The following is a 60,948-nucleotide window of genomic DNA, read 5'->3' on the forward strand; positions in this document are numbered from 1 at the left end:
ACAAAACCTAAATTTTGTTAACTTTTAAAAGCTTCCAATCTATGTACAGATTTGAGCAAAAAATCCGTAAAAAGTGTTTTTTCTCTCTTAGTAAACGGTCAAAACTTTTTTGTTTTTGTATCAGTTTGTATCTTTATATGACTACTTTACCATATGTGAAAATAAGAAAAATTTAAACATACGAAGCATATAAAGATAACTAATATATCCTAAAAATCTAAGAAAAATAGAAGAAATTCGAATTAGCCAATATCTACTTTAGTTAAAATAGTTATGTCAGTTTGGTAGTATTATCTGATAGACCCTATGGTAATATATTTTTATGCAAAAAGAAAAACATTTGATCTTTTGAAATAAAAGTAGGCATCGCATGATTGGCATCAGTAACTTTTTATTCTTAAGGTCAAGGAAAAAGATATGACCTTGACCTGACCTTCCTTTAAAAATAAAAAGGTCAAATTTAATCTACTTGATACCATCACGTAATAATAATGTCTTCTTGAATCGATGAAAATTTTTGTATACAAGAAATATGAGAAGAATCCCTCCTTAATAAGCGAGTGCTAATTACTCATTTTGGAAAGTTTGGAAACCCTTTGACAAAGACTTTTCCGACATAGGTTCTGCCTTAATATTATACCTAAATGAAATTTTTTTTTAATTATCATTCCAATTAATTTATGTTCAGATTTTCCTCAAATCCGAGGACAATTATGTTATTACCAGCTGATTTTTGGGGAGTTTTATCAGTGTCCGATGGGTACAAATGTCATTTTGTGGCTGCATAACTGTTGTTTGGGTAAATTATTTTTTTTAGAATACGTTTCATTTTTCAGAAGAATTTTAGCTGTTGTATGTCATAGGATCTACTTTTTTAAGATTAAATTTTTGAAGCATTTATTTCCCAATGATAGAATTCTCTTAATATATTTTTCTATCTCTCTGCATTCATCATTGAACATGACTGTTCATATGACTGCAATGATACGACCATATTCCTCAGTTTAGAGAGCATGTAATGTGTTTATAGAGCATGATATAGAAGAGATTTTGGTTAAAGTTTCGGTCAGTTTGACATATTCTTTCATCGCACTTAATTCTATATATTACGACTTATTTATCATAGCTAAAGTACAGGAGGACCAGTAAGAGAGATAAAAGATGCAGTTGGCTGAAACACCCAAAGTCAGCAGCTCCTAAGACTACATTGATTATGAATGATCTGTTTCCTACAGGTATGAAATTGTTGTGCCAAAATAAGTTCTTGAGCTTACATTTACTCTCATAATACTTAGCATATCAAAATTTAAAATAATTCAAAATAGAAGTACGTATAACGTATTAAACTAACATTATGGTGCTGTGATTAACCATGGTATGTGAGCTTGTGTGAAATTAATACTGAACTAAATTTGGAATATTTTATCTGTAATAAAGAAATAAGCAGCCAAAACTTTAACCTACCTGATTTAAATTGAGTTCCGCCATCAACTCCTTGGAGGTTGTCACACGCTTCATTAGTGTAATAATTATGGGAGCTGCCTCATTGGCAGGTACATGTACATATATAACACGTTCAGTCAAAGCACTCTGGCCTTTTACCCAGTACCTTGGGCAGCACTGTAATATATAATGACAAATTAATAATCCTGTTTCAAGAATAAAATGTTTGAATATCTGAAAATTGTATGAGTATTGTGGAGGTAGCATGAAGATTGGCAGTTATAATATGTGTACATGAAAGAAATGCCTTCTTTTTTGGAAAAAAGTTGTTGTTTTTTTTTTTAAATTATGCATACTATATTTTGAGAATTTCTTATACCTCTATTAAATGGGGTGGGGTGGGGGGGTTATGAAGTAGGCAGTTTATAATATGTGTACATGAAAGAAATGCCTTATTCTTTAGAAAAATTGAAAAATGATTTTTTTAGAATGTTTGGCATATTTATTTGATATATATGGCATATATATTATTTGATAGACAGAGTAGACAAAAAGAGTTTTAAAAAAGTAGACTAAAGAATGAACTGATCTATTTTATTTACTACGGTGATTATTTAAATGAAATGTTATAAATAAAAAAAAAATAGAATGTGTTTTCTACAAGGATCATGTTTTATTGACGTGATAATCAATTTTGGCTAATCGTGACCCATTTGGAATAGCTTGTATTTACGTCATGTAATGTAACAATAAAGCAATCAAACGCTTGTTACATGTACCTGTATCTATCAATCCATTTTCTCTTCTTCTTTGCAATGATCGGGAAGGAAAACAAACTAAAAGTTTTTTAATTCCACTGCGATGCTTACAACCAAATCCGTAGCAGTAATCCATTGTCTCCAAGAAATCCAACTTATACTCACTGTTCACTTTCTAAGGATGAAATTCTTCAAAATCACGTTTCTCTTCACAATGTTAACATTCCACTCAACAAGAGTGAGTTCCTTCTGCCTCACCTATACTGGATTCTTAAACTGCATAAAGATCCTTACAAACAAAGATACATTGCCGGATACACCAGAAGCTCTTCCAAGCCCCTATCCTTACGCCTCACAAAAATATTAACAGCTGTAAAGGAGACACTTCAGACGTGCTGTGCTACAGCACATTCTAGAAGTGGTGTAAATCACAAGTGGATTCTCAAAATCACTAAATTTTTCGAAAGTCTGTTACATCAAAAGGTACTACTTTTCTACACTTTGTACAGCCATTCCTCGCGATAAATTAAAAACTAGGCTTATTGATATCATAGACAACTGCTTATTTAATAAAAATGAAAGTGGGAAATTTTCGTATGTGATTGGTCAAAAACAAAATTACATTGTTGAAAATCACTCTGCTTCTACACACATGTACTTTAAAGTTGATTTTAAAACGATGCTAGAGTTCCTCATTGACAACATTTATGTAGTCTTTGTAATTTGGATGGGCATTAAATGTGCTCCTTTACTAGCCGACCTGTTTTTATATTCTATGAAACAGAATTTATTCAAAAACTTCTATATATAAGAAGAAGAAAACCCTGGATGTGATTCAGAGATACCGACGACGTGTTATCGATTAAGTAATGGATATTTGTCGATACTGTTCTACATGTAAAATTATCAGACTGTTTGAGGCCCGTTAAATTATTTTGCATAGTCCATGTATTTTATTTCTGTAAAAAAAAAAAATTATTAAGTTATTCTAAATAGCAGAGTTGTTTAATGAATGCAAAAACGCAATAATTTGTTTGAACTTTGGAGTTATGATGTAAAATTGGATATGACTAACAAAGAAAGTAAACGATACTAAGTAGATGGGGGTTTTTTTCTTGAGAGAAATCTACAGTAATTGATTAGGGAGCATTATTTTCCTCTTGGATCCATAGTAAAATTTTCATGAATTTTACCATACTTTGCAACTTCAAAATATGTTTCTGATAAAATTTGTTGCGAATCATAAATTATTACTAGTATTTCATGGATTATGGAATTTTTTTAATGCCTTGGAATTTGGAGACTGTTTTAGCCAACATTTTGCAATGAAAGTACAGAGACAATGATTATTAATATTAAGCTTTATCTTTTTCGAAATAAAACAACAATTGATTACTATGAATTTTTGCTTCTATCGGTTATACTTGTATATTTATTGACCCGTAATCACTGGTAAGTAACTCTTCTTCATCTCACACTAGATTCGATAATTTACAAAAATAGGTACAAAATGCATAAACTGGCTTTTTAAACTATTAAACATATGTATGGTTTATAATCAAAGACCTAAAGTGTTTTTGTATTGATGTTTTACTTAACAATATTGAATTATGTTAAGTTTCCCTAGATACCAAAGGGCTTGTGGCAAGTGTGGCAAGGCCACAGGGGCTGCTTACTCCTCGTGTGCTCTCAGTGATCTGATGTTGCTCTGCTCTCAATTTGTAATGATATATTTGAATATGTTTACAGATACTATTCCTTATCATCACATTTAATAGGTAAAAGAGGTATGAAACGTCCGAATAGTATGGTATTGTTTTAAAATCAAAGGTGGTAGAGAGACACGGGTACTTTAAAGGATGATTGATTTCCAAATTGATAATAGTGTTTTTCGTCAACACAAGAGTAAAAGATACTGGTCTTTGAAAAAAACAACTTGGCAGAGTTGTGTACTTAGATCGGACTGACTAAAGATATTACTTGTTAAAATGATTAATTACTAATCGTACATCTGTCTTTCAAGGTTTATATAATTATGCATTTCTAAAATACATGAGCATTTTGAAATTTCTTTTGTTTCTGCTTCTTCTTCTTTAAGCAAATTTTTGTTGAAGGATAATTTAAAAGTACATTATAACAGTTACATGTACACATTTATCTCTTCTTCAATTTTTGCTAATATAGATGATTGATATTAGTTACATCCAAGCATGCCTGACAACTCTTATTTCACCAGCAGAAAGAAACATTTAAGGAAGCATTCATAAACCAATCGATTTTCAAAATTTTCCAATAGATTAAGAGGTGAGACTTAAAGGACGAAATTAAAGTTAATGTATAAAATTACCGTGACCTAATTTGATGGGTTAAAGCTTGAGTTTGAAGATATTAAAAAGTTTTTCTCAGCTTAGCAATTGTTCTTCATATCAAGTTTTCAATAATAAGAAATTAACCACATGTGATACAACTGGATAACTATTTGGCATTCTAACAGTCTATGTGTCCCAAATCCTTTTGTGATTTAGCGGGTTATAAGTCATGAACACGTACACATAAGGTACCTCTTCGTGTGTCCAATACTGATGCTAATATGCATAAGTAGGACAAAATGAAAAGCTGTCTGAATTTTTCAGGCATCAAAAAAATTGAATTCTTTATTTTGTACTCCCTAAAACATATGCATGTACTATATCTAGATTAATGAAGAAAGTGCTGTATATATCATTCATTTTCTTCGTGTAACATTAAATTGAAGTGCAAAATTCAATAATATTGATTCAAAGCAAGTCTGTTTTTTTTCTTGCAATAAACGAAATCGTGCCTGTAATTTATTAATTTACTGAATTAAAGAATGGTTGAATGTCAGTATAATTTTTATGCCTACAGATAATGAGTAAATTGCTTTATTTATAAATATTTAGAATCATTAATTAAATAATCTTCGTCAGCTCTTACTGTTTATGTATTTATGTTTGGTAACAACAAAAACACAACTGGCATTTTAAAAAAAAATTTACAGTGAATATACTTGGGTACACACTTCAACTCAAAAACCGTCATGGTAGCACAATCCGAATAGCGATTTGAAGGTCGCGGGTTTAACCCCCTGCTACGACGGACCTAAGTCGATAAAATAGGTAGCAACTATTCTTTCGCCAAGCGCTCGGCACTCTGGAGTGAAAGTTGCAGGTTTTTCGAATAAGACCTTAAAAACTGAGGCCCTGTGTCGCGCTAGGCATTAACACGATAAAGATCCCTCGTTGCTGAATAGCCATGAGTGCCGTGTAAAGGTCTAAATTTGAAATTCTTCACTTATATATGGTGAAGTTTCTCTGTGACTGAACAATTCACGAATGGGACGTAGAACAACAAACAATCAATCTCAAAATGTCATTTTTACCATATTCTGTAAATCTTTGCAATTCAATTCTGTGTATCTTTGCAATCTAGAAAATTCTTTTACCGAAGAAATCTATTTCTATAATCGTTATAAAGATTGCACCATTATAATGGAGACATAATATTTAAATACCTTTACCCATTGTATTCCAAAGAAAAACAGGAAAAAAGCAATATGCTTTTTTGTACATGCTTTTCTGCGAAGTTTAACTATAAACATAAATATTTTTTTGTGATAACCTTGTCTCATCCTGTCAATTCGACATTATTCTTCACCGAAGAAAATTATTTTTATAATCATTATAGAGATTGCACCATTATAATGGAGACATAATTTTTGAATACCTTTACCCATTGTATTCCGAAGAAAAACAGCAAAAAAGCAATAAGCTTTTTCGTACATGCTTTTCTGCAAATTTTAACTTTATACCTAAATGTATTTTGTGATAACCTTGTCTCACCCCGCCAATTTGGATTTATTCTTCATTTACTGTTTCTCTTTGTTTGTCTTGAAGTACAACATTGCAAAATAATCATTAATTCGGTGTCAATCTAATTTAAGCCTTCCCTTGAGCACCTTATTTTACAGAATTTATTTCCAACTAAATGCATTTTTTGTCATTTCTTACATCAAATAATTTTTTTTTATTGTAAATATTTTCAAAAGGGTAAAGAGAAAATTAATAAGCCAAAGAAGTTCAAGAAAAGATAATTAATTAAAAATTAAAAATAGTTAATTAAAAACAGGAAAAGTAATATTTCATTGTCATAAAATGGACATGAAATTCGTACTTTTGGTGTGTGTGAATGGTAAGGAGCCTAAAATCATTATTGTATAAAAAAAAATGGTGAAGAAAACGAACAGTGATCAATCTCATACATCCAGTAAACACGGATCCCTGGAAACACCAGAGGTGGGATCTGGTGCTTACAAGTAGTAAACGTCCCCTGTCACACCCGCCATGAACCCTATTGATCAGGTAGACTGTAAAGTATCCTTAGTAAAAAGGATTGTATTAAAACAATGGCCAAACAATGGTGCAAAGCATGCCAGTCAAAATAGCACCCATTGATATTTGGTATTTGCAAACAAGGTAATTATAAAGACCATAGAAATTTTTAATATTGACTTTTTGTCAATGAAAGCTCTGTAACTGCAAATTATTTGTCAGTGGTTGTCTCTGTGTAAAAATCGATCGTACCAAGAACTTGGTCTTGTGTACCAATTCAATTTCGAGATATAAGCATTATATGCAAGTGAAAGTGGAATATTATAACAGAAAAAGGGAAGTTGACGATGGAAAAGATAATGTGATCCGGTTTGTCATACATGTTCAGGTTATTGCTAATTTCTCATTCACTTCTATAATCACTAAAACAGTCAAACACGAAAAATGTGGCAAACTTTGCGCTTAGTCCTTCAGAAAAACTTTAAATATTTCAATTAATATTTTATGAGAACTCTCTCTCTCTCTCTCTCTCTCACACACACACACACACACACACACACACCCTCACACACACACACACACGAATCCTTGATGTGAAACTAAACTATACAGATATGTTTAATATATAGATTATCAAAATCACATTCTTTGTTTTATTTGTGTATCGGTTAGGTGTTAAATAGTATCATCTTAAATCAAATATTTTTGTAAACATTTCTTATACTATAAACCTTTGAATTAATTGTTTGTTACAGTTCTTTTGTTTTTCCTTTTGCCTCTTTCTCCTTTTATAGCTGACTCTTCGTAAACACAATGGAGCTGCATTGACGTCATAGCTGAGCAGTTGCGAAATATTAACGCAGGTATGTTAAGGCAGCACACAGATCAGAATTCTGCGAATTCACACTTTTTTGTAAAATGTAAAATTGATAAATCGGAAAAGACGTGGTTAAAACATTTACTATCATTATCCAATGAGTCTTAAACTATAGGAAGCACTCCACCCCGACGTCATCATGTGACGTCTATACATAGAAAAAGATGCCTTAATGAAATAGTGAAAAGTTCAACACTATCCCGGGGATGATTGATTTCTATTTGTAAGAATAGTTATGTAAAATCATCTCTGAACCATGAAAAATGCTGCTAGAATCCTACACTACAATCACAGAAATAATTCTTCCACACTTTCGAATGAAACCTTACAAAATATTTACATTTTGTACATACAATCGAAAAAAATCATCAATTCCCGGTAATCACACGATTCTAGCAGCACTTTCCAAGAAATATAGAATAAGAACTTTCAATAGGAAATAAAATTATGTTTCAAAGTATGCGTCTTAGGCTTGAACTTATGCATCTTTGTTGTAACGAACGACAGGGGAAAGGCTGATCGGGATGTAAAAACACTCATTATACGAAGAAATTGTAAACATAAATCTGCGTGCCTTATTCATAAGCTTTTATTCCGCATGAATCAGACATGATATTCATTTTAAATGCTGTTTAACTCCGATTTCATATGTTTGTTTACATGAATTTACGTTAGGTTTTTCCTCTGCAAATATTGATTGACAGTTATTACGTCATGGGTTTGGTATTTAACCCCCGTGACAAATACATAGCTATTGCTACCACCCAGAAACGACAGGAATGTTTGTTTATATCAAGCTTTTGTATGTTTCCATTCATTTCTAGGACCTCAAATCAATCTTTAAATATAGATTTTTAGAAATCGTTATCTCTTTAAGTTCATGTCATATAGCTTAATATGACGTCATATTGTATAAGAAAGTAGAATATCTAGATGTAGCCTTAAAATACCCGCGAAGTTTAGCGAATGTGAAACGTCATAGCTAAATGTTTGGCCCTTTTAGTTAGAGTCATGATAGTTCATTCTATCTATTTAAAACATTCTTTGTAAATGGAAAGAAAGTTGGTCGCCAATTTACATTTGTATATTTTCATTGTGAAAAAGTTTTTTTTATTATTTTCACAGTAAAAATAATACCTGTGACAATATCAATTTTACTTTATGGTTAAATTACCGAATAACACTGTTGAAAATGTAGAAGATTTGAGAGAAAAAAAGAGATGAGCTTTAAAAAAAATGTTTTTAACAAAATTAAAAAAAAATCTTTCAACTGGTAAAAGTAGCCTTTTATTTTTACATTTTAACGATTGCACCGCTATAATGGTGATTTAAATCAAATGTCTTTACGCCTCGTAATTCAAAGAATAAAGATTTAGAATAAAAAGGTTAAACAATAAAAAATATATAAGATTATGAGACTTTTGTTCATGCTTTTTCGAGAATTTAAACGATATAAATCTCTTTTGTGCTAATCTTGTCTCATCCTATGGCTTTATGAAGATTCCTTACATACATAATTTTCAATTGAATGTAAATGCGCTTGTCAACGCCTATTTCGAAAACAGCCTGTTGCGGTCAACTGTAGAAAGAGTTCTTTTCTGATATACAGTTACATAATAGTTTTTGACAGGAAATTTTATGATTCTAGTAGCAATTCTCATGTGACATCTTTTACAAATTTCTGGTTTAATGTTATACTTTTCTCAGTTTCATGGGGTGCATTTCTGTTCTAATAAAAAAACAGTCACGGTAGGATCAAAATCGTATTCTCCATTGGAATAAAGATAATTGAGCTATTGTATTTCATGCATGAACGCCCTTCTTGTACTTGTCATCTCTCTACAATACATAATATTCCTCATTTTTTTAACCAGACATCGCAAGAGGATATTCCTATACAGCTGGGTTTTTTTTTCAGTTTGATATACCGTAATAGTGTGGTCATGTCGCTTGGTTTAATGTTCACATCAAAGAATGACCTTTTTTGTCTAACTCAGCTCTTTTTCGGCAACTTAGAATACTGGTATTATACTGGTAGAGCTGGTAGAGTTCTCCATCATTTCAAACGTTGACATTTAAAACACAGGGGGAAAAAAGGGACAAAATTACAAAACGGAATCACGAAAAACATCATGATTATATTCCAAGTGCTTTATGTATTTTGGAAACAAGGTGACTGTTACTTTAAAATGTGTGTTTAACTCAGGGCATTGATTAGAATAACCCTTTGTGTTTATTTTTTAAGGTAAAAGAAAGCGTATTAAATTGAATTTTAAATCTATATATAACAGAAAGCGTATATGAGACGTCTCTAGATTTGATTTAGACTTCTGTAATAGAGCAGCACTTTGGTAGCCCTAAGAGTAATCACCTACTGTAAGCCAACTTTTATTCGCAAACGAGAGATATCCGCGAGTTTCGCGACCCTCTTTAATTCGCGAATATTTCTCGTCGCGAACCAATTATTCGCCTTTGTATTTATGTACAAAGTTGCCTCAGTCGCGAAAAATAGTATAGTCGCGGATGACTATAAATTGAAGAATCGCGAATAAAAGATGTCGCGAATAAGTTAGTTTACAGTATTTACAATGCCACTTCATTAATAAAACCCTTTCAACTCCTACATGTAAAATGCCTTGTGCTATTTATCTATTAACAGGGTACTTGTATCTTGCATAGTGATAAGAATAAACTTATTTCTTCAACTACATGTATATTTACTTTGAAGTTTGAAACAAAACTTTCTTTTAAATCACAATCCTTTTTTCTTCAATTAGAAGTTATTCAACATTGTTGAATTTTTATTTCGTATAAAGCAGTATTTATCTTGACATGATTTTTTTTTATCGAGAAGATACCATCATACATCATTTTCGTGTAACACATCTTTGAAGGGAAAATTATAAAATTTGACGTACCTTGGAGAAGATGCCAACTTTCACCAGTTTCTTAAGATAATACTGGAAATGCTGCCACCGTTCACCAGTTTCGCATAATGAATATTTAAAGGGAAAATTATAATCAGTGGTTCAAGTTATAATTTTTAAATCCTGATATTCTCATCGATTATATAAAAAAAAATCGTGTCATGATAAGAGAAAATGATGCAATTCCGTCGGGTTATTGGCTCTTGGGCTGATATGGGACCACTCGGGTTGATATCATGACATGTGATATGGATTTTTGTATGCAAAATTCTTTATGACTATATAGGACCTCGCAAAACAGCCAACAATTACGGGATGTGCGAGAACAAATTTGATTAGAAACTTGTGTGTTTTTGTAATTACGGTATTAAATGTATCGTTCCCCCCTTATTAATTGGTTTCAAACACTTGTTAAGTGAGTTGTTTTAATTGAAAGCAGAAATTATAGATAGCGGGATGCACCACAGTACGTCGTCTTGATGCATTAAACCATCAGTTTAGGATGCCTGGATCAATTTGACCTTCAACAATGCTCAAATGAACCTTGAATCTCTTGTTTATTCTATATGGGCCTTAAAACCACAAAATAGTGAGTGTTGACTAGTAGTTTGTTGAAGGTGGGCTCACAGACAAAGGAAGTAGAATGTGAGAGGGATGATAAAGATGAAATATCTCAAAAAAGGAAGTAAATTGATAACTATTGATCATTGTTATGAACACTCGTGTCTTAACAAACAGGATATAGGTGTGCAGGAAGGTTGAGCATCTTATAACACAGGGTGAGAAAGGTCTTATCAGCTTACGTTAATTTCTGTGCAGGTGTCATTGCAGGTAAGTTGTCTACAATTATTTTTTTTTTATCTTAAAATATTGATAGAATGATCTAATTTGGTATACTTATTTTTCAATTTATTGTCTGTATATTTAAAAAAAAGGAAAATATATATTCCTTGGATTATTATTTTCTATTTCATTTGAAATCAAAAGAAAAGGGTAACATTATCTTGAGCATACTTCGATATAATCTTCAGTTTTTCAACTCCTTAAATGTTATAAAACATACTGCAATATAAAGAGGATCTTTGTTTAATTGTAGAATTCAATTCAAATGATAGGTGACATTGTGACAATTTATGAGTGACTTGTAACAACCTTATGCTGATCAATAGTAGATTTCCAATGAATTCAAAGTATTATGATTTCTATGATGTTGCAAAGATTAAAAAAATCATGAGAAACTCTTCCTTTTTAAGTTACAAAAACATTTTTTTAAATTCATTTGGTTATGCATAAAAATATTAATAACTTCTTAACTTTTCAAGGTCCGGTGAACTTTTATAACCTATCTAAATCATGCGGATCCGTGAGACAGGAAAAAGAAAGGTATCTGCTAATTAAGTCTTGTTTTTAAAGGATTTTTTTTTTAAATGGATCAAACATGTATCTATGTGATAATACTTATACTAGTATCGACCTTTTCGATGTATATGTATGTGTCAGATAAAAAAAATGAATGCAGTTAGAGAAGAAACTGCACAGCAGTGTCAAAAACAATTCTACTAACAATAAAAAAGAAAAATAAGTACACTTGAATTAATTAATTTATTTATTTTAGAAACATTTCACGTATACTTTGGAATGACCTACTATTCATTGGTATATTTGCCTAATGTTTTTTTTGTATGTTGTTTAACGTCCCTCTCGAGAATTTTTCACTCAAATGGAGACGCCACCACTTGCCGGTGGAGAGCTGCAAATTTTGTCCTATACTCGGCAGCAGTGAGGGAACTTTTTCGTGCCAGCACCTACTGCGACACGGGACCTCGGTTTATACGGTCTCATCCGAAGGACCGGTCTCCACGTCCCGCAGTGGGATTCGAAACCGCGACGTAAGGATCAACTCCTTACTCCGCGACTCTCGAGCAGACGCTCTAACCACTGCGCCACGCGGGCGACCTTGCCTAATGTAAAAGTTCACGTAAAAATATAATGAACGTCAAATCCATGTAAAAAGAAAACGCAGAGTGTGTAAACTAAAAACCTACGACATGATTTCACGTGAAAATAAAATAAGTGAATTTCACATGAACAAGATTTTATACGAATTTCATATCAAAAATTAATTGAAAGATATAAATAACCGTGAGTTAGTGAAATTTAAATTAAATGTAACACAGGAAACATATTTGAAGATTTCCATATCTGGATTTTTTCCTCATAGGATGCCACTAGAGAGTACAATATTCCTGGAGAACTTTTACCGGGGAAGCAAATTATACTGAGAGGGCGTGTTCCATGGGGAGCGACATCGTGAGTAATAAAGAAATGACGGTGTTTAGTATGTGTTTCTGCATGTTGAGAAAGGAGTCATTTTGCAATAAGTATTTCTATCATAAGATACCAGGAAGTAAAACCTTATTACAAAGATTGTTAGATTGTCAAAAAAAAAACACAAAAAAGCATGTTTTGTACCCTACTGATGAACAAGGAGACAATATTGAAATTCGTTAGATCCTCGGACAACCGTTGGAGAAAATGATACCTTTCTATATGAACAAAGTTACAATTTGGTTCAATCAGATATTACACGATATGTAAACTTGCCTTGTACTTACATGTAAATACACATCTTCTTAATGTCAAGGTTTTGTGATATCGTTCCTCTCCACAAACCCCTGACAAAAATTGTTTTTTAATAGTCAGGCTTGTGGATACACATGACGTAATGGTTAATTATATACCAACTAATGAGCATGTTTCTTTCAAATCCGTCGTTTTCAAGTGGATCAAAGCATTTGTGATTGTTAGGAGAAGGACCTTCCAAAAATTAATCTCCGATATAATATTTGAAGTAACTAGTCACTAATCCCTCAAAAGTGGCACTTTCCATTTTGAAGACAAGTCATTTTTGTTTTTTAAAAAAAAGCACTTGTATACTAAAAAGGCAATTTTGTGATTTGTTCCTAGTCCTAGACCGGGAACAAATGAAAAAGTAGCTCTCTAGTCCGATTTTAATATAGCTACTTTTTACAGGGTTTGTGTAGAGTAACGATATCACAAAACTTTGACATTGTGAAGATGTTTAATACAATACTTAGATCCCTTCTTTTACTCCAAAAGGTTTTCAATTAATATTTCTTCAATTCCAACGATGGATAACGGCGACGTTATCTTCCATTTTAATGTACGCCTCTCTGAAAGAGTTTGTGTGCGAAATGCTTTGATTAATGGATCATGGGGCGCAGAAGAAAGGGATCAACCATTTTTCCCCTTCAATGATGGGAATTCTTTCACTATAAGGATAGAAGTCACTAATGATGTATTTAGAACTTATGTAAATGGGAGACACTTTGTGGACTTTTCTCATCGTACAGACTACAGAAAAGGCCACTATCTTATTCTAAGAGAGGGAGCAGAGTATTACGACGTCATTTTCCAAGACAAACCAGTAAGTATGCAAGTTATAGAGAGCTAACTAAAATATACTTTAGTAGCACAGAGGGCTAACTACGCACTTAAGTAACAAAGAGAGTTACCAGTAACTACATACTAGTAGTGAAGTAGCACAGAGAGTTACCAGTAACTACATACTAGTACTGAAGTAGCACAGAGAGCTAACTACATACTTAAGTAACACAGAGAGTTACCAGTAACTACATAGTAGTACTGAAGTAGCACAGAGGGCTAACTACATACTTAAGTAACACAGAGAGTTACCAGTAACTACATAGTAGTACTGAAGTAGCACAGAGGGCTAACTACATACTTAAGTAACACAGAGAGTTACCAGTAACTACATACTAGTACTGAAGTAGCACAGAGAGATAACTACATACTTAAGTAACACAGAGAGTTACCAGTAACTACATAGTAGTACTGAAGTAGCACAGAGGGCTAACTACATACTTAAGTAACACAGAGAGTTACCAGTAACTACATACTAGTACTGAAGTAGCACAGAGGGCTAACTACATACTTAAGTAACACAGAGAGTTACCAGTAACCACATAGTAGTACTGAAGTAGCACAGAGGGCTAACTACATACTTAAGTAACACAGAGGGTTACCAGTAACTACATAGTAGTACTGAAGTAGCACAGAGGGCTAACTACATACTTAAGTAACACAGAGAGTTACCAGTAACTACATACTAGTACTGAAGTAGCACAGAGGGTTAACTACATACTTAAGTAACACAGAGGGTTACCAGTAACTACATACTAGTACTGAAGTAGCACAGAGGGCTAACTACATACTTCAGTAACACAGAGAGTTACCAGTAACTACATACTAGTACTGAAGTAGCACAGAGGGCTAACTACATACTTAAGTAACACAGAGAGTTACCAGTAACTACATACTAGTACTGAAGTAGCACAGAGGGCTAACTATGCACTTAAGTAACACAGAGAGTTACCAGTAACTACATACTAGTACTGAAGTAGCACAGAGGGCTAACTACATACTTAAGTAACACAGAGAGTTACCAGTAACTACATACTAGTACTGAAGTAGCACAGAGAGATAACTACATACTTAAGTAACACAGAGAGTTACCAGTAACTACATACTAGAACTGAAGTAGCACAGAGAGATAACTACATACTTAAGTAACACAGAGAGTTACCAGTAACTACATACTAGTACTGAAGTAGCACAGAGAGATAACTACATACTTAAGTAACACAGAGAGTTACCAGTAACTACATACTAGTACTGAAGTAGCACAGAGAGCTAACTACATACTTAAGTAACACAGAGAGTTACCAGTAACTACATACTAGTACTGAAGTAGCACAGAGAGCTAACTACATACTTAAGTAACACAGAGAGTTACCAGTAACTACATACTAGTACTGAAGTAGCACAGAGGGCTAACTACATACTTAAGTAACACAGAGAGTTACCAGTAACTACATACTAGTACTGAAGTAGCACAGAGGGCTAACTACATACTTAAGTAACACAGAGAGTTACCAGTAACTACATACTAGTACTGAAGTAGCACAGAGGGCTAACTACGCACTTAAGTAACACAGAGAGTTACCAGTAACTACATACTAGTACTGAAGTAGCACAGAGGGCTAACTACATACTTAAGTAACACAGAGAGTTACCAGTAACTACATACTAGTACTGAAGTAGCACAGAGGGCTAACTACATACTTAAGTAACACAGAGAGTTACCAGCAACTACATACTAGTACTGAAGTAGCACAGAGGGTTAACTACGCACTTAAGTAACACAGAGAGTTACCAGTAACTACATATTAGTACTGAAGTAGCACAGAGAGATAACTACATACTTTAGAAGCACAGAGTGATTACTACGTTTCTCTACTTTGGACAGATAACTGCTTAGTCTTCAAATGATGTCAAATGTTTTGTTTTTTCTTTCAGATGCACTTTTATAAGTTAAATTGTCTTCATTGTGAAAATATCATTGAATTGTCCTCTGTAAAAATGGGAAATCATATTCTTCTTTCCAACTGCTTGACAGAATAAAGGGAAATTCAGATTTTTTATTCATTCTCGTATTTCTTTCAGATCATTCCGTTCAATGCAACTATTCACAAAGGAATGAAAATTGGAAAGACTTTGAGAATCCGAGGCATGTGCACAGATCAAGATGGGTATGATATCTTTAGAATTAAAGGCTACTCTATGTGTATTATAAACTTATCGAAAATGAATGGGTATAATAAACTATATTAATTTGCAGATTTTCGATTAATTTTATGGATGGAGGCAATAGTATCTACTTTCACTTTAATGCCCGTCCTAAGGAGGGATATGTGGTAAGGAACTCTCGTTTCGGAAGCAACTGGGGGAGAGAGGAAAAAGATTGTCCAGCAGGATTTCCATTCTACCCATTAGAGTACTTTGATGCCTCATTTGTCTGCATGGAAGACAAATTTGCAGTAAGCAGCTGACAGGTTTACAAGTGATATCGATCTATAAGTTCTTAAACAGTTTGTTAATTATGCCTTTACTGTTTTGTGAACCATTAAGTCACAAAACATATTTATTTATTAATTGATTAGATATTTAAAAATTGATTAAACTTAAATAAATGCTCTAGATTTCTATCATTTAAGGTGTATGTGAACGATGGTCACTACATAGATTTTACTCATCGAGGTAATCCAACCAATATCACCGTTCTCAGTATAACTGGCAGTGTAAATATCCTTGACGTGGACTGCATGGAGCCGGTGGTCTGTATATTGCATACGTTACTCTTCAACCAAAACTAACATACAGATTTTAATCCAGATATAAGTCTTGATTTCATTGCAGTCACATAGTTTTCATCTTTGTTTTCAGGGAGAAGACTCGATGACTGAGGTGGAATCTGGCTTAGAGAAAGGAGACGTCTATGTTCTAAATGGCATGATGAAAAATGATGGAAACACGTGCGTCCAACCATTTGCAATGCATTAAACATTTACGCTGTCCTTTATGTGTTATTCTTAGAAGTCGTTTAACAAAATTATTCTATTTTCTGAGTTTTGTATCCTTTTGATTCTTTTCGATAGATTTGCAATCAACTTCCTGAATGGGTTTTCTATGGACGATGACATTGTCTTGCATTTTAATCCGCGGAGAAACACAGGAGAAGTGGTTCTGAACAGTCGTTTTGGAGGGGCGTGGCAGATTGAGGAGAAGACTCCCTTACCCTTGGTCTTCTGGTCTAACAGACCATTTCAAATCAAAATAGAGACAAAGAAACACAAATTTACAGTAAAAGCAGATGTTACGTCAATTAAGATCAAATTAGTCTCAATATGTACTTCCATCAATATTCACCTTTAAGTTTACGTTCAAATATTGTACAGAAGAACTGAAATTTCCTTCCAAAAATGTATAAAATATGTATTTTTGTATTAGTAAATCTTAAGTTATTGACTTTCGATATAAATTCAAAAGTAATCAGTTAATATAAGATATTATTGGTGATTATACGTAATTTTCCCACTATAACCGCAGATCTCCTTAAATGGAGTACAACTTGCCAAGTATAGGATGCGTGATAGTGTTGAGAAAATCCGGGCTATTCAGATTTCTGGCGACGTCTTCATATTGGAGACACTTCTGATGAAGAGATTGGTAAATATCTCTCTCTCTCTCTCTCTCTCTCTCTCTCTCTCTCTCTCTCTCTCTCTCTCTGGATGTGAATGTAGCATTTGTTGTTTTATGTGAGTATTATTTTTTTATCTTAATATCTGAAGGAGGAGCCAATTTGGGAGCGGCTGCCCGGTGGAATACGACCAGGGAGTTGGATTATTCTACAGGGCACACCAAAAAAGTACTGGACTGGGTAGGTAGTGAAGTGTTCACTGTTTATTTTTTTTTAATTCAAATAAAAGTAAACTTGCAAAGGCTATTAATTTATACCTTTGAAATTTGAAAAAAAAAAAAAAATGATTGTGATCCTCAAGCAATATCATTTCTTTAAAATATTTTTCCTTGTTAAAAGTGCTCCAAAATTTATCTGAACTTGATTATCTGATGAATTACATATATATTTCAAACTAACTTTCTCCCAGTAAACATATGTTACATGCATTTTTATTTTTCTTTGTATTCAAGTATTATTAATAATATGTGAAAAAATACAATTACAAGACAAGTAACATATGTTTGATTTAATAACATGATTTTTGAAAGAATAAAATAGATATTTGCTTCAGATTTGGTATAAATTTTCGTTATGATGCGCGTGAGGATGGAGACATTGCTTTTCTCTTTAATCCCCGGAAGAACGACGGACAGGTAGTTAGAAATCATCGACAGTATAACCAGTGGGGACCGGAAGAGAGGAGTACCCCAAACTTTCCCTTCGATGCAGGAAACACGTTTGAAATTGTTTTCTTTGTCAGAGAAGACAAGTTTTTGGTACGTGACCTTCAAAACTTTTGATGTAGTTAAAGTACTATCAAGATTAAAATAAAAGAACCACTGGTATCCACGTTTGTGATGCAAGACAAAAGAAATGGATAATGCAATAGTACTTTATCAGAATGTGACCAAACAATCTACCCTTTTTTATTTAACCGCGTTAAAAAAAGACAAAATATGCAGCAGAGTAGTATTATCTATATATGAATACTGACCTAGATTTGACATACACAGTCATGTCACAAAATATAAAATTTATGAAACATAAATATAATGCCACAATTTCAGAATTTCAGAGATAGGCATGGATATACATGCATTAACCAAAGTCGATTTTTTTACTGCGGCATGAGATTTTGGCCTTGGGTTTTCGCTTAACTTATAAGATCAGTTAAATATCATCTTTATCTTGCAGACATACGTAAACGGTAAATCCTTTATTGAATTTAATCATCGTCTGCCTTTGGAAAGAATCAACTTTCTCTCAATGAAAGGAGACTGCAACTTCTACGAACCAGAGTTGCTGGTTTAGAACATTTAAGGATGGGGTCAGACACGGATACAAGTTATTACATGGCATAACTATTCTAAGTTTTGAAAGCTTTAATCTGAGTACTTATTGTAACAAAGAGTTGATGCTTTTTTATATCATTGTGCTCCCTTTCCCATGCTTTATTTGCTTCTAAACGATTTTTGGAAAAGATATGCATTCTTACATATATTCATACATAATTTTGTATTTTTGTAATTTTGTAATAATTTTGTAATGTAAGTTATTTTGATGGGGTATACAAGGTTACATGTATATCTCCTACTGAAATTTTAATTATGCAATACAACCTTTGTTTAAAATCACTGATGAAAAATAAGAATCAATTATGTTATGAAACTCTTACATATAACAATTTAAATTTGTTTTAAATGTGTTTTTATATACAAATTGTAAATTTTATTGAATTTTCTTTTGTTGATATTGGATTAAACAGCATTCAAACGTAGGTTGATTTTCTTTGTGCCTGCTCCGTATGTATAAAAACATAAAAACTGCTGTATACTAGTGTTTAAATAAATACTTTGAGGTAATTTTATTATCTTTTAAGCGTATTGATTCAATATTTGTCTTTATTTACACAAATTACGACATGTATATGTGTACCTGTATTTTTAGTGACACATCAGTTAGACTCGATCTTCAAATCGGCCTTGTGAACTCCAAATATGGTTGGTCAAGTTATATACACTTTGATTTGTTATCCTTGCAGTTAAAAAAAATTCTGTAATAATTATAAATGCATGAAACATGTATTTGGTTCCTATAATTTATTTTGCTTATTTAATAAGAAAGAATCTATTGTCTGAATAACAAAGCCTGGAAAATTCAAAACAATGTTTTGGTATTTTTACCACTTTAATTTACCGCGTTAATTGTTGCAAGGTAATCAATCCCAACAAGTAACTATGTATGGCAGTTTTATCATTCTGGTGTAGAACCTGTACAAATTGTGAGTGAAATGCCAGTCCTTAAGCATTACAGTGTTCATAAAACTTCTTTGGAGGACAGGTGAGTATCCATTATAAATAACATGCTTAATTGTTATTTATACAGTCATATTCCTCAAAACATTTTATACCCAGGGTAACTCAGATTCGTAGATAATTGTTTACTTAGTTACAAACTGGTTGATTGATACAAGATCGTCATTTGAAGACTGGATCATGTAGTTTCCACAAGAAAAACACCAAGTTTGGATTGTTGGATTAAATTACGGAATATTTATGTATCATTTTAAAACATAAATTAACTACATATTATACTTCTAAGGTCAATTTATTCTCGATAATTCATTGACAAATTCAACAATTACCCATTGCTTTGGATGATCATCATCTTTGCCGACTTCAAGGACCCAGGTATTCCAAGACAATTCCTTGCCATACTTCTTAGAGTCTTTCTTGTATGATCCATTAAGATTTGTGCTAAAAGAATCACCAAACACAATGCTGTCTTGTTCACTGTAGAACAATGATCAGAACGTTTGTCGTTGTCTTTGTCCTTGGTATTAAACTTCATCTTGGTAAGAACTCCAAAACAGTCAACTGCAAATACGTTTGTGGTAGTACCCCCCCCCCCCCCTCTCTCCCTCACACATACACAGAGAGAGAGAGAGGGGGGGGGGGGGTTATGACGAATTGTCTGAATTCACTGTATATAGCAAAGGTTTTTAAAAATTAAAAGAAAGAATTTTACACACAGAGAGGGGGGTATGACGAATTGTCTGAATTCACTGTATATAGCAAGGGCTTTTAAAAAGTGAAAGAAATAATTTTACACTTTAAATAAGTTCTTCAAAAGATTCTTCATTACTCATAAATATGAAATAACCTTTCCATATGTGTTATTTTTTTCTTATTATTAAAAAGTTAAAATGACATAAAACATATGATTCTATTATCAGTTTTACTAAAAAATGATATATCTTTAACTTTATTTAACTAGTTATCTTATGATAATTTTCATACGATGAAGAAAACGAGTCTCTATTCAACTGGTTTTGACTTATTGAACTACGTTCGACATCCTCTATTTTTAATCCTGTTAAGAATAAAAATGTTTGAATATCTCATAATTGTAGAAGTATCGGAAAGGGGAGGATGTATTACTAATGTATTACATGAAAGAAATGCCGTCTTCTTTGGAAGAATAAAAAAAATATGCATGCTTCATTTTGAGAATTTCTCATACCTCTATTAAATGGGGGGGGGGGGGGGAGTATGAAGCTTGGCAGATTATAATAAGTATACATGAAAAAAATGCATTCTTCTTTTGAAGAATAAATGATTCTTTTGTAGAATGTTTGACAGTTTTTTTGTTTCCGGATAAAAAGTGTATACAAAAGAGTAAAAAAAGGAGGCTAAAGAATGAAGTAATCTATTTTATTTATTGCAATGATTTTTTAAGTGCAATATTATAAATAAAAAATAGAATGTGTCTTCTACAAGGATTATGTTTTATTGACGTGATTATCAATTTTGTACTCCATTGATTGATGCATATGGGTTTGTCTATTTTCTGTTTGCTTTCAATGACGTCACATTCAACATCACGGTTTCATTCTATACCTGTCCAATTCCACACATTGAAACCCTCGATAGCTAAATCAGTGCAATAAATATGTAGATAACCTTACATTTTTAATATAAACTATTTTAGTATGAAAACGGTTTAATTTTCCTTTTACTCTAAAACATGTTGGCTAATCCTTGTCCATTCAGAATAGCTTGTAATTATGGCATGTACTGCTACGCATTAGGTAATAATCATCGCAATGAAATAAAAACAAAAACAAAAACTTGTAGTTTGTTTTATTTTCCGATCGTTGCAAAGAAGAGGAGAAAATGGATTGAAAGATACATGTAACTAGCGTTTAATTGCTTTCTTGTTTCATTAATTCATTGTCTCCAAAAATGCTCATGTTCCAGAAAGTTATAAAACGAAAGTGAAAGTCTACGAGACTTATAGACCCTATATATTCAGCAGAAATACAATGTTTTATAATAGCCGGTGAATGATGAGCAATCTTGTCTATTCACAAGTGGACAATGCAAAAAGCAGTAGTAACAATAACAAATGCACAGTTAACAAAGTATCGTTGGATTGACAGCAAATGTCATCAAATGATAGAGCCTATATCCATGTATACTTATGTAATTATCAACGGTAAAAACAAAGAAAATACTTTTCCAGTTGAGATAGGTGCTGAGTCCAACGTGTCGCGCAGCCGCAACTAAACAAAATCATAGTGAGAGCTGCAGTACCCCAGGAAACATCGATTACCACGGCAAATTGCATTAAACTAGGATGAGAATTAGGATACCAGTTACCACTCAATGTTCAGCGTTCTTTTTGACTGGAAGTTCTTCTCAGCACAACTAGTAAGACTTTTAAACTACACGATAATTCTGTTTGTCTTTCGGATATATAATTAGTATAATTTAAATAGTTGTTTGTGAAACATGAACAAATAATTATGTTTTCTTTAAACCACGTACATGCGAAACCACAAAATAAAGGATTTTAGAATATTTAAATAAAGATACAACTTCCATGTTATGAAGAGAAAAAAATGAAATGCCTAAAATGATTTACTATCATTTAACTCTTAAACCTCGCTTAAACATCAGTGGGTGTTTTAAGGCCATAATATATTCTAAAAACATACAGTTCACATCTAGTTCAAAACAATACAATTCATTCTTTAGATTGATTTAAACAATATTATATTTTGCTATAAACGCAAAAAGATTGGTAGCAGGCTCTGTCCTCTCCATGATTCATTTATTGCACCAAGTGACACTGACAAACAAGAGGCCCACGGGCCACATCGCTCACCTGAGTAACTTTGGCCATGCCGTTCTTTACCAGATTTCCTCCCTTTTAATATACCTATTGTGGCCCCGCCCTACCCCCGGGGGTCATGATTTGAACAATTTAGAATCTACACTACCTCAGGATGCTTCCAAAAAGTTTCAGCTTTATTGGTCCAGTGGTTCTTGAAAAGAAGATTTTTAAAGATTTTTCTTATATATTTCAATGTAAAACTTGGAATCCCTATTGTGTCCCGCCCTACCCCCGGGGGTCATGATTTGAACAATGGATGCTTCCACTTAAGTTTCAGCTTTTCTGGCCCAGTGGTTCTTGAGAAGAAGATTTTTAAAGATTTTTCTTATGTATTTCAATGTAAAACTTGGATTCCCTATTATGGCCCCGCCCTACCCCCGGGGGTCATGATTTGAACAATTTAGAATCTACACTACCCAAGGATGCTTCCATATAAGTTTCAGTATTTCTGGCCCAGTGGTTCTTGAGAAGAAGATTTTTAAAGATTTTTTCTATATATTTCAATGTAAAACTTGGATTCCCTATTATGGCCCCGCCCTACCCCCGGGGGTCATGATTTGAACAATTTAGAATCTACACTATCTCAGGATGCGACAACGGGTGATCAGAAAAGCTCACTTGAGCTTTCAGCTCAGGTGAGCTAAAAAGAGATAGTTGCGTCAATTCGATATAATTTAATTATATACAGATTCATTATCTTTTTCTTTCATTAAAATTTCATTCATGTATCATAAAAGATAGCTACTTGGTTCAGGAATATATCCGTTTATATTCAATGTTAATATTTTAGATTCCATTAATTCAAACCACAACATTCTAATTGAGATAATTGAAATGATTAAAAGAGTGGTATAAAAGAATTTGACAAACAGCAACTGCAATAAATAATGTTCGTAAAGCATATTTGTCGCTACATTCACTTTTTACCCATTGACTTATCATTATTTTCTTGCACTATACATAAAGCTCTTTTTCGCCGTTGGAAGAGAAATACTTTATACTTCAGATATATTTTCATTAGATAAAAATATATTGAATAGTTTGTTGTCTTAAATAGTACAGTAAAGTGAGTTCTGTGAAGTTATCTAAATGCCCTTTTAACATCGGTTGCGATAGCTTGATGAAATGAGTACACGACGTACATAGTGAGGGTACTGGGTTTCATATCCAGCATTACCTCACTTTTTTCTGTTTTAAATATAACATTATAAAATTTTCTAAGTCATAACAAGCTAAGCACAAAGAGGTACCGAAAGAAGAACATGTATGTTATATAAATCTGTGTTCTCTATTTCAATATTGCATTTGCATAATATTTATTTCGCTGTGCATACACGTAGATCTAGTATACCATCTCATTTTGCTATACCATCTGTGGGATTAAAGAGGAAGTACCGCAAGAGGCTCATCCTTCAGGAACTTTCTACTTCATTTGCCCATCTTTTGACTTCAAATTACATTGGTATTTGGTGCAACTTTTTAATCCCACAGATGGTATAGCAATATTCTTGCCGTGCTTGCGTGACTGTTGCTCAAGGCAATTTTTTTTATCAGGTTTCAGCTACTCATTTAATTATAGACTTTTTCATGGTTAATATTTAATGGATTTTTTTTTCATTATATTATACAATATTGAATGAATTAGAAATTGGAACATTTTCATAAACAACCTTCTAGAAAGAAAACAAATATCCAGATAACAAAATGACTTCCTGTTTTTCTTTCTAGTGTGTAACATATCTAGTTTTAAGCATTTCATCAAGTTTTAGTGCTTTGGTGAATATGACGAATTCATGCAAAGAAAAAGCAAAGAAATCACCGTTGCGGTAATTTTATTTATTTATTTATTTATTTTTTGGGTAAGTAATAAAAGGGGTTGTTGTAACTGTAAAGTACATAAAAAGCAAACATATATGTTTAGCTATAGAGTTTTAACATAAGCTACATTTTACAATGTTGATACATGTACATCAAATTGAAAGCATAAAATAGATTTTACAAAATATATTGTTACAGCAAATTTAAAAAAAAAAAAAAAAACTAATGCTGAATATTTCCCATTTCAACTTATGAATATGCACCTAACAAATGATACGAGGATTGCTCCAAACATAAGGTCACAATTGCTTTAAAATCTTTAATAATCGAATGTTATCAACACAATTTTACACACAAATACTCCTATCTATTTTGACTTTTGCATAATTTTTTTTTTCAGTTATAAACAATTATTATACTTTTTTAAAAAATAATATTAAGATTAACACAGAGTTAGGTTTTGTGCATCGCCGCATTTATTAATTTTCATTTTATTAATATCTTAATGTTTTCAATAAGTATTGCATACATCTGGATGAAATTTTAAGGCAAAGGTAAAAAAGTAGGTGAATAAGTTTATAAAGACATTTGATTTTTTAAAGATTTTTACGTAATGAGATATTACTTTTAGAGCAACCCTCGTAGTATGAACAGTAGAGCATAGTAAGCCAAGCTTTTTTATTTTACTTAAGCATGTATACTCAACATATTCAAGAAATATCCAAAAAAGTTTCTTTTTTCTTCATTAAAAATATATATTTCATTTCACCAGCTAAATTCATCGTAAAATTCATAGAGAACATAAGAAAATAACGTTTTTATCTCTATGTCTATATATCCAGCAGCTGGTTAATCAAGTGATCCCACACTGTCTAGTTCTTCATATTGCTCTTGAAATTCGTCATAAGTAGGTGTCTTTGTTCCCAGAATCTCCTTTTCATGACCAATGTTTCGACTTTCTGCATATACAATGCTGGATTCACTTAAAAAAAAAAAGCAAATGACAATTAGACCTGTGTGGACAGCATGTATGTTTGTATAGAAGGAAAGGAAAGTCCATCTTTTCATTTACCGCCGTTATATGGCTAAAGTACTGTCGACTCGGCAACAAATCATTCATTGACATTTTCAAATTTTACAATAAAAGAAAAATGAGATGATTTTTAATCCAAATAATTTGTTTCTGTATGAATTGTTGAAATTCACCCAGGCTAAGACAAAAAGAAAGAAAAAGCCTTCCCAGACATCGATACAGGGAAGCGTGTTTACGTTTCTTATCCTTTTTTAATCCTTACCTTAAATCTCCCAACCTGAAATGATAACAATAAATAGTTATAAGCTATTGCAAGCCTATTATGGCACTTAAGAAAATAATAGGGATTTAAAAGTTCTGTGGGAAAATAGAATGATAGCTAGACAAGCCGCGATATTTTTATATTTTGGCTATGTTTTGGGCCTACAGAAGAACTGTTGTAGAGATTTCTAACTGGTATCCTATTGTGTATGAATCACAAAGAGCAACCAACACAACAGAGTGAATGTTTAATCCTGCACAACCTTTTACAAAGCGAATTTACAGTTTGATCTAGTAAATGTATGTATTTCCTTTTCTTGCCTATTTCCCTTTCTTTTAACTTATTCAAAAATCATTCAGGGTGCTGTGATTCAGTTTGTTTTTAACATTTCAAATGTTTATGGATTAATTAAATGCATTGTGTTTACCATTGTTCTATGTAAGAATGTTTTGATATGACTTCTGATATCTTTTAATAATATATGCTGATTAAAAACCGACGGTTTAGTGTACTTCTTTTAGAAATATAGCACAATATAAATATGTCAAATAACTAATAAACAAAAAGCAACTAAATGAATCTACTCAATTAATTACTTTGAGACAACGATGTCAACCATGATGCGAAATTCTCCCCTCAGCCTGGTGCATCTTTGTCGATCATGCTTAGATGAGCAATTGGATTCCATCTTTTCCCATATCGCCTGAAACTGAGCTACCTTCTGTTGTAGTTGTAAAAGTTGTGCTTTATAACTTTTCTTGAATTTCAGGATCTCCGTTTCCGATTTGTTCATCTGAAATCAACATTCAATTTTATATGTCGTACATTATTTGTTTCGTATATTTTGATAAATTTACCCTTTTTTACCTATTTACATGTACTGTTCTCACAGAAACAGACAAATACCTTAATTTGATACTGCTGTGCGAGGTATCGCCTTTCTGCTTCAAGTCGAATGTTGTAAATATTCCTAATAATATGTGTTGTCTGAATGATCTGTGCGTCCCAGTACTGCTGAATTCTTGTTTTGTCAAACACCCATTCGTCATACATCCTCATCCCAATGGTCTATAATTTCAAAAAATTTTAACTTTTTTCAGTATTTATTCAATTATAACATTTCGAATATTTTTCAATATCAAAATAATTATGACTTTCTTAAGTTTTAGTGAATTGATTTCTTAAGACAAAGTAACACATTGCTATTCAAATGCAAATACTACATGCCTGATTGTGTGTTGTTTGGAAGAATATCCGTTCTGCATTGCACATCGCTAGTTGATTGTGAGCAGTCTTTAAATTCCACTCTTTCGTATTTGCAAAAGTTACATTCCACTATATAAGAAGATCATATGATTTACAAAATTTAATTCAATTGTTATTTTAAAAATTAAAGTACTTTATTGACTCAGTTACGGCATATTTAATACCAAAAGATTGTGAACATAAACCTCTTTCATTTCGCTAACTGTAGAAGACAATTTTTCGTTTCTCTCTGACAGCGTAGCAACTTTTTCTTCTAATGACTTAATTTTGCTATTTTTAATTTCCAGTGCGCTTTTATACCTGAAAAGATAATCAAGTCATTTTTTTATGACATTGATGTAAAATATTAGTTTATACAGCATTTTCTGCCTATAATATGTCAGACAAGGGAATAAGTGAAGAATTTTAATATAAATCTTTCAAAGTTGTTTGAAAAAATACGCCAAGGTGATAGTTGCATGCAAATTTCTTTTTATCTATTTGCTAAACATTGACTCAAAATAAGAAGTATTAGAAACAAACCTAATTTCATTTTTTTCAAGTTCATCGATTCGTTCTCGTTCTTTGCTGCAGACTATTGAAATATCGGTAAATTTGTCTATCATGTCGTCCCACTGCAACTGATATTGGGATCTTATTCTTTCTTCTATGCTGACTTCCTGTTTTGTAAATTTATCAACCGTTGTCTTCAGCATAAGAATCCTTTCATGAAGTTCCCGTATTCTTGGGTGATAATATGATACGTTTCGAATCAAAATCTCAAGTTCTTCTCGTAATTGATAGATGTCTTCGAGTTCTAGAATGTCGCCTTCATCAATTGTTGACATACCACCAAAAATCAACAAAAGTGAACGAACATTAAAATCAATATCTGCATAAATGTGGGACTGGGGGACACAAGGTAACGGACAGCTTTCCATGTTGGCATATAAATTGAACTGTTGTAAGGGCTTACAGCATGATTTATATATAAGCCGCAATGTGCGTAATTTCGTAGAAGCAAATGAACGACATTCTTATTATTCAGTTTCTCGGAAGTTCGGAAGTTGTATCTAAATCCATTGCTACATTTAAAGGACAAAAATACAGAGCAAGTATTCTGAACATATAAGGTAAACAGATATTAGATTGCATTCTAAATAACTTACATAGAAAAAAACGTGAGCGCGGCCAACATCGCTAGATATACTAAATAATAATGTGGAAGACACGTTCCAAGTTCCCTTTTGGCCAATTGCACCTTAATTTTAAAAAGAATAATGAAGTGTGTCCTAAACAATTTACTTTTGTCGAACGTTTTCTTAGGAAAAAAACATCCTACATGTCCCTATAATTTTATTGTTTGATGACGAATACTGGCCAGGGCAACACCACAATTTTTTAGATATCAGCAATTACAAATATTTATTGGCACAATGGTAACAAAGGTTACCAACCAGTGCAGTTATGGAAACCCAAATGGCAAATAGCAAATGCGTGTAAATGTAAATATGGTAATACGCATGAAATGAACAACGATACAAATGATTAGGCAAATATACAAACTAGCTGTTAAACAAAATATATTCAATTTACAGAACAAATGTTTCACCCAGTCTGATGCAAAAAAGCCAATTTTGGAATTTTGAAAGACACATGTATTGAACATAATTATATAAAGTTGTAGTAAGCTCTAAGAAAAAGATGCGCCACATGAACACTGTCCAGCGCCACAATGACGGTAGCTGAACTCAAATGAGTAATATTGATATGGAAGCATCCTGAAGTAGTGTAATGCCCTGTTCACACGGAGAGTTTAATTCGAATTAAATTAAGATACTGCGAATTAAATTCGAACCGAGTTCACACGGAGAATTTAATGCGAATTAGTTTAATTCGAATTAGTTTACTGTGCATTAAATTACTTCGCATTAGCTCCGTGTGAACGCTAAACGAAGCTAATTCGAATTCAATTCTGACGCATGCGTAATGGCAGAATTAAGTCACATGCCACATATCGGTGGTCAGATATAGGTACCTGTACTATTTTTGAGTGAAAAACTATAGGAAAATTATGTTAATCACTAAAATGTGTACAGACACTATGACATTACGTCAAATAGATCTGCCCTGCATAGGTGAAGTGATTTGCAAATGACGTTATAATAGCCTTACTGAATAGCCCTACTATAGAAATAAAATTTTAGTTTGCATTAGTTTACTTCGCATCAGTTGTCGTGTGAACGCAATTTAATTCGCATTAGCTTAATTCGCATTAGTTTACATCGCATTAAATTACTGCGAATTAAACTCTTCGTGTGAAGAAGGCATAAAATTATATTATATACTTACACACTCTAGGTGATTTTTTTTTTCCTTTTTACTACACCTGTATTTCATTATTTTCTCTCCTACTCGCAAGTATTTGATAAAAGACGAAAAAATTCATAAAATTGCAATTTCTATTTATAAAAAAGCATACACACTTATTTTATGCACTTATTTCAATCTTACATTGGAATAAAGAATTTTTTTTTTTATTATTTATTTTTCACGCGTGGTTTTGTTTAAAGTAATCAAATTCTATAGGAAAAAAGTAACAACTCCATTTGGGTAGGTAAAAATCCCATTATTTTGATTTTTTCTTATATCATTATAATCAACTTTTCTCTTTCGAAGTATTTACAGTATTGTTAAGTTTGAATTCCTATTTTTACATGCAATCTGCACAAACAGTTATTTTATATATATGTTTTATGCTAGTCCTAAATCATATATTAAATTAACTGTCATGAATTCTATCATTATATTTTACAAATAAGCCAATATATTGTGAAAGTCCTGGGGGAAAAATAGCCCAATTTAACCCTAAAATTAAAAAATATTATAGTAATATCTAAAAATTAACATCACAGATCCCCACTTTTAATTTTCTTTTCTAAATTCAGAAAAATGTCATTACTTTCAAATGATTTTATTGCTTGTTAACTTTTTAAAGAATGATTTTTTGATTGCAAAAAGGTCAAATAATTGACTATGCGTAGTAATTTCATACTTTTTGCTGTAAAAATTTTAATGTGACTATTCAATATGAAAAAGACCGTGTTTGTTCCCATAATTTATATGGATAAAAAATCAAAGAGGAAAAACTTTGAAAAATTGATTTATGTGTTAGACGTAATTACAGTGCAAAAAGGTCATATTAAATGCTCTGTATCGCCAAAAGAAGCGTATTGACCCCCCCTTTTTTTGTTTTGTTTGTCTGTTTGTTGTTTTTTTTTTTGTTTGTTTGTTTGTTTGTTTTTTTTGGGGGGGGGGTGTTGTTTTTTAATTAAGTTTTGTGTATAGATTCTAAAAATATACTTGATAAAAAATTCTCAATACTTTTGATAATAGGATCCAATCTCCTTAAAGAGACATCAATCATTCTGAAGGAAGCGAAAAGCATTTAAGGATACATAACACAAACAAAAATTGGATGCATGGATTGATATATATTGCAGAGAGAGAGAGAGAGATTTTGAATAAGAATGACATAAATAATAAATCCCTAAAATATAAAAAAAATCGTTAGTTTTTCTTTGGCAATTAAATATGCAACTTCGTGTCATTTTCTATGTTATTCTATACAAAATTTTGCACATATTTTTAACACTGCAACAAATTCTCCCTTTTTACCTGGCAAACATTATTCGGGTTACCTATCTGAATATAAATCTGTTAGAAATATTGCTGATTTCTGAAAAAAAAAGTTTGTTATTGTTATTTATCCTTAAGACAAAATATTTTACAACGTAGAATTCATACGTTTACAAAAGCTTCACGTATATGACATTGTCTGATGCACATAAAAGTTTAAGCGTGCTAAGTAATATAACTACGATATTGAATTGTATTTTGTTCATACTGAATGAAAATTCTCTTTTAGCTTTTCATACTCTTTAGAGTAATTTGTTTTGATTTATAATAGTGAATTAGAGGTAGTGGGATACATTGAGATTTGATAAAATGCATATATCATTTCAGAATGACAGAATAAATCTGATTTGCAAAATTGTTCATTTTAACCTTGAATACATTGTGTCTAAAAACCGCAAATTTGTGGTTGTTGAAAAGTAGTGAATGTAGTGAAAGTTGTGAAAAGTTGTGAAAAGTTGGGTATCACAGAAAGGAAGTAGAACAATAAAGGGATAAGAGTAGTCATTGTTAAGAACTCTCGTGTCTCCACAAACAGGATGCAGGTGCGCAGTAATTGAAGGGTCAAGCATGTTATAACATTGGAGGTCGAACATCTTATAATACTTAAACAATAACAGTAGCAACATTGCAGAAAAATACATAACTGGAGTAAGCGGGTCACGTAAATTTGTTCACTGTTTAGTTTTCCATTCTAATAAAACTAAACTAGTGAAGACTATCTATTAATTATAATTTATACCTTTGGAACTGTTAAAAAAATGTGATCGTAGAACAGTTATCATTTCTTAAAGATATTTTTCTTGTTAAAAGTGTCCTACAATTTATCTGAACTTGATTTTATGATGAATTTCATATAATTTTATATATTTCAAACTTTTTCTTTTCTAGTAAACGTTAAATGCATTTTTTGTTTCTAAAAATTAAAATCAATGTGTGATAATTTTTTTTAATTACAGGATAATGTAACATATGTTTGCTTTATTCAGTTAATGTCATATGGCTTTCTTGAATGAAGAATATGAATACATATTGCAGATTTGGTATAAATTATCACTGTGATGAGAGGGAGGTCGGAGACATTGCTTTTCTTTTTCATCCCCGGAAGAACGACGGACAGGTAGTTAGAAATCACAGACAGTATAACCAGTGGGGACCGGAAGAGAGGAGTACCGCAACACCACCCCCCCCCCGTTCGAGGCCGGAAACTACATTAAATACATATATACATGTCATGTGTAAATGATAAAATATTGATTAAATAAATATATAATTCACACTCAAAAGAAAATGAAAACAGTACGTCTGAAGGCGTAAAGATAGGGGCTTGGTAGAACATTTGTGCATCTTTGCAAGGATTTTTATGAAGTTTAGAAATCCAACATGGGTAGGGTTGATGTAACTCATCTTGATTGACTGGAACGTTAAAAGTATTAAATACTGAAATGTGATTTTGCAGAATTTCATCCTTAGAAAGTTAACTGTGAGTATAAGTTCGACTTCCAGGCATAGAAATAAAACCAGGCCTGGAGGTTATAAAATTTTTTGAGTACATATTCTGTGCTCAAACTCATACTCCGTTCTCCCATACCATAAACATACTCAAAATTTATATACAGCTTAGAGTGGAATTTTGGAGGATGAGTATGGTTTTGGAGTACGCAGTATGAATTTGAGCACGGAGACGTACTCAAAAAGTTTTATAACCTCCAGGCCAGGTTCTTCTAAAATACAGTCATAATAATGAGCCTTAAAAAAACCAAAGACAATGTTGTTACAGTCCCTGTTTGCTGGAACACATTTGACGTCACAACACTGTAAATTTGAACTGAAGTGGAGGGGATAGTCTCAAAACCTTTACCTCCACTTCATGGTGGTGTTTCCTAAAAAATTATATTTTGACCAATATCTCAAAATTATAATCACTGGCCTTAACTTTATCTCTCATTACTTTAAACTTCACGATACTTTCAAACGATCTTAAAGTCATTGAAGTTTGATAAAGGAAAATATTTTCATTGTCTGGTTAGATTTTTAATATCCCAAACAGGCTATTTGTTTAGTGCCAAAAGGTCACACAATAATTTATGCACATTAATTTGCAGGATTTTTTTCAATGACAATTATTTGTCAAACTATATAAAAAAAAATAATATTATATTTCTAGTCATGAATACGTCTAGTGAAATATGATAAAGATTAAAGTGATTAACAAAAATTACAATTCAAGTGCAAAAAGGTGAAGTTTATTTGTACCGTTGCTCAGTAAAATGCACACTAACCCCTGCGATGGTACATGTTGTCGTTCTGAACATATTGTCGTTGGCTACAATATTGAACTTCCCTCACTGCACATATTGTCGTCCATCGGTAGATATTGTCGCCGGTGACAATATGTGCCGAGATGAGCCTTTTTTTCTTCCTGCATAATGGATGAAAAAATGTGGTCATGCATCGTCACATATTGTCGTCGGCGACAATATGAATTGTGAATATTTGCACATTTTGTCGCCGATATATTGATTTGACGAATTTTTTCTAGGGTCATGAGAGAGGTCAGACGATTTTCAAATATGGAATTCTAGAAAGATAACTGAAAGTTGCTTTAAATATACTTCATACAAATACGCGTATATATTTTCTGCCCAATCAGAAAACGGCATTTTTACACACCCCTAAACAAATTTCAGAGGAAAAAAAGAGAACACGTTTTTTTCCCTCAAAGAAATTTTTATGGCAAAAAAATATTTAGTAATATAAAACTTTGGAAGAATAGGGTATTTCCCACATATTTACCGTGAAGAACTTGACATTTTCATCTCGGAAAAGAAAACAACAAACAAACAAACACATTAATTCATGTAACTAAAAGCAGTCGTTAACGGAGGAGCATATCACCTGTCAACATGTTATATCTTACAATTTACCAGAAAATGCTCTATGTCGGTAAAGAAAAATTTGCTTAGCCGTTCGATTTTCATCGACATTGTGATGTTTCTTTGCATATAAATCTACTGAACGCAAGTGTACATAGTATAGACTAGTTTCAAAATATCATGGGTTTCACAAGCGACGAATACCAATCTATATAATATTATGCTTTATACGGGCATAAGGAAAGGTGTAAACAGTGGGGAAAAGGGATTGTAAATGGATTTTTTTAACATCATAACTTACTATGCACACTAGAAACTGGACGGATTTAATACACACAGGAAATGATAAAGATTGGTGTGTCCCCAGTTTCAAAACATCTTCATGTCAGACTCAGTAATACTGAAATTCTGCTGTATTTATATCATGTTTCTTAACGCAAGTAAAATTGTTGTGATTACTGTCTCATAATGACAGAGTTTGATCCCACTTAGAATTTATTCTACGCTTTCAAGTCGTGTTTGTTCATGGTATAATTGTTATACATGCTGTATTTTTTCTGAATCTTCATAAAGTTTACAAAAAAGTTTGATCTAAAAAAAATCTTTTGGGCAAAAAGTTAATTTTCATTTATTTTCTCCTGGGTCTGTCTGAATGCCGTTTCCTGACTTCCATATTAAGAAATCGTCCAGACCTGGAGATAGATTGACAAACGCAAACTTAACGAACATGAAGGGAGACAGACAAACATCATTACTTGTAATAATGTAGGGGAAAATCTTTAAAAATCTAATTATATTTTTAGATAAATGATGTAAGTTCATGCACTTTCCTATATAAACCTATGGTAAATGTACCTGTATTTTGACATGGTTCCTAAAAAAAAAATACCCATACGGTAGATTTTCCCTAAACTTGGCATGTGCACTGAAGTTAATACAAGTTACAGATGCTGTAAAATTGTGGTTGGGGTCGACATTTTTTTAAAAGTCTTCTCATTAAACCTGCCTCTATAGAAGTTATATCAAATTGATTAAACTTTTAGTGTACTAGATATCAATGTATGTTTAGAGTCAAATTTTAAAATATAAAGAGGCTATTGGTCTAAATATTTCAAATAAAAGATATCTGTACATGTATGCACAATATGTCCGCAAACTAGCCTCCTTAACTTTCCTGATGATATAATCATTATCATCTAAATCTTCATCCTCATCATCAATATCTTTATCATTAACTAAATGTCTGCAGCTAGGGTACGCGAAAATTGATTCCGGCGACAATATGTGCGACAATATGTACATGCATAGGATGACAATATGTACCGTCACAATCGCGCTGCAGGAAATAGCATACGAGACGTATGATTTACACACCAAGAACATTCACAAAAGTACAAAAAAAAATGCTTAAGTAACCCTTACTGTGGGGCAACAATATGTACAGTGAGGGTGGGCACATAATGTCGCCTATGACAATACCGTATAACGGGTATTTTCTGCGGTTGGAAATTTTTGCAATTTAACCCCTAAAAGGTTGCAAATTAATTTCTGCGTTTTCAATTTCTGCGGTTGCACTATACCGCAAAAATTCATTTACGGGGTATGATCATGCACTAAACTTTATGAATTATCAGAACGCTGTCATGTTTACGTTTTATAAATTCATTAAGACATATTGATCAAAGGTGCATGAAAACTGGTATTAAGCTATTATTAAGGAATCACTGTCTAGTTAGTAGAGTATGCCAGGGCATCAACGATAGTTGGAAACGTGGGATAATTTGCATAACGGGCGAAGCCCGTTATGCATAAATTATCCCACGTTTCCAACTATCGTTGATGTCCCTGGCATGCTCTACTAACTAGACAGTGATTCTTTATATTTCCATTTCATTTTGAAATAAAATTGTAAATTTAGATTTTAAAAATGTAGACTAATAGATTTAAATTACACGAGGCCTCACATGTCAATTTCAATAGTCCCCGCCCACTGACGTCAAACGCAAAGACAGCCGCACGAAAATTACATGCATATTAGACCTCCTTAGAGTCAGACACAAAGACAGCCGCACGAGAATTACATGCATATTATGCTTTCTTAGCTATTGACCTTTCGCCTGGCAAAATTTGCATTCCGTTAGAATGATCAAGAATTCAACTCTCCTAACTTTCAAAGAGTTATCACAGAGAAAAAAAAATAGAAATGGAAATATTGCTTAATTAAACTACTATCTTTTAGTTAGTTTTTGTAAAAATATTTCGAGTACCAATTGAAATGAATTAATGCAGTGTCAGTCCACCCAAACAACAATACAAATCTTTATTCTAACAGACGTCTTATGCGATCTATTAAAATACTAGTATTTAAATATATGTAGATAATAATAATAAATGCATCCATATTCTAAAATACATTTCTAGTTAACTGCCATCAAAATTTTGGTGTTTATATTTTAAGCTAAAACAAACAGTTGCATAATGAAATACCCAAAAGTTGACGGTTAACAATCACAGGTGTCATGTGCATTGAGGAGTAACTAATCCTGTCAGTCTTATGCATTAGGTGAAATCACGAGACAATCGAGCCACATTGTGTATACAAGCAGTAATTATTGTCTCAATATAAAACACATGTTTAACAAGAGGCCCATGGGCCACATTGCTCACCTGAGCTCTGTGGCTAGGAAAAAAGCAAAAATCAGTTCAGTATTGAAAAGCTTATAGTGGTGGTGGTGATTGGGGGGGGGGGGGTCATGATTTGAACAAAATTGAACACTAACTAAGGATGCTTACATATTTCTTTCACTAACTGTGGCTTTTTTCCCTACAAGTTTGAACTTTCATTGTGGCCCAACCCTACCCCAGGGGGTCATGATCTGAACAAATTTGAATCTACACTACCTAAGGATGCTTCCATATAAATATGAGCAATCATGGCTTTGCTGTTCTTGAGAAGAAGATTTTTAAAGATTTTTTTCTATATATTCCTATGTAAAATTTGATCGTCCATTGTGGCCCCACCCTACCCTCGGGAGTCATGATTTGAATAAACTTGAATCTACACTACTTGAGGATGCTTCCATGTAAATATGACCAATCATAGCTTTATTGTTCTTGAGAAGAAGATTTTTGAAGATTTTTCCTATATACTCCTATGTTAAACGCTGATCATCCATTGTGGCCCCACACTTCCCCCGAGGGTCATGATTTGAATAAAATGGATCTACACCATCTGAGGTTGCTTCCATATAAATTTGATCAATCATAGCTTTGCTGTTCTTGAGAAAAAGATTTTTAAAGATTTTTCCTATATATTCCTATGTAAAACTTTGATCGCCCATTGTGGTCCCACCCTACCCTCGGGAGTCATGATTTGAATAAACTTGAATCTACACTACTTGAGGATGCTTCCATGTAAATATGACCAATCATAGCTTTATTGTTCTTGAGAAGAAGATTTTTGAAGATTTTTCCTATATACTCCTATGTTAAACGCTGATCGTCCATTGTGGCCCCACACTTCCCCCGAGGGTCATGATTTGAATAAAATGGATCTACACCATCTGAGGTTGCTTCCATATAAATTTGATCAATCATAGCTTTGCTGTTCTTGAGAAAAAGATTTTTAAAGATTTTTCCTATATATTCCTATGTAAAACTTTGATCGCCCATTGTGGTCCCACCCTACCCTCGGGAGTCATGATTTGAATAAACTTGAATCTACACTACTTGAGGATGCTTCCATGTAAATATGACCAATCATAGCTTTATTGTTCTTGAAAAGAAGATTTTTAAAGGTAATTTCTATATACTCCTATGTAAAACTTTGATCGTCCATCGTGGCCCCACCCTACCCCCGGGTGTCATGATTTGAACAAATTTGCACCTGACAATTATTGCACATGAGTTCCATCATTCCTGACCCTTTAGTTCTTGAGAAGAAGATTTTTAAAAGATGCCATTAATTTTTAACTATTTTGTAATTGAGTTAAAAAAGATAAGAGGCCTAGGGGCCACATCACTCACCTGAGCACTATGGATAGGAAAAAGCAGAAATCAGTTCAGTCTTTAAAGGTTGAAAAGTTTAAACGTAAAAGTGGTTCGGGTGGGGGGGGGGGGGGGTTCATAAATTGAACAAATTTGAATCTACATTACCTGAAGATGCTTCCATTTAAATATGACCAATCATGGCTTTGCTGTTCTTGAGAAGAAGATTTTTAAAGATTTTTCCTATGTATTCCTATGTAAAACTTTGATCACCCATTGTGGCCCCACTCTACCCCCAGGGATCATGATTTGAACAAACTTGAATCTACACTATCTAAGAATGCTTCCGTATAAATATGACCAATCATGGCTTTGCTGTTCTTAAAAAATAGTTTTTTTTTTTTAAATATTTTTACTATGTATTCCTATGTAAAACTTTGATCGGCCATTGTGGCCCCACCCGACCCCTGGGGGTCATGATTTGAACAAACTTAAATCTACACTACCTGAGGATGCTTCCATGTAAATATGACCTAAGATGGCTTTGCTGTTCTTGAGAAGAAGATTTTTAGAGATTTTTCCTATACATGTATATTCCTATGTAAAACTTTGATCGCCTATTGTGGCCCCACCTGACCCCCGGGGGTCATGATTTGAACAAATTTGAATCAACACTACCTGAGGATGCTTCCATGTAAATATGACCAATCATGGCTTTGCTGTTCTTGAGAAGAAGATTTTTAAAGATTTTTCCTATATATTCCTATGTAAAAATTTGATCGCCTATTGTGGCCCCACCCGACCCCCGGGGGTCATGATTTGAATAAACTTGAATCTACACTACTTGAGGATGCTTCCATGTAAATATGACCAATCATGGCATTGCTGTTCTTGAGAAGAAGATTTTTAAAGATTTTTCCTATATACTCCTATGTAAAACTTTGATCGTCCATTGTGGCCACACCCTACCCCTGGGGGTCATGATTTGAACAAACTTAAATCTATACTACCTGAGGATGCTTGCACATAAGTTTCATATTTTCAAGCACAGTGGTTCTTGAGAAGAAGCCATTTATTTTTAACGAATTTATAATTATCAAGCCTTGGAAGAAGGCGTGGCCCTTCATTTGAACATACTTGAATCCCCTTTACCCAAGGATACTTTGTGGCAAGTTTGGTTGAAATTAGCCAAGTGGTTCTGGAGAAGAAGTCGAAAATGTGAAAAGTTCACAGACAGACAGACGGATGGACAGACGGACTACAGACAAAATGTGATCAGAAAAGCTCACTTGAGCCTTCGGCTCAGGTGAGCTAAAAAGCTACCATGTGTTGTTTGCAGCTATCTGAGTTTGGACTATTAATTGCGAAATAGGTACAAGTAAAGATGTTTTTGTATCAACTTATTTAATTGATATTAATTACAGCTAGGAAGGTTTTGATTCAATATGTTTTGGACAAATCCTGACATCTAAAATCTTCGAATTTCGATGACACCCGAATTTTCTCGCTAATGAGAATGTGGCCACTCATGAGTCTGCAGATGCATCGATTTTAAAAACCTTGCGTTCCAAATAATTTTGCTGTGTCCAGTACGCAGGTTCTTAAGTTAATGAGAACCCTGTCAGACATACGCACCTCATAATTGCATGTACAAAATATCTGAATGAATATTGAAAAAAATATTTTGCGATTGTAATTTTTGCGGATTTGTCCTATCCGCAAAATTCCGCAAAAATTGGACAACGGCAGAAAATACCCGTTATACGGTATGTACATGTGAAACTTTTTTTCCGGCGACAATATGAACAGAAGGACGACAATATGTGCAGAGAGGGTAGGTACATATTGTCGCCAATGACAATATGTACAGCGAATATTTACCGTCACAACCCCTTATTTTCTTTGCGATTATGAGTCATACTATATGAGTAGTCACCTTAAATATACAGGGTGTTTCATAATATATGTTACATTTTGAATCTTTAATTTGACAAAGACAAGAAAAAGATACAGACAAGTGTTTTTATCAATTTGATGCATGTATCCATAAGATTCATTATGCATAACTAGCAACCAAAATATTAAACACTGAACGAAATCTCAAACATTAATGAAAATTAGCAAAATTTCTAAATTACGCCATTTTTGTTACGTTGAATTTCTCAACGTCAAAAGCCCAAATTACTTGTTCTTAATGATCTCCACCATTTCAACTACAAATGAAAATTTCTTCTTGAAATTTGTATAACCTTGTCAGACATATTTGTTAGACACTCCTCATTTGAAGGTTTATGCAGGGGGGGGGGGGGGGGAGTTGCAGCTCATTCAGTATCTGTAGTCTAAGATTGTAGACCCTTTTCCTAAAGAAACCCTACAAAAAGGCTCAAAGGTTGAGACTGGCGAATGCAGAGATCAAACTCTTTTCTTGGGGGTATTGCATTATTGAAAATTTGTACGCTGATAACTATATGCATGTATATCATATTTCAAAGTTCAATATATGCTAGCAATGCTGATATTGCCAGCATCAATTTCTGAAAACATCCATCTGACGCTTTACTCAGGAGTTTGCTAAACTATTCAAGAGTCACCAGTTCACCAGTTAAATCTTCGGTTCTTGAAGTCCTTAGGCTCTGTGGAGTACTGTGTCATTTATTGCATATTGCCCGTCCCTGTCCTTTAATTTTGTTACTAGCTTTCTGATAAGCATCCTAAAAAGTTTCCATTCTTTTGAAATACTTCCTTCATCAACTTCTGAATATTGACATGTATTTAAAAAAAAAAAACAGCTTTACAATTCAGCAATATGTTGATAAGTTAAGTCCATTTCGAAAAATACTCAAATTATGACATCGGTGTTTATGTCACAATTTATCATTGTAATACCATGATTTCCTTGACTTTTTCACATGGAACAAAGATGCAGGATTTGATGTTTAAAATGATATATAGTTTGTAATAGAAATATGATAGGTAAGAAATATAATTAGATTTGAAAATGTAACATATCTTATGAAACACCCTGTACATCTCAAAATATCCTTGATATAACTCATTTCAGGAGTGGCATACCTGAATTTTGATACTTCAGGTAAAATTTTGGTTATTTTTCTTTATTTCAGTTTAATTTTCCTGAAAAGAGAAAGGCTGAAATAGCCCCTCCATGGATTTAGCTCTTTTGTATAGGTGGACATCTGAAATTTCCTTGCACGAAATTCAAAACCTTGACATTGCTTATAGAAATAAAATCAAAATAATTTCAAAATACTTTATTCCTAATTTACATCTTATGTGAAGTTTTTGTTTATGCCAACAACATGCATATGTTTGAAAAAAATGAAAATTTTCTGGAAAAAATATATTTGTCGATATCTGATATTTTCATGAAAAGTATACAAACAGGTTTAAAAAAAAATGGGAACGCTAATTTCATTGCCTTAGCATCAAGAATCCAGAATGACATTCTTTCTGGACATTTAGAGTTTAAAGTTAAACAAGAGGCCCAAAGGCCTTAACGGTCACCTGAGTACAACAATTTAGAGGATCCAGAAACTGAAAAATGAAGTTGTGTTGCACAAAAGCAAGAAAAATAGTATGATTAGGATTAACAAAATAATTGGTCAAGTATTTTTCTGTCCCCAGTTTATCACTATTACCACGCAGACTATTAACGAAATATCTATTTTTTTAAACCTCAAATTATTACAGTCACATTGGCCTCTCTTGGCCTTGCCTTTAAAGAACATTTAAAAAGATAAGTTATTTTATTGTATCATTTTTATTCATCTATTAATTCCAAGTCTACCTGATCATTAAAACTAAGAAAGTACTTTTTTATTATGCAATAAATCTTCTTGCATAATTCTCTTATTCTATTAATCTTTCAAATACATTATTACAGTGATTATTTATTATTAACATATATTATTAATATTATTAATATATATTAACAGTAATATTAATAATATTAATAATTATAATTATTAAAGGTGAATGGCAAAGGGGAATAACTTTGCTCAGTAGAATACAAATTAATAGAGCCCTAGCCAGGACCAGAACACTTGACTAAATGGTCCAGATGTTCAGCATTCTTGTAAAAATATCCTTGTTAAAACTTTTACTCTGTTTGCCTCCAATATTCCCAGGAGCAGAAAATATTTTCAAAGAAATAATGCACTTTCACTACAGATGCACCAACAAAGCCCAGGGTCTCTATCTGAAAAAAAAATCTAACTGCACTTTATAAGGAAACTTTCACCTACGTTTTGTCTCTTCTTCTGTTGTGGTTTTTGAGAAAAGATTTTTAAAGATTTTCCCTTTGTATATTCCCGGATAGAACTGTGGCCGCGGAATTCTGCCCAATCCATGCACCGTTGGGTTATTTGAATTAACTTAAATAATTCAATACATGGAGATGCTTTTGGTGTATAATTGTAGCCCTTAATTCTTGAGAAGAAGACAGTTACTGATTTATTTCTTTATATTCCAAAGTAAATCTTCAGTCTAAACCATATGCATACAAAAAAAAGTCTTACTTAAATTTTGCTTTGTTGGCTCGGTTGTTCTTGAGAAGATTTTTTAAAAAAATTCATTGACATTACACTGGCATATAATACTTTCTTCCCTTTTTAACTGTCCATGATATGAATGTTCTTGTACAATTGTTACAATGTCCAATTGGTCATTTTGCTACATAAATAATCTTAAAGCCAATCTTTTGTACTCCTTTACAGACAATATACTAACTTTAAACATGCAAAGTATATATATATATATATATATATATATATATATATATATATATATATATATATATATATATATATATATATGTTTATATATATATATATATATATATATATATATATATATATATATATATATATATATATATATATATATATAACATTCTATCTTCTATTCTCAATCAATCAAATAACCTGTTGATTAAATTATATACAAGGATTTCTTGATCAATACAAATTAGTAAAGGGGAGTAACTCTCATTTACTTCACTTATTACAATTTCGTAATCTGTTTACATCCTAGATACCAAGGAGCAGAGAAAAGGCACATTTGCTCAATTTATATTTATACATTTACATTTATATTATTGCATTTAGATTGTTTGCTTTATATTCAGAGGCAGTGGAGAAGATTTTCAAAGCATTAATGCATTTTTCCTATATTATCAATAGATTCACTATATGATCATAAGAGTCCCGTCCTTACACCAGAATCCCTATCCCAGGGGCCATGAAATTCACAACTTTGGAAGGAAGAGGCACCCTTCCTAATCATAATTATTTGTTTGCTTAATACCCAGGAGCAGTGGAGAACATTTTAAAGAAATAATGCATTTTCACTACATATTTAACAGACCCCGCCTAAGCACTAGAACCCCTGACCCTGGGGCCATGAAATTCACAATTCTGGTAGAGGGCTCGATGTATATTACAATCCTGCCAACAGTTTGACTGCTTGATGTCCAGGAGTAAAGAAGAAGATTTTTAAAGATTGCATTAATTTTGATGGTTTTAGCCGCACCCCTCAGGCCACAATGGGGCAGGGGCAATGAAATTCATAATTTTTACTTTCTTTACCCATAGATGCTATATGCCAAAATTCGTTGAAATTAGTTCACTGGTTCTAGAGAAGAAGCTGAAAACGTTTAAATGTTAACGAACGACGGACGACGCACGACGACGGACAAAAATAGATAGCAATAGGTCACCTGAGTAAACACATGAAATATATGGAGATAACGAACAGTATTCAAGCTCAAAAGTCCATTAATCAATACAAAATAGGAGCAGAGCAAACACGGACCTCTAAACATCAGAGGTGGGATCAGGTGTGACCTAATAAAAGCCTATAGTATTTCGAAAATTCAACAAAGTAATAATTAAATATATTCATAATGATTGTTTGTAGTTATTTATAACGCTCTATTATTATAGGATGGCTATAAGGATTCATTTTCAGATGGTTAAGAAATATAATTTTGCCTTTCACAAAATGCTTGAAGTATGTTAAAATAATTCATTCTTGTAGTGAAATAATTCAATACACAATAAATTTTTGATTTGAATAGCAAGCTCAAAACCAATTTTCAGGACTTGCTTCCTTTTTCACAGTAATAATAGTATTCATCAGAAGGTACCGTGCTGAAGGTTTTTCCGATATCTGTAGATATATCTTTAAAGCATGGTCTTCGTCTCGGTTTAGTATTCCAGCAACTCCTCATAATTCCATAATAGCTTTTTACAAAAGGAACTGAATTTAAATATTCCGTGGCAAAAATAAATTTTTCATGTCATGCTTTTTAAATTCAAAGTTATGCTATTAAACTGACTTTTAAACGTTATTTTTTCATAGTTATTTAACTTAGAATTTTTCTAGTGTACTTTATTTTATTTACATTTTTCATTTTCGGAAACATTAGTAGTGACTAGAGTCAAAACATATGAATTGATTTTATATTTATTGAGTGCTTCATCTAACTTATTCGAAACTAACTTACAAGTCATTTGCAAACTCTGGTCTGTTCATTCTATGGCCATTTCTAACTTGAGCTTGAACATCTCTACTTCGTATTCCCGGGTATGGAGTTTCACCTAGGAATTTAATATGAAAACAGATAAAAGAGTTTCTAATTTGTATAACATTAATTTTTTCTTTACTTTTTTCCAACCAAATGACACATAATTTATACCAATTCATAATATAATTAATTAATTATTTGAAATTATTCCACTTTTTAAGAAATAAGAATAATATCATACGTACCCAAAGAAAAAACTTCCCATAAAACAACCCCAAAAGACCACACATCACTTTTTGTGCTGGCAGTTTTCATTGAAACAAAACATTCTGGGGCTGTCCATTTTACAGGGATTCGCTCCTAGAGTATTTTTTTACCAAAAAAAATAAATGTTTATAGATATAAAAACTAAAATAGTCTCACCATTTTATATGTAAATCACACTATTAAAATCATATAAATATTCTCTTGTTGTTCCTTAAATTATTATTCCATTTTCTCACGCCATGTAAATGATGATTTTTTTCTAAACCCTCTATCTTCTATTACGGATTTCTGAATTAATCAAACCTTTTCTTCGGAGGTACCACCTCCATCATCTTCGGTACTTTGCTGTTGTTGTGGTTCCGGTCCAAATCCATAGATTTGGGGTTCTAGTTCCTCAGATAGTAACACATTTCGCGCTGCAAGTCTTCTGTGCACAATCTAAAATTACATGCACATATAACAGGATACGTTACTTTCTACTATTAAAAAATATTAATGCGGTAGAATACGATCAAATTTTGTAAAAAGAGTGATGTATTTCTACCTTTTTGGTCTCGAGGTAGTACATTCCCTTGGAAATTCCATAAACAATTCGATATAATAGTTCCACAATTTCCTCTGTTGATTCATTCTTTTGTTGAAGTAACCAGTCTCGAAGCTGTCCCCTTGTACAGTACTCAAAAACCATATATGGACCAACTGCAAAAAGGAAAATGATCAGTAAAAAAAAGAAAGTGTACTTATGCATGGAATCCGCCTCCCACAAACACAATATTTAAAGATAATTCAATCGACTTCTAAGTTTATACATTTATTTATTGGTTGGTTTATTGGCTGGCGACCTCCAAAATCTAATTTCAAACATTTTGCTCATTTAAGACACATAATTATACTGCTGAATCACTCATAACATGTACTTTGAAAATATCTATTGTGCAAACATGTTGTATGTATTGGATTGAAAAAAAATTGAAATATGTGTACTTCAGATAAGGTCCATTGATTTTTTTAGTTACCTGATCGTTGATTAGTGTAATTATCATTAATGAATATAAATTAATTCTATTGATGATATTACTTCTATGATGATGAACAAGAAGTTTTGCGAAGTATATCTGTATCTTAATAACTGCAATTCAGATCAGAATAAAACTTGGCATGATTAACGTAACATTTTGCTCTATGTTTATGACGACCCAATATATAGATGACTTGTTACTAAAACTACTTGACTCAGTCGTACTCGAGCAAGAAACGGCTGTGAAGTTTAACGTAAATCTGGAAAAATCCTTTTCAGTAATATATAATTATTTGTAAAAGGCTTATGATGATGACGACAAAGGACTTGCCAAAATTTATTGGATGGATTGTTCTAGTGAAAGAAGGAAGATGCTTAAAAATGATGTTCCTTCTTGATGCCAAATGAAAGTTAGTTAGGTAAGAGATGTGTCCTTATATAGTTGAGCAATTTGTAATGAAAGATCGTTCAGTCACAGATAGAGAAACAGTTGCTATCTTAACAATAAAATAATTCTTAATACATTAAAATCCAGTTAATAAGACTGTAAACAGTTTAGATATGAAAAAGAGAAAACGCAAAAAAGAAGAGTCTGATTGTGATGGACGCCATGATCAACAGCTGTGAACAGTACGCTACAGAGCATGCCACGTGAACGCCTGGACGACTTGTTTTGTACATGAAAAGAACAACGGCGTATGTGTATTCAAATTGGCGGGAACTACTTTAAAAAATATTATAACCCAATTTCATTTCTTTCATGAAAATTATTCAGTTAGTTTGCTAACTTTATTGATCGTCCCTCATACATCATATTACTGAATCCTGACTAACATGCATCATTATCGATGACAGATCCAATGAAATGAATGATGTTTGGATGTTCCCCGACTTCTTTTCCGAAAAAATTTATCTTTGCTCTCATCATCAGCAGGTTTTCTTCACTGTAACCACCTAAAAAAAATATTTTGTATTTTGTATTTTAGTGTTTATGAATTAAGAATGTTTCTTTCAGTAGATAAATTGAGATACTTGGATGATAAATTTGTATTTGATTAAAAAATGTAAGTCTTTAAATCCAGATATGGAATTAAAAATTTTGCAAGCAAATGTTGTAGTAACCTGTTTTTTAAAACGTTTCATTTTGATAACGTGCGACCTATTTCAGAATTTCTCTTAACGAGGAGAAATTATGACGATGTTTAATTGTACTAATTTACATGCTGCTTTTAAGATAAGTTTTACTTATGCATGTAAGGATGTTGTCGTCCAAATTAATACAAAATAAGGAGTAGTTCCGAAACAAAAAAATAACTTTGTAACTATCCAAAAAGAATATAATTAATTTAAAAATAATACTGTTCCTCAAACAAAGGCCTATCTATTGACTGAAATCTAAGAAATCATGATAATGTTAATCAGATTCACATCTGCAAATTATAATATCAATAGTAAAACAAAAATTGCATACTAATGGTAGTCAACAAAAACATTCATGAAAATGAAACTCAAATTCAATTGAAAACATAATAAATGTAACTTGGTGGTTACATGCATATTGCACCTGATCCCACCTCTGATGTTTTTGGAGGTCCTTGTTTTCTCTGCTCCCAATTTGTATTGTTTTAACGGAATTTGAGCTTGAATACTATTCGTTATCTCCAGATTTCATTTTATTACACTCATATGGATGAAATCTTCTGAAAACATACTTTTTAGAGTCTTTGCAACAACAATTTGTTTGGCTTTGTTATTTTGCTTTTGGTATCTGGCCTTATATATGTCTGCAAATCTTCCACTTGTTAATAAAGCATCCAACACAATGTCAGAACTCGGTAAAATCCATCTGTCAGTATTATTAAGTTCCATTTGGCCATAGATGTAAATGTCATCTATATCATTGTCGGGATTCTTAAAAATAAAGAAAACAATCATGCTAAACTATGCAATCATCATTCATAAAATTCTATGCATGACTGAAAAATTCAAAATGAAGCATAATTGTTCTTATGATTAATTTTAATAACCTTATTACTTACAGCTGAAAATCGATTAGATATATTCTTTCGAACTTCCGTCATCCGGCGTCGAATATCATTTCGTACAACTGACAAACGCCCTAGTCGCCATAGTACTACCATAGCAACAATTACACCAAGAAGTATCAAAAACGCTGAAATTATTTTTGACAAAATCATTGATATTTTGCGTCCGTGTGTAGGTTTTTTTTTCATGAACATGTCTACAATTATTTTAACTTTTTAAAATGTGATTCCAATTGTTTGGGGTGGGGGGGGGATAACTACCCACAAATTATTGATAATTATTTTCAATAAATAATGTTTGCAGGTAAATATTATTGTTATTTGCCGTGTATTAGCTTAATTTAACTAAAAATATAACTTTCAATTTACGGTAAAGATGACTTTTACCGGTGGACATTCCTGCTATCGCTCCTACGGTCAGAGCGGCTGGCGATTCGATTGTTTTGAAATTCAGAAACACGGGATCACTTCTTTGCCTTCCATACTCTGTGACAAAAGACAGATTATAACTTGTTTCCGGATCCAGTCCTGTCAAATCCACCCAATCTGCGTCTTTGTCTATAAATCGGGTCTCTGTTTGGCCACTAGATGAACGGAATTGCAGAATAATTTTTGACCTTTCGTAACAGGTTGGAGAGACGACCCATTTCAGACGAACGCTGTTGTCATAGGTTGCTATCACACTCAAATTCACTGGACCAATGTCTAAACAAAATGTTCTTATATCAAAATACGTTAAGGTACCAGGCTTTGAAAAAATTAACAGTTGTTATATGTGAAGGTTTGGTTAAACATCTAACAGTTGAATACTACAATCCTGTGGTATACTCTCGATCCACCGTAAATTAAATGGAATATAAAACAGGGCATGAAAGATAACAATATATACTTACATTCATCGATGCCGTCAAGTGAAGCTAAATCTGTAAACTGTAAAAAGTAATGACATGTCCGAAATAAAGCTTCTATAAATCTATAATTTTGAAAAGATATGTTCCTTGATATTTAATGCAGTGTAATCAATTGTCATACATGCATACACATATAATTACCGTTCTACTATAATGGGTTGTTTCCATTGCGTTGTTATATACAGTCAGATTCAGCAGAACAAACTCCTCCGAGAATTTTTCCTTTGACACTACCATCCAACAATTGTTTATGTCAATATGGTGACTAAAATAATAGAAGTCTCCCATAGGTATTCTATAACCTTCTTTCCTAACATCAATCTAAACAAAGAAAACAATTTATCATTTAAAGATCTGTTTTCAATTTCAAATTGTAAAAAAAAAATAAATGAGTGAACAACAATGGAAAATATGACATATACATTAGACTTATTTCCTTGAATATCACTCTTATGGAATAATTTGTTGCTGCTGTTCGCTACTAGCTCCAAGTGGATTTTATGAATTCCGCTATCTCTATCAAATGTTTCTATCTGAAATCTGAGTATGTCATTAGTTAGTGTGTATGCAACCACTGGTAAATTTAAAAGTACAATGCTAATGCATGGAATATTTTTTAAAGATAAAACTCGAAAAAAAATTCTTACCGACTTGAAAAAGCATATGTCGCAGATTTAATGTTAAGTGTTATTTTAACGTCCGAATCTTCCAATTTCACTGGTGGAGTGGAATCAAAAAAAATCTTTGTTAAGTCTACTTTTTCATTCCCCATGACGTCAGTAGCCCTGACCCAGAAATTTATCGCATCTCCATCTTTCCTCTCTTTAAAGAATGTTTGACTTTCTGAAAACATGTCTGTTACTGGAGACCATTTCTCGGGCGCCCTGTCACTGTTTCCATTCGTAAAGAAATATTCAAATTTCACTATACCACGAATATTTTGTATACTTTGCAGTGTTCTATTTCCTGTGTTATCATCAAGTTTTTGAGGTACTTGTTTCTCATATTTTGTCATATGATCAAAGTGTTGATAACGTGCAACCTGATTCAGAAGTTTATTTTCGTGGTGGAATTTGTTTTCAAAGTGTCCTTTCCATGACATTGTAATATTGTTTTCGAGATTATTTTGCCATTTGTAGTTTGTTTCTGGTTCTGCACTTGTGGCAAAGAATGGTGAAGTCGACAGTGTGATGTTTGATGAAGGGTCATACAACACCAAGGTGCGAGCGTACTGTGTATTGTTTGCATTGTCTATTACGTTTAAAATAAACGAATACATCCCTGCCTGTCTGGGTGTATACAAATACCTATAATTTGACTTTGTTTTGTTGAAGGATATCTCTTGAAGTGGGTTCCATGGATAAGGCTCTGTAAGGTATGTTGTATTCGGTTTCAGCAAATAAACCTGAAGCTTGTATCCTTGTATACCTGAGAGGTCATCAATCCAGTTGTTCCAAATAAATGTTATTGGTGACTTGTTTTAAAGAGAATATACAGAAAATTAACATTACATGTGTATTATGAGCCGAAAAACATATATGTAAGGCACCTGGAAACAGATGTAAAAATCAATTAATCATAAACCTGCTACCTACAATTGATAAGTCCTGATATACTTATATTGGACAAATTGAGACATTGCTTTGGATCTAGAGCTGTCTCATTCTCAGGGCCGAGATATACCTGTCTATGTCCGGGGGGGGGGGGGAGGTCTCGTCTTTAAATTGATAACATAATTTCTGCTTATTTTTTTTATTTAAGGCTAAAATTTGAGATTTAAATGTTAAATAAATACATATTGTACACTAAAGTTAAATCTGAATTTGTAAAATATATTTACGTTAGAATATTGAGACAAGTGCATTGAAAAAGTGCGCCAAATGATGCTATGTATCAAGTAAGAGACGTGTTTCTTAATTACCGGTTTAATTAGAACAACTTAATCAATAAATCACATTTTGGAAAGAAATGGGTATTTATTTGCGGTGAAAGTAAGACAATGCCAAGTTTTCTCCTTGTGCTGTCTTTAGTTTTGATATAATGAAAGGAAAAAGAAACGCAGGGTAACATAATGTTGAGTAATTATTTCACTACTTGACCGAAAATTATGAAAATTTGTCTGGGAGGTATTTTGGTTGCTTTGCACCTAAATTGGTGTTCAAAATTACTCAACCATAAAAGAAAATACGCCACTTTAGGAAAGTGTTCAAAAAACACAAAAGCTCTTGCAGATTGACGATGACAGATTTGTCAACAAATTTTGATACTACAAGTTGATATTCTGGAAGTATACACATTGTGTTTCGCTATATAAAGTCAATTTGAATTTCTTGCAAAAATGGTACAGCTGACGGAAGTTCAATGTTATCTGGCAAATTGCATTTCCTGATCGAGAACGAACAAAGGCAACAATAAGTTTTTGCAAAGTTTGTTGTAGATTTTCTCACATAAAATGTCTTATCGGTTCCCAGAGGAAGAGTGGGAGGGATTTCAACCAACCTTAAAGGGAACGTCAGGGCCTAACAAGGCCATGTTAAGACAAGGCTATCCATCCTATACTACCTGCGTCACTACCGTAAAAACCACTTTTAATGCAGTAGGCAATCATAATCTTCACTTCAACCTTAAAACTGGAAGAAACCCATTGCGTGAGTTTGGTCAGCGAGCTTGTCGAATTTACGAAGGTTCGTCTCAAACGCTCAGGTGAGCGCTGTAGGCCTATTTTTTCAGCATGATTACCCCCACCAAATGTAGCCAGGGTTTATCAAGACTTTCTGGCAAAAAAATCACATAAACCTACTCGACTGTGTCCGTACAATCCAACTTTGTCTCCAATTATACATATGTGGTACTAACTGGACTGTACAGTAAGAGGGTGTCTGAATTTTACAGCCCCTCGTGACTAGCTAAGGGCTACTTTGTTGGTACGGTTGGATAATATCTCTATGAGAAAGATAAATGCACCGAAGAACTCCATGCACAGTAGTATGAAGGCTGTGACCGATGCCTAAGAGTGGCATAGGAAATAATGACTACATTTTCGATTTTTACTTGTATGAGGGTACCGTTAAATGGATTTCAATTTCTGTTGAATTATTCGTCAAAATGAAATGAGATTTACTAAACTTGCTGATTAAAGATGTGTTTAAATGTTAGATAACAAAACTGGAAAATGCATGCAAAAAAATATCATTAAATCACATCAAACGTTTACCCTGCGTTTCTTTTTTTCTTTCAGAATATATTTCGCAAGCAAAACACGCAGCTACTATAAACTTCAGACCTGTAATAATCATCTGTTGCAATCGCATCTTCTTTGGCCTTTCCGGTAAGTTCCGAAAAACACATCGAACGTAAATACATCATCGGATGTTGAAATTTCATACGAAATGGAGTCGCTTACTACTTATTAAACTAGAACTGTCCAAAAGGGACAAATACCCCCCGCTGGGTTTTTCAGAGAAGGTACCAAATCAGTAATGTTTTCTAGATGTGAGAGGTGTTCACAATTTGCTAAAACATTTAGAGTGAAAATTTAATTACTCATTATATTATTTTTCATGAATGAAACTGCAGCCTAATAAAACATCAATACTAGTAATTAGTGTTTTTTATTACATTAAAAATATAGTTTGCAACTATCTGTCATCTTTGTGAGACATGACACTCTGCAAATTGATTATTGAAAAAAAAAATATCATAATTAATTATACAAAATCAAATTGATCTTAATACCTTTATATCAAACTCATTTTAAAAATAAAAGGCTGGTTCCAGAAACTATGCATATTTTGACAGACATAAATTACAATTAAGAGACTTAGACAACAGAGATCTTTATTTCTTTCTGCCCAATTCCCAGGAGATATAGATAAGACCTGCTTGATCAGAGATGCCCTAACAGCTTCCCACACTGAACTCATTAATTAATCTTTCACTGGATGCATGTCCACTCATTACTCCCAAGGGACAAATGGATTTACACTATCTGCTGTGTAATGTAAAAACTGTTTTTAATACTTTGGGATTTTTTTTTTAGTTCTAAAGAGTAGTTTTAAGCTGTAGTTCACATGGTCCGGACAAAATCTCGTCTACAGACAGACGGACAGACAGACGGACGGACAGACAGACGGACAAGCTGATTCCAATATATCCCCCATAAGCTTCGTTTGCGGGGGTATAATTAATGACAGAGTTGAAAGTGTTCTGTAGCATATTTTAGGTAATATCTTTACATTCAATGACGGTAAGATCCATACTCTATAGATAAGAAGTCTCCCTACATCTATTTCTAATTTTAAAAATGGGGTGGGGTCATATAATCTAATGTGATTTGGAAAATGGTATGTTTCAAATCACATGTACTCCTTTTTTAAACGACAAATCAGGCAAATTCTTTCCCTAAATGATTAATCACCATTGTCAAGCAAATACATTACCGACTTGATGAACCTCTAAAACAAAGGACAATAACTCTTTTTTTATATCTTGCAACAAAAATTTAATAAAACGTCTTCTTAATGGGAAAAAATTACTTTTTGTTCTTTTATTGCTTTTGTTTTTAGATACATGTACGAGGGTTGTTCGGAAAGTTCGTGGACTTCTGTCATTTAACGTCATATCATATCCAAATTTGGTAGAAATATTTTAACAATAAATTCACATAATATGTATTTAAAATTTTTTAAAATATCTTGATTTATTTCAAACTTATTAGGAGTTAAAAACTGCAAAAATTGGTTCGCGGAGCAAGTCAAAATTTAGTAATTTAAAAACAATACACTAATTAATGACTGTAGTCATGTCCTCTGTAAAAAGGCTCAAAACCAAAATAAATCTAGACGATCAAATTCAGAATTGTTACATCGTTTCATATTCCAAACTAGGACTTAATAGTTTGCTTCATGGAACAGAAATCAATTTCTGAAGATAGGTAGTCCTCATTGAAAAAGGCAAAAAAGGTGACGTCGTAGAACGTCACGGAGCAGCAGTTTACGATACAATTTTCTGTTGTACTCTGGAAAACGTCAGAATAAAATCTGAAATTGTTGTAGGAAGCATGAAATATCTCAAAAGCGGGTCATGCATATGTGTGTGTAAATGGCCCAGGCGGTATTTGAATGATAGAGAATCTGTATCAGACGAGGACGATCTGTGAGAAAACGGATTATCTGTAAAGATTCAACCCAAAAACGTTCAGTTAGTAAGGTCTTGGAGAGAGAAAGGCGTTTCACGGTTGCTGGTCTTGTGAAAGCATAGTTAAGCGGTAAAAAAAGAAAACATTGACAATTAAAATTATGCAACTTGAACAATTGTTAGCAAAATGAATTTCAATTGATACGGACACGTTTTAAATGTATAGGGAGAATATTTTGAGAATCTCATGACGCTTTATTTTTGACGTTCTAATGTTTTTAGTTTGCTCCGGAGCTATCAAACATGTTGATTTTAAAATAAAGTAAATTGATTTCTATTAAATCGAATGGAATGAAACTTCACACATCAACAAAATAAATATTTTTACATATGATAATGTGCTCATTTAAATTTCTTGAAGATAGTATAACGAAGATTGACATTGTCCACGAACTTTTCGAACAACCCTCGTATATGATATTAACAACATCACAACACTGTTTGATCTCATTCCTGGTTTCAGCTCTTGGATGCTTTCGTCCAGCGCCCTCCGGGCTTTGGCCGACATCAACCGCTCAGGCTGATACTAGGGCCGGGATCAAAGCAGCAGTGTTATATCATGTAATTATATACAGTAAAGATTAATCTACAAAAAATTTCATATAAAAAATGTAAGTTTGTGTATTATTACATGACAATGATTACTTCATTTCAGAATATTCATCTATTCTTTCGCTTAATCGCAACTAAAATGTTCTGTTTTCGATTGAAAAAAAAACTATATATTGTTCAACTCTTAATGTTTACCTGTTTACTATATAGATATATAAATAAAAGATTTTTTTCTAAAATACAAAGAACCTTTGTAATATCTTCTATCACATCCAAAACCTTCGCCATACAGGATCCCTTTTGAAGGCAATGATGGGGTTTCTCAAAGTCAAAACGAAACATTGTTGATTTTGTGGTCTTATGGCCGATAAATAAATCCTTTAATTGAGTACTTGGACTCTTAAGTTCTCGAAATCCTCCATTTTCAGCAATAACCGTTAACGTCAAACTGTTTAATTACATTAAAAAACGTAATTAACGTACAGTCAAAATAACATATTGATATTACATTTCATATCATAGGCAAATAACTCAGTATATCCTTTATAATATCAAATATAGTGCTAAATTCAAGATACCAGATAGCCATCTGAATCAAAATGGATATATATATTTATATAAATGAAAAATTGCTTAAATTTATTACTTGTCCCCGCTTTCTAGAAGTCTGTCAAAGTTTTCATCTGTGAAGTTACAATGAAAAACATCGTCATTAGGATTAAGTGAACCTGGTTGATTAGTACAGTTTTTGGTCTGACTTTGGCTCACAAAAGGGTTGTTTGGATCTAATACCGTAAAGAAAAAGTTTACTATAGTTGCAGATAAATTTACTTTACATTTCATGCACACTTCACATTCCACATTTTTTTGTGATGTGCACTCATTCTCATATAATATGAAGATGACAAAAACTCGCATACTTTTTTTCCCCCAAAAAAATAAAATGACGCGGAGTAGAAGGATAATACAAAATAATTATTTGGTTCTCTGCAAACGGATTAAATCTTATATATAAGCATTGTAAACGTTACCATTTCGGTCAATTTTCCGTAGATCAATCTGAATTTTTCCTGACACAATTCCGAATTTGAACTGTTCTACATATTCAGGAACTGCCAGGTTGTCTGGTCCTGTATAGAAAGCTGAAAATTCTACGTTGATATAATTATAATCCTTTTGATTAAGCCACAATGTATCTACTCTAGTTGAGTTCGGTTCAGAGGAATCCGTCATAAAGCGATATTTTTCTCTCTTCTGTCCAGTTCTTTCAATATTAGCAAGGACGGAAGTGCATCGAGTAATTGTTGGACCCACTCTTGAAGTCACTGTAAATAAGTAATATAATCTGGCTGGTTTGGTGATGCTGGGCAGATAATAGCATACATTAAACTCTACATTTATTATGCTTGTGAATAAAGAAAATGCATTATGAATGAAGCTCTGCAAAAACTATGAAAATAATGATTTATTTCTCCACTTCAGAAAATTTTCTAACAGAAGACATAGAATAAAAAGACATAAGATACAGACATAAGACATAGAGCACGAGGTAATGTTTATTTAACCAGACATGCATGTTGCAACAAAGACTTTAAAACAGTTTCATAAATCTTCACATAATCATGTTCCCATTAAATGAAATATGGAGATAACGAAGAGTATTTATATACTTTATTTACATATTTTATCACAATGTAGTTCATAGTCTTTGTGTTCTTTATTATCATCAAATCATGATTATATAGTATCCATCGCATTATTATTAAACCTACTTGTCTTGCATCGTTGTGAACCATTCTGACCAGAAAAACCTTGATAGCACTGACAATTTACGGAATTGCTACACGTCCCAGGAAAACATGGGGAATGGTAGGAACATAGGGCTGTGAAAGAAAAATGGCAAGGCATTTTTACAATTATGCGCAATACAAACATTTTAAAGAGAATGGGCATTAGATAAAAATTATATGAAATCATCGATAGTTCTCTACCATTTTTTTAGACTATTATCAAAAACTTAAGGAATTTCGTCTTTCTGCAGTTTAAGTTGGATCATTTATATAATAAGCTATTTATTTTAAATGGGTACCAAAAACAAATCTGTATTGGAAAAACTAACGTGTTTCGCAAAGAAGTCCTGTATAAGTTTCAGCGCATGAACATACATCAGGGTAAATGCATGTGCCACCATTTTGGCAAGGTTGTCTGCAAATAGCTGGGAACAAAAAAGCAACATTTTGGTATTTAATCAATACGGTATCTGATGAAATATCTATAAAATTATTAATTATTAATCATGCAGTGAGAGTGAACATTTCTTATTATGTCTAATTAGGTCATTGTTTCAAATTGGCAAGTTTGAAGTTGATCAAGTGAACAAAAAATTACATGCATTTAAAGTAAAGGTTCTGAATATCAAAAGTTTTGTTGTTTTTTTTTTGACTACGCTTTTCTATGTGAGAAAAAGGTATCCTAAAATTCCCGAATTTACCCTTAAATTTAGGATCAGAATAGTAATATTCATTTAGAAATCAGTTATAATGACATAAACTTAAAATAAAAAGAGATACATACGATTTCCGCAGTCACTCCCTTGAAAGGTACTCGGACATACACACTGTCTCGATTGGGAACAAGTTCCTCCATTCTTGCATGACGGTGTACAAATGGCTGTAATCAAACAATTGTGATTTCAAATAAATGAAATATTTTCATTTCTTTTACTTCTAGTAAAGATAGGTATAATTATAGAAATGACAAGAGAAGATATCGAACAGAGATTATTCTTAAAAGTCCATTTCAAACAATACAAAAAAAATGTAAGAGTATTGCTAAAACACACAAAGAAAACCGGAACGAGCGGGATTACATTATAAAGCAAATTTTATTACATTAATAATTATAGTAATTTACAGTTGATAATTCAATAAAATAAGAAGATAATTCTAGGTCTTATATCACAGATATTTGTTTCGTATATGGGGTCACCCCCTTCTTTTTTTTTTATTTCTACAAGATACCTAACTCGATTCCCAACTTCAAACTCGTATTTTTATTATAAATATATCATTACCTAAGTTATTTTGATATAGTTCGCTTCAAAAGACATTTTCCTTGTCAAATAAACCGTTCCAGATGCACTTAGTCAAGTCTCTGTATCATAAACCACGCATGTTATTCCTGAAAATTACCTCGACACATTTTATGACTTTACTCACGATACATCAACTTTCGGATAGGGTTATAATGTACGATAAAACCAAAGACTTCCAAGCTTAATTTCCATTATAGGGTTCATGGTTTTGTCGTACACTACAACCCCAACCGGAAGTTGATGTCCACTGTGTAAAGTCGAGGCAGTTTTTGTTATTTTAAATAACCGAGTTGCTGACGTGATTGTCTGTTTTTTGAGTTTGTTTGATCAGTGATGTAAGCATGGATTGTTCCTTTTTTATCAAAAGAACAACAACCTTTATCAATTAACAGACTGGTTTATAGTCTTCATTGATGTTCGTTTATGTAAATGGATAACTCTACCCTAAAATATAATTAGAGGACATTCAATATTCTGTATTTGAATACTGAATTTATTTCACGAGTGGAATATACGTTTTGGATTTTTTTTTCTAGTGCGAAGTCTCAGGAGTTGAATACAGAGCTGTTATAAGTAATTTCAATATCCCACTAACAATCGTTGATCTTCCGTTAAATTTAGGGGAATGTTGTCTAACGTAGTCCAGTTAGCTGCAAAGTTGTCTTATCCGCAATTAGTGTGATTCAAGATATGACAAAGCGAAAAATGTTTTGTAGACATTTTACAAGTATGTGTACATATTAGTAATGCCAAAATTGAATAAAGGTGTTTTCCCAAAGTTTTAGCAAATACTGGAATACGGAGAATCTAATTCGTCCAGCTAACTGTAAAGTTCACTATTCTGGAAGTGATGTAACTCAATGTATTAAATTAATTCTGGTTGATCACTTACGATCATTGCAGTTCGGACCACTGTATCTGCCCGCTGGACAACTACATGTATTCGGACTAACACAATTGCCTCCATTCTGGCAAATTGGATTACATCTAGCTGTAAACATTTCCAACCTCCATTAAATGCATCTTTGAGACATTATTAAGAATTATAAAATTAATAATCAAGTTAAAATTACTTAATATTGATTTATTCAAACATCATTACATGTAGTTTAATATTTTGAATGTTCATGTTCATTTGAGAAGTGAAAGGTAAAGAAAAAAAAGGTTTTCCAATCAGGCTTCGCCAGTTACCCTGAAATAGTGAAAAAGGCGAAGATAACGAACAGTGATCGATCTCAAAAACTCTAAAAACGATACAAAATTGTGAACAGCTCATAAAACATGGACCCCTGAAACTTCCAGAGGTGGGATCAGTTGCCTAGGAGAAGTAAGCATCCCATGTTAGTACATGAATATGTGTTAAAAACATAAAATTTACGTGTATCGCAGAGTCTACCAGTGTACCCTGGGCGGCAAGAACAGAAGTCAGGACGTGTGCAGGACCCAAACTGACAACTAGGATAACACTCAGCTGTAAACAAAAGTAAATAACAATAACAGAGAATAGTAAACAAAAGTAAGAAAAAGTCACAATCGTGATTAACCAATTCTCCAAAGGGGGAGTTTCGATAAGGCCACTTATCGGCCCACTTATTTTCATAAAAATAAACTTCGTTTTATTTTTTTTCAAAATTGGTTTAGAATTCAAGATATATATGTTAATTTTTGTTATTTATATTTCAAGAGTTTATATGAGATGAATTCACGCCGTAGTTGGCACATTCTTAGATGTACCCTCAAATGCTTTAACATTAGGCTAATGGGAAAATATAAGAGGGTGGCATTTATAAATCGATGGTTAGAATATGAAGTGCATGAGGAACACTCACCTAGTTTTGCTTAGTAATTAGATACACTTTGCACACTAATATCTTAAAATATGATGAGTGTCGCGTGTGCACTTCATATACAAAAATTGAAAATTGTCTAAAATTTGCATATCTAAAATTAGATGCTCCTGGTTACTTGATCTGACGCGGTGTTAAAATACAAAGCCAAAAGTAGCATATTTTTTTCTAAACCAAACAGAACTCTTGAAAATATTAACATAAGAAAACATAATCGTATCCTATCGTTATTTCCCTACTTATTCCGTCGCTCGCATATAACGTTAACGTCACATATTTAGCTCACGTACACGAAGTTGGGGGAGCTTTTGAAATACCATCGTTATAGGCGTATAGGTTATTAAAAGTTTTTAATCAATTTTTTCATATCATCAGAGTCGCCTGACCTAGTGTGTTTTCTTGTCATCTGTCGGGTTTTAGATGCTGCATTTTCAGTTAAAGAATGTCCAGGTTAATGTTTTTAAAGCAGGTTGATGTTTATGGAGCAGTGCAGCTATAAGCACTTGTTGAGAAGACGTGCTTCATGATGCATCTTCGGATGCACACTGTCAGACTTGCTTCAGATGCTAGATCTGACTTACATTTTCTTGATGAATGTTCATGGTATATATTTTTGAACATGTCTCATTTTCATGTAACTATAATCCCTATCTTGAAGAAATATGCACCGATGATGCATTTAGGGTTACACATTACCAGAACTGTTACAGATGCCGGATCTTACATTTTCCGAATGACTGACTGAACTAAAGAGAAGTTTAAGAATTAGTCCATTCATTAACGTTCTTTATCATGGATATGGTTATAGCCATTCCTTTGAATAGAAACTCTCCTCGCTTCAATCTGTTAGAGAAGGTTCACATATATTTCCGTGTGGTCTACATGTAGGGAACGTAGATTGCTTTTAAGACTGGGTGTTGATTTGTACGTATCTGCAGGATATGATTTAACACATACATTTGGTATTTACAAATGTATTTTAAATTGCGGCTATGGTCTAGCAAATCGAATAGTGACTAGAGTTGGTGAAACAACATAAGCATCAAAAGGTAGTTGGGAAGCGCGAGGAATTACATGTAGGTCCTCGCTTGCCTGAATTGTCTCATTTTTGCTGAAAACATAATGCACCTCTTTATGTGCTTAAATACTTTTAAGTTTAAGAATGAATAGAAGACATGCACTCAATGTATTTTAGTGTTTTTTTTATCATTTGGCTATTTATTCACACATTCTGTAAGCACTGCATTAGCAATAATAGTCCACTATCGGCACACCAAGTATAACCTGGTTTTCATTAAAAATTGAAAATGCCCTATATGAAAAAAATCATTGAATCAGAAGAAAATGCAAACTTGATGTATAACTCAAGTTTAACACATATACGAAAACAAAAATCAGCTCAATATATGCGATTTTTAAAAAAACAAAAACAAAACAAAAAACGCCGACCCCCCCCCCCCCCCACTTTTTTTGAATTTGTTATATTCCGTCAAAAATCAATGAAGCAGAATTTAAGGAAATCCAAACTTGAATTTAAAACTCTGTTTCTCATCAGGATACACTATAAATACCAAAAACCAGCTCAATATCTGCAAGCGTTTAGAGAAAAGTGCGAAAAACCAAGTGGAACAGACTGACAGATAGACAGAGGGACGGACGGACAAACAGGCGGACAGACGATGAGGAAACCTAAAGACCCCTCCGGCTTCACCGGTATGGGACTAATAATTACTATCTTGATAAAATATTTTGTCTGATAGTAATACGCTTGGTATTATTAAATACAATGTACATTGCAGACTATGATTCTTTTAAATATACTTTAAAAATATAAATAGCTGAATTTTTTAATCGTACCGAATTCCGAAATCTGTTAATTTCAAGATTTTTTGAAAAATTCAA

General features: G+C 32.6%; 3 protein-coding genes across 3 annotated transcripts; 1 reads left to right on the top strand and 2 right to left on the bottom strand.

Annotated features, from left to right (window-relative positions):
* The first annotated feature begins 11,687 nt into the window (after positions 1-11,687).
* On the top strand, positions 11,688-19,344 carry LOC133175815 (uncharacterized). Its single transcript, XM_061310943.1, has 12 exons — positions 11,688-11,737; positions 12,576-12,664; positions 13,475-13,802; positions 15,902-15,987; positions 16,077-16,275; positions 16,453-16,572; positions 16,682-16,770; positions 16,894-17,098; positions 17,345-17,464; positions 17,587-17,675; positions 18,049-18,253; positions 18,672-19,344. Exons 1-12 carry the CDS (start codon positions 11,708-11,710, stop codon positions 18,786-18,788), a joined length of 1,677 nt encoding a protein of 558 aa, XP_061166927.1. The 5' UTR covers positions 11,688-11,707; the 3' UTR covers positions 18,789-19,344.
* Positions 19,345-26,355: 7,011 nt separating this feature from the next.
* On the bottom strand, positions 26,356-27,989 carry LOC133175826 (uncharacterized). The gene is made up of 5 exons (XM_061310955.1): positions 27,557-27,989; positions 27,220-27,334; positions 26,996-27,103; positions 26,675-26,836; positions 26,356-26,561 (listed from the first exon to the last, which is right to left on the bottom strand). Exons 1-5 carry the CDS (start codon positions 27,952-27,954, stop codon positions 26,361-26,363), a joined length of 984 nt encoding a protein of 327 aa, XP_061166939.1. The 5' UTR covers positions 27,955-27,989; the 3' UTR covers positions 26,356-26,360.
* Positions 27,990-42,492: 14,503 nt separating this feature from the next.
* Positions 42,493-58,166, bottom strand: LOC133178201 (uncharacterized). The gene is made up of 20 exons (XM_061312952.1): positions 58,092-58,166; positions 56,680-56,775; positions 56,221-56,320; positions 55,878-55,988; positions 55,137-55,430; positions 54,752-54,890; positions 54,355-54,553; positions 49,005-49,831; positions 48,780-48,897; positions 48,499-48,678; positions 48,340-48,376; positions 47,834-48,151; positions 47,441-47,574; positions 47,114-47,312; positions 46,236-46,355; positions 44,928-45,082; positions 44,687-44,821; positions 44,362-44,476; positions 44,096-44,189; positions 42,493-43,832 (listed from the first exon to the last, which is right to left on the bottom strand). The coding sequence occupies exons 1-20, from the start codon at positions 58,164-58,166 to the stop codon at positions 43,685-43,687; spliced, it is 3,594 nt and encodes a 1,197-aa protein (XP_061168936.1). The 3' UTR covers positions 42,493-43,684.
* Between the last annotated feature and the right edge of the window lie 2,782 nt (positions 58,167-60,948).

This window comes from Saccostrea echinata, unplaced genomic scaffold, assembly GCF_033153115.1.
Source record: "Saccostrea echinata isolate AGI-Se365-2 ecotype Australia unplaced genomic scaffold, CSIRO_AGI_Sech_v1 ptg000002l, whole genome shotgun sequence".
In the NCBI taxonomy this organism is placed as follows: Eukaryota; Metazoa; Mollusca; class Bivalvia; order Ostreida; family Ostreidae; genus Saccostrea; species Saccostrea echinata.

Coding starts and splice junctions, on each gene's coding strand:
- LOC133175815 (XM_061310943.1), top strand. CDS start 11,708: ATGCGGATCCGTGAGACAGGAAAAAGAAAG. Junction 17,465..17,586: donor CACTTCTGATGAAGAGATTG/GTAAATATCTCT, acceptor TAATATCTGAAG/GAGGAGCCAATTTGGGAGCG. Junction 17,676..18,048: donor CCAAAAAAGTACTGGACTGG/GTAGGTAGTGAA, acceptor TATTTGCTTCAG/ATTTGGTATAAATTTTCGTT.
- LOC133175826 (XM_061310955.1), bottom strand. CDS start 27,954: ATGGAAAGCTGTCCGTTACCTTGTGTCCCCCAGTCCCACATTTATGCA. Junction 27,335..27,556: donor CTTGAAAAAAATGAAATTAG/GTTTGTTTCTAA, acceptor TTATCTTTTCAG/GTATAAAAGCGCACTGGAAA. Junction 26,837..26,995: donor TCCAAACAACACACAATCAG/GCATGTAGTATT, acceptor TTGAAATTATAG/ACCATTGGGATGAGGATGTA.
- LOC133178201 (XM_061312952.1), bottom strand. CDS start 58,166: ATGGAGGCAATTGTGTTAGTCCGAATACATGTAGTTGTCCAGCGGGCA. Junction 55,431..55,877: donor TTCACAACGATGCAAGACAA/GTAGGTTTAATA, acceptor ACTTATTTACAG/TGACTTCAAGAGTGGGTCCA. Junction 45,083..46,235: donor TGTCATCGATAATGATGCAT/GTTAGTCAGGAT, acceptor TCCTTTTTGCAG/TTGGTCCATATATGGTTTTT.